The following is a 72,089-nucleotide window of genomic DNA, read 5'->3' on the forward strand; positions in this document are numbered from 1 at the left end:
ACAATTCCCCGTCCAATCAACTTGGCCGACCCTGGTGTCCATCAGACTGACACTTGACCCCTGAGCCAAGTGGTGTCCTTCAGACTGACCCTTGACCCTGGACTGAGTAGTGTCCATCAGACTGACCCTTGACCCCTGGACTGAGTGGTGTCCATCAGACTGACCCTTGAACCGAGCGGTGACCATCAGACTGACCCTTGGACTGAGTGGTGTCCATCAGATTGACCCTTGAACTAATGAGTGTTGACTTTGCAGGGATTATATTATATTATTATTGGGGTTTGGGGTCTGATTGGGGTTGGGATTTGGATGATTGCTGCTTATTATCCTGTGCCAGCAATGTCCTGATTTATACTTTGCTCACACTGACCCTGGATACTGAACCCACGATTAGAATCTGATTTCTTTTCACATTTCGAGAGGGGCGGAATCCTGAGCTCTGCTCCCTGCAGTTACAGAAATCAATGTGACCATTTTCTAATGACGGGAGATTGGTGGAAGGAGGTCACAAGCTGCAAAACCCAAGGAGTAAAGTGAGAAAGTGTGGGAGCCGCTGTGATGTGAGGTGGATATGGGGGAAAGGTCGCTGGGTTTGAATGCTGGAGCTGTCTGATCTCAGGCACATCATTAGTTTAGTGAGGGAAGAAATCTCTCTTTGACAAATACCAGGAGAAATGAAACCGAAACCACATTGCAGCATCTGAGCTCAGACAGGAGACAGAAGGAGCAAAGATTGCGGCCTTCGAGACTGAACCTATTACTGAGATTTCATATTTGTGGAAAGAGGATCAGGTTTTTATAATGGTGATATCAGAAAGCATTACATATTGGAGGGGGATTAGATCAATTTTCAAAAGGAATTTGAAATTAATTTGCAGAAAATGATGGATATTTGTTAAGAGTGAATAAGATTTAATTATTTGAGGATTAATATTCTCAGCCTATGTCCCTTGTAGTGTACAGACAGACAGATTGCCCTTTCATAAATCCATGGTGACTCTGCCCAATCTTATTATTTTCTATGTGTCCTTAATAATAGATTCGAGAATTCTCCCTGCAACTGACGCCAGGCTAACTGGACTGTAGTTCCCCGTTTTCTCTCTCCCTCCTTTCTTAAATAGTGGGGTTACATTTGCTATCTTCCAATCCGCAGGAACCATCCTATAATCTATAGAATTTTGGAAGATGATAACCAATGCATCCACTATTTCTATAGCCACCTCTTTCAAAACCCTAGGCTGTAGGTCATCAGGTCCAGGGGATTTATAGGCTTTCAATGCCATTTATTTCTCCAGTACCATTTTTTTACTAATATTAACTTCTTTCAGTTCCTCATTCTCGCCAGACACTGGATTCTCCACTATTTCTGCTAAGTTGTTTGCGTCTTCTTCGGTGAAGACAGACAGACACAAAATATCTGTTTAATTTCTCTGCTATTTCTGTATTCCCCGTTATAATTTCTCCTAATTCAGCCTGTAAAGGACCCACATTTACTTTCACTCATCTTTTCCTGTTTATATACCTATACCTCTTTACATATCTATAGAAGCTTTTCGTCTGTTTGTACTCTCATATTCTATTTTCTCTTTCTTTTTCAATTTCTTGGTCCTCCTTTGCTGAATTCTAAAATTCTCCCAATCCTCTGGTTTGCTACTTTTTATGGCAACATTATAAGCCTCTTCCTTTGATCTAATATTATTTTTAACTTCTCGTTAGCCACGGTTGAACCACATTTCCTGTGGGATTTTGGTACTTAAAGGAACGTATTTTTGTTATAAATTATGTATTAATTCTTTAAATGCTATAATTGCCTGTCCACCATCATACCTTTTAATGTAATTTCCAATCTACCTCAGCCAACTCACCCCACATACCTACGTAGTTTGCTTTGTTTAGATTTAAGACCCTAGTTTCGGATTTAACTAAATCACTTTCAAACTTATGTAAAATTCTATCATATTATGGTCACTCTTCCCTAAATGCCTATTTACTACAGCTTATTAATCAACCTTTCCTCATTGCACAATACTATATCTAAAATAGCCTGTTCCCCAGTAGGTTCCTCAACATGTTGATTTAGAAAACTATTTTGTATACATTCCATGAATTCGTCCTCTACACTACTACTGAAAATTTCATTTGCCCAGTCGATATGTAGATTAAAGTTTCCCATGATTACTGTATTACCCTTATTACATGAGTTTCCAAATTCCCATGATTTATACTCTGCCCTACATTACAACTCCTGTTCGGGGGCCAAAAACAACTCCCACCAAAGTTTTCAACCCCGTGCTATTTCTTAGCTCCACCCAAACTGATTCTACTTCTTGATTTTCAGAGCTAAGGTCCTTTCTCTCTACTGTCTTTATCCCACCCTTTATTATCAGGGCTACCTCTCCTCCTTTTCCATGTTGCCCATCTCTTCTAAAATATCCCTGTAATCCCAACCTTCGCCACTTTGCAACCACGTCTCTGTAATGGCTCTTCGATCAAAGCTATTAATTTATCTATTTTATGGTGAATGCTTCGCGCATTCAGATATAGTGCATTTAGCTTTGACTTATTTATATTCTTCCCTGATGTCATCTTAGACACTGATGCCTTATTACCTTTGTTATTTTCTCCGTCTCTTCCTGACCCACTCTGCTTATTTTTACCCAAAACTCTACTCTGCTCCAGTGCCTTGACATTTCTCTTGCTGCTTTTAAATTTACTCATTCCTGAAACCTCCCACCCACCCTTCATTAGTTTAAAGCCCAATTCAAAAAATAATTGAGGTTAGAGAAATATTCCTATATTCAAGGACTTTCTATCTCCTGAGCACCATTTATATCAAGGCAAGATCTTTCTTTAAAGGATGTTGTTGTTTGAGTCTAAGGCCCTTCCCCAGATGTTGCAGCAGCTGTGTCAGAGGCCTGGGAGGGAGTTACAAGCCCACCCTCCCATCCAGTCAATGTTGGGCAGTGAGAGGGAGGGAAAGGGAAGATGGAATGGTTGTAACAATGAAGGAGGAAGAAGGGAGAAGTTTACAAATAAACATCGACACTGATAAAAAGGTCACTGGAAAGTGAACACACAGAAACCCAAATACCTTTCACAGGCTTTCCCTGTCCCGTGTGTCTGGGCCTGAGATTTATATTTCAGCTGACTTCAGTCAGAAATAAGAAACACATCTTTGAATTATTGATCTTTCCGACCTGTTTATTTCAAGCTCTTTTAACTCTCATTCGACATCCTGTCAAAAGAGGCAGCAAATATTTCATTGAGGAAGTCTGTTGGTATCATTGTTTGCTCATATTTCGGTCTGACAGTCGATGAGTAACAGGTTCGGAGAAATTTCAGAGTTTTTTAACGGAAAGTTGAACTTTAGGTGTGAGCTGTGGTTCATTGGCAGCATTTCACCTCTGAGTCAGAAGGTCGTGGGTTCAAGTTGGCCCCTAAAGACTTGAGCCCATAATCCAGGCACATACTCCCAGTGCAGTACCGATTGAGTGATGTCATCTCATCTATGCACTGTCAGAGGGGCAGTACTGAGGGAGTGATGTCATCTCATCCATGCACTGTCAGAGGGGCAGTACTGAGGGAGTGATGTCATCTCATCTAGACACTGTCAGAGGGTCAGTCCTGATGGAGAGATGTCATCTCATCTATGCACTGTCGGAGAGGAAGTACTGATGGAGGGCTGCACTTCAGAGGGGCAGTACTGAGGGAGTGCTGCACTGTCAGAGGGGGCAGTACTGAGGGAGGGCTGCCCTGTCAGAGGGGCAGTACTGAGGGAGGGCTGCACTGTCAGAGGGGCTGTACTGAGGAAGTGCTGCACTATCAGAGGGGGCAGTACGTCACTTGTGACTTTGATGAGAGTTGTTTCGATACTTTGGCAGGGGAGGAAACCTGGTGCTTCACAGGAGCGTAAATTATTTGACACCAAGTCACGTAAGGAGATATTCGGATAGGTGAGGTTTAAGGAGCATCTTCAAGGAGGGAGAGACGGAGAGGTTTAGAGAGGAAATTCCAGAGTTTGGGGCCCAGGGAGCTGAATGCATGGCCGTCAATGTTGGAGTGATTAAAATCGGTGATGTACAAAAGTGCATAGATCTCGGAGGGTGGTAGGGCTGGAGGAGGTTACAGAAATAGGAAGGGGTGCAGGGCTGGAGGAGGTTACAGAGATAGGGAGGGGTGTAGGGCTGGAGGAGGTTACAGAGATAGGGAGGGGTGTAGGGCTGGAGGAGGTTACAGAGATAAGGAGGGGTGTAGCGCAGGAGGAGGTTACAAAGATAGGGAGGTGTGTAGGGCTGGAGGAGGTTATAGAGATTAGGGAGGGGTGCAGGGCTGGAGGCAGTTACTGAGATAGGGAGGGGTGCAGGGTTGGAGGCGGTAAAGAGATAGGGAGGGGCGAGGCCATGGATGGAGTTGAACACAAGGGTGAGAATTTAAAATCGAGGTGTGGCCGGACTGGGAACAATGTCGGTCAGTGAACGGCGGGGTGGTGGGTGAACGGGACTTGGTGCGAGTTAGAACACAAAGGGGCCGAAATTGCCCTCCAACCAAAACGGGACACACTCACCGTTTCCTTTGCTGATTTACCGCCCCAATCGTTGTGTCTGGATCGATTTTGGACCTTTGTTAAATGTTTCTCTGGCGGGACGGTGAAGCCGGGCTGCGGCGGGGCGGAAGTCGGTGGGGAGCGGGGCGGAAGGTGGGCGGATTCAGGGGCGTCGCTCTGACGTGTCACAACGTCCCTCTCCTTCAGTTAAAGGGGAGGGCCGCTGCCAGCTCTGCATCAACTTTAGTGACACCCACTGGGCCACCAGGGAGGGTTTTGGCCGGGCCAGCGACCGACAATTAAAATAAAATGGCGGCCGCGGCAGTGCGCCCTCCTCTTTAAGGGCAGACGCCCCACGCAGCCACAAGCAGCTTCCCACCGGGGAAAGCTGTCAGTGACACCGACCGCCGGCCGATCTGCTCTCGCGGGACAATTTCCCATGGGGCAATTTCCCTTGCGGGGCGGAAAGGGGGTCAACGCTGCAAGGTAAGGGGTTGGCGTGCGCCCGACGGGATGGGAACACGGGCAGGGTGGTAGCTTACACCGCCATAAAAATGCACCAGGGCAATTTCTAAAATGGCGGCACCTCCGCCCCAACTGAGCGGTAGCTAATTGGTAACTGCTCTTAAAAAAAGGGGCAATTTCAGCCCCAAAACCATTTGATACAAAGGCACCCAACAGAGACAGCTCTTCAAAACCATAAACTAAAGGAAAATAATTTCCCCAAACACTGGGCTCCAGTTCCAGTCCATGTGGAATGGCTCGAATCTAAAGAGCAAATCATCGTCTGTTATCAGCAACAAGCAAGTTGTAAATCTGCCGATAAATCTTCACACAACCTGTTGAGAGCAAGTGCAGAGCGTTAAACTGAGATGAAAGGGCCCAGTGGAGCCATTCTGACCCCGGCTGTCATGTATCTCACATTACTGTATATAACTGTATCTTACCATGCTATACATGACTGTAACTGGATATGGCCTGTAACAATAAGCATACCTTATCACCAGGGGTGCACTTGCAGGAGACACTCCATACCTGTCCCACTGAGGTATATAAAGGGAGGTCTCAGGCAAGTGCAGGACTGGAGAGCTGGAATGAAAGGTGCAGGTCCTGAGTGACCTTGACTTCAGCATGTGTCTTGTGTAAGTCAGTACATTAGAGTCAGGACTTAACACCGGCGAGTGACTTTTCAACATTTAATATCTGAAATGTCAGATAAATGGGCTTTGATGATAATTCCTTGGAACCAGGAAATATTCTACAAGAGTTCCCGAGACAGGTCAGGAAAAGATTCTCCAGAACAAGAAATAAATGATGATTAATGTCCCTGTCGAATGAATGAAATATTTTCAGGACACAATCTCTCTTCTATTTTGTTGTAAAAGCTTTGAATCCTCTGTGTAAGATAAACTCAGAGCAAAGTGAATCATTTCTCAGCTGTGGTCAGTCAAGGTCTCAGGTCAGAGTTTATCTGCACTGTCTGAGGGGCACAACTGTGGGAGTGCTGCACTGTCGGAGAGGCAATACTGAGATAGTGCCGCACTGTCGGAGGGACAATACTGAGATAGTGCTGCATTGTCGGAGGGGCAGTACTGAAGGACAGGAGCACTGTAGGAGGGACAATACTGAGGGAGCGCTGCAATGTCAGAGGGACAATACTGAGCGAGCGCTGCACAGTCGGAGGGGCAGTACTGAGGGAGTGCTGCACGGTCGGAGGGGCAGTGCTGAGGGGACACTGTACTGTCGGAGGGGCAGTACTGAGGAAGCACTGCACTGTAGGAGGAGCAGTACAGAAGGAGTGCTGCACTGTCGGAGGATCAGTACTGAGGGAGTGCTGCACTATCAAATGGAGTGAGGGAAGGAATGAGGAAGGAAGGGAATGGATGGAATGAGAGTGATGGAGTGTAACAAGTGTGAGTGAGTGAGGGAGTGAGTGCTGCACTATCGGAGGTACGATCTTTTGGATGAGACATTAAACCGAGGTTCCGTCTGCCCTCTCAGGTGGGTGTAAAAGATCCCATTTCACTATTTGGAAGAAGAGTGGGGCAGTTATCCCCAGTGTCCTCACCAATATTTATCCCTTGACCAACATCACTAAAACAGGTTGTCTGGTCATTATCACATTGCTGTTTGTTGAGAAAGTCCTTCATTGTCTGTTAGGTGCTTTGGGCTATCCTGAGGGGGTGAAAGGCGATGTAGAAATGCAAGTCCTTTCTTTCTTTCTTTGTCCCAAAGCTGGACATGGGCCGAGCAGCTGGCGATTACAGAATGAATATTAGCAGCTGCCTGGGCCCCGCGGGGAGTCCGAGAGTCCAGTCCCCACTGACTGCCCATTCCTTCCGGCCCCTCACATCCAGTCGGGCTGGGTGGGCTCCGGCCTCGGTTCCACTTTGCCTTTCCCAGGGGTGGGAGCGGGTGAGGGGAGCGTGTTTTACCGGCGACGCAGTAAACGCTGGATTCTCCTGCACTCTTCGCACCTTCCCGTGAGCGGCCATGGCGCTGGAAGCCGGTCAGAGCGGCGGGCGGCCATTAGCGGCGGTTAGCAGCGCAGTCAGCGACAGCAGCACCCGGTGTAAGGTGGGGTCCCGCGGGGATTGGGAGACACACCCTCCCACTTCCTCCCCACACTGGCCTTTCTCACACAGGAGCCCGGTGTAGGGAGCGGGGCACACACACCTCCCATTGTCCTCACACACTCCTCCGTTCTCACACCGAGTCAGAAAGTTATCGCACACGCCCGCTGCAAGAGGTCAGAGAAAAGAAAGGTCAGGTCATAGAAACTCTCCCACGTTACAGATTGTTCCAATTGTCTCTCACTTTTACAACAACTTGCATTTATATAGCGTCTTAATCGTAATAAAACGTCCCAAGGTGCTTCACAGGTTATCAGACAAAATTTAACACCGAGACACAAAAGGAGATATTAGGACAGGGGACCAAAAGCTTGGCCCAAGAAGTCGGGTTTAAGGATTGTCTTATAGGAGGAGCGAGAGGTGGAGAGGTTTAGTGAGTGAAATCCAGAGCTTCGGGCCCAGGCAGCTGAAGGCACGGCCGCATATGGTTGAGCGATTAGAGTTGGGGATATGCAAGAGGACAGAACTGGAGAAGCACAGAGTTCGTGGAGGATTATGTGGCTGGAGGGGTTTACAGAGATAGGGAGGCTTATGAGGCTGGATGAGGTTACAGAGATAGGAAGGGGTGTAGGGCTGAAGGAGATTACAGAGATAGGGAGGAGTGTAGGGCTGGAGGGGGTTAGAGAGTTAGGGAGGAGTGTAGGGCTGGAGGGGGTTACAGAGATAGGGAGGGGCGTAGGGCAGGAGGGGGTTACCGAGATAGGGAGAGGTGTTGGGCTGGAGGAGGTTACAGAAATAGGGAGGGCTGGAGGGGGTTATTGAGATAGGGAGGGGTGTAGGGCTGGAGGGGGTTACAGAGATAGGGAGGGGTGTAGGTCTGGTGAGGTTACAGAGATAAGGAGGTGTGTGGGGCTGGAGGAGGTTACAGAGATAGGGAGGGGTGCAGGGCTGGTGGAGGTTACAGAGAGAGGGAGGGGTGTAGGGCTGGAGGGGTTTACAGATATAGGGAGGGGTGTAGGGCTGGAGAAGGTTACAGAGATAGGGAGGGGTGTAGGGCTGGAGGAAGTTACAGAGATAGGGAGGGGTGTAGGGCTGGAGAAGGTGACAGAGATAGGGAGGGTTGTAGCATGGAGGAGGTTACAGAGATAGGGAGGGTTGTAGGATGGAGGAGGTTACAGAGATAGGGAGGGTTGTAGGATGGAGGGGGTTACAGAGATAGGGAGGGGTGTCAGGCTGGAGGGGGTCACAGAGATAGGGAGGGTTGTAGGATGGAGGAGGTTACAGAGATATTGGGGTATGTGGCCATGGAGGGATTTGAACACAAACATAAGAATTTTAAATTCGAGGCATTGCCAGACTGGGAGCCAATGAGGATCAGCAAGCACAGGGGGGATGGGTGAACAGGACTTGGTGCAAATTAGGATGGGATTAAATATTGAGGCTGAGACTGAGGATTAAATTCTGTGTCCAATTATTCTGTCTAATTCTGGGCACATTAGGAAGGATGTCAAGGCCTTGGAGAGGGAGCAGAGAAGATTTACAGGAATGATACTGGGGATGTGGAGAGTTATGTGGAGAGACTGGAAAAGCTGGGATTCTTCTCCTTCGAGCAGAGAAGGTTAAAGGGAGATTTAATAGTGGTGTTCACAATTATGAAAGGTTTTTGATCGAGTAAATAAGTAGAAGCTGTTTCCAGGGGCAGGAGAGTCAGGGACCAGAGGTCACAGGTTGAAGGTAATTGGCAAAGGACCAGAGGGGAGATGGGAAGAGTTTATTTACGCAGCGAGTTGTTGTGATCTGGAATGCGCTGCCTGAAAGGGCGGTGAAAGCAGATTCAATCGTAACTTTCAAAAGAGAATTGGATAAATATTTGAAAAGGAAAGATGTGCAGGTCGATTGGGAAAGAGCAGTGAGTTGGACTAAATGGATCGCTCTTTCAAAGAGCCAACACAGGCCCGATGGGCCGAATGGCCTCCTTCTGTGCTGTCTGATTCTATGACCCGCCCTCATTGAACTCCAGGCCTCCCTTTGCGAGGAGCTGTGCCACTAATTGAGTGGCAGGTGATGGGAGAGTCCAGGGGGATTCACTCACTAAAAACCTCTGTGTTTCCCCCCACGGTATCTCTGCTATCGGATACTCTGCTGACCCTGACACCCAGAAGCCGGGGCGGAGTGAGGGGAGGGGCTGGTGCTGGAACGGTTACTTACCTCGACAGCCCCTGTGCCAGTTATATCCGGGCAGGCACCTGTCACACTTGGGCCCTGTCGCCCCCTCCTTACAGTCACAATATCCCGTGTCATTACAGCGATGGTGGAGCGAGCCATCAGGGTGACACTCACAGTCTGCAGAAACAAGACAACACACACACTGCACACGGCTGTTCCCAATAAATACAGCGACACAACCTCAGCGACAGGAATGAGTGCGAGCCGGGACAAGGGAGCCTCAGACTGTGGGGTTGAAACAAGTCTCCAACACTTTACAAACAGCTTCAATCCTCCACACACTGACTGCACACTGCCCGTGTTCCACTCCCTGGGGCGACTGCACAGAATTAACGCAGGTTAACAAGGCAAGAAAAAACAAGCCAGGTTCATCAATAGAGGATAGAATGCACAAGCACAGAAGTGATGTAAAACTTGTATCGAACCTTGGTTCGACCGTACTTGGAGCACTGGGCACAGTTCTGGTCTCCGTATTATAAAAAGGACAGAGAGGCACTGGAGAAGGTACAAAGTAGATTTACAAGGATGATACCAGAACTGAGACATTGTACCTATCAGGAAAGGCTGACCAGGCTGGGGCTCTTTGCTGGGAAAGAGAAGACTGAGGGGTGACCTGATCGAGGTCTTTAAAATTGTGAAGCGGTTTGATAGGGTGGACGTAGAGAAGATGATTCCACTTGTGGGGAGTCAAAAACTCCGGTCATAAATATAAGATCATCACTAATAAATCCAATAAGGAATGGAGGAGAAACTTCTTTATCCAGAGAATGGAACTCACTACCACAGGGAATGATTGAGGCGAATAGTATCGATGCATTTAAGGGGAAGCGAGATAAACACATGAGGGCGAAAGGAATAGAAGGATATGCTGATAGGGTGAGATGAAGAGGGGTGGGAGGAGGCTCGTGTGGAGCATAAACACCGGCATGGAGCGGTTGGGCCGAATGGCCTGTTTCAGTGCTGCACATTCTGTGTAATTGTGTGTGTGGAGAATGGGAGGAGATGAGGAAATGGAGAGAGGGGATTGTTGGTGGACACTGGGGGGAGGGGTAACATTGAGCAGAGGGAAGCAACGCTGCTACGATGCAGGATGGTCGTTTACCGAGAATACAAACTGTCATGTATTCAACTTTCATTGTAACCCAGGTATAAGCTGACCTAAGTTGTACACCTTGAGAACACTGACCACAGGGGGCGAACTTGTGGGAGTCACTCCTAACCTGGACATTCCAGTATAAAAGGGGAAGCTCCACCCACCGTCTGTCTCTTGAGGTCTTGGTAATAAAGGTAACTGGTCACAGGGTAACCTTTTCTCAAGTATGGGCCTCGTGTACATTTATACTGTATAGTAAAGACATATTATTGGCAACGAGAAACTGGGATTTAAACCACGCGAGCATGGCCACTAGCAGCACAGAAAAGAGTTACTGTGTTGGTGATGATTGGGACGACTTTATTGAGAGACGATAGCTAAGTTTTGTCACTAAGGAATGGTTGGGACAGGATTCAGCCGACAAACGCAGGGCTCATCTCCTGACTGTTTGTGGATCCAGAATGTACTCCCTGATGAAGGACCTTCTAGTGCCAGAGAAGCCGGCGGATAAGACTTTGCAAGAGCTCAATAAGTTGATCGGGGAACACCTTAAACCAGCGAGCAGCATGCACATGGCGAGACACCGGTTTTACACGCACCGGCGGCAAGAAGGGCAAAGTGTTCCAGACTTCGTGGCAGATCTCTGACGACTGGCGAGCCTATGTAAGTTCCCAGATGCATGCAGAGCGGAGATGCTGTGAGACTTTTTTAGTGAGGGCATCGGGCATGCTGGGGTTTTCAGTAAACTGATTGAGACCAAAGACTTGACCTTGGAAGTGGCGGCTCTGATAGCCCAGACAATTATCTCAGGGGAGGAAGAGACTAGAATGATTTATGGCAAAAATCTTGGCTCAAATGCGGCAAATGACCAAGGACTCAACATTGTTAATGCGGCACACAGTTCTCGAGGCAGACAAGGACAATCAGACATGCCCCAGCATGTAGTCGAACCCAAAGGGGGAATTCAACAGAGACAATGGCTAGCTGAATGGCGATTCAGGCCATCGCAATGGACAATGTGCGGCCAGTAATGGGTTCATCAATACCTGTTAATGGTGCTCTTAAGGACAGTTACAGAGACAGTCAGAGATGATCGACTGGTAATGGATCTTTTGTTTCCAACAATGGAGCCTCCAGCTCATGCTGGAGGTGTGGAAGCAAACACCCAGCCAGAGCTTGCAGGTATCAGCAATATACCTGCAGAAACTGCAACATCAGCGGTCACTTGGCGCATATGTGCAGGAAGCCTGCAGCCAGGTTGCTGTACGAGGAGGACGGACCCGATGTAAGCCCTACGAAGCCAAATGAATACTGGGGGAAATCACTGGAAGCTGAAGTTCAGCGAGTTCAGGTGGAGCACAGATACAGTTCATACACCAGGACGCCACCGATAATGATGAAAGTGCTCCTCAATGGCATCCCAATATTAACGGAGCTAGACACGGGGGCCAGCCAGTTCCTGATGAGTATCAAACAGTTCGAAAGGTTGTGGGTCTCCAAGCCCAGGAGGCCAAAATTATTGCCGATTGACGCACTGCTACGGACATATACAAAGGAGATCATTCCGGTGCTAGGCAGCACCACGGTAGCCATGACCCACAAAGATTCGGAGAACAGGTTGCCACTCTGGATTTTCCCAGGGGACGGTCCCGCACTACTGGGGAGGAGTTGGCTTGCTCTCATGAACTGGAAATGGGCGATGTCAATGCAATTTCTTCTGTGGAGCGAGTATCATTCTCACAGGTCCTGCACAAATTTGACTTATTATTTCAACCCAGCATCGGCACTTTCATGGGGACCAAGGTAGTGATTCACATAAACCCGGACGCCAGGCCAGTATACCACAAGGCCAGAGCGTTGCCGTACGTGATGCGGAAAAAGATAGAATGCGAATTAGACCGCCTGCTGAGGGAAGGCATCATCTCGCCAGTCGAATTCAGTGACTGGGTGAGCCCAATCGTGGCAGTGCTCAAGGCGGATGGGTCGGTCAGGATATGTGGCGATTACAAGGCCACCATCAATCGGGTATCAGTCCAAGATCAGTACCCGCTACCGAGAGTGGAGGACCTCTTTGCGACGCTATCCAGTGGCAAACTTTCTTCAAAATTGGACCTGACCTCAGCTTACATGACCCAGGAGCTGGCGAGTGAGTCAAAGAAGCTGACCACAATCACGACACACAATGGGTTGTTTGAGTATAACAGATGTCCGTTCGGGATTCATTCGGCCGCCGCGACCTTTCAGCGAAATATGGAAAGCCTCCTCAAGTAAATTCCAAGGACAGTGGTCTTTCAAGATGACATCCTCATCACGGGTATTGAAGAACACCTCCACAACCTGGAGGAGGTGCTACGCAGACTGGACCAGGTCGGGCTGCGACTTAAAAAAGCGAAGTGCATCTTCTTAGCTACAGAGGTAGAATTCCTCGGGAGGAGGGTGGCAGCAGACGGGATCAGACCTACTGCGTCCAAAACGGAAACGATCCAGGGAGCCATAACACGACGGAACTGCATTCGTTCCTGGGGCTCCTGAACTATTTTGGGAACTTTCTTCCCAAATTGAGCACGCTGTTAGAGCCGCTACACGTGCTCCTACACAAAGGTCGTGATTGGGTCTGGGGGGACAGCCAGGAAAAGGCTTTTGATGGAGCACGCAATTTGTTGTGCTCTAAAAAACTGTTAACGTTATATGACCCGTGTAAGAAACTAATTTTAACGGGTGATGCGTCATCCTATGGGGTCGTGTGTATGTGGCAGCATGTGAATGCCAATGGTCAGTTACAGCCGGTAGCTTATGCCTCTATAAGTCTGTCGCAGGCAGAAAGGGGTTACGGGATGGTAGAAAAGGAAGCACAAGCATGTGTATATGCAGTAAAAAAAATGCATCAGTATCTGTTTGGCAGGAAATTTGAGCTGGAGACAGATCACAAACCACTAACATCCCTTTTGGCCGACAACAAGGCCATAAATGCGAATGCATCAGCCTGCATAAAGAGGTGGGCACTCACGTTAGCCGCCTATGACTACACAATTTGACACAGACCAGGCACTGAAAACTGCGCCGATGCACTCAGCACGATCCCACTAGCCACCACTGAGGGGGCAGCTGAGCATGATGCTGAGATGGTCATGGCTGATGAAGCTTTCGAAAGCGAAGGCTCACCTGTGACAGCCCATCAGATTAAGTTCTGGACAAATAAAGACCCGCTACTGTCTTTAGTTAAGAAATGTGTCCTGAATGGGGACTGGGCAGCCACGTACGGGGCATGCCCTGAGGAGTTTAAACCGTTTCATAGGTGCAAGGATGAACTCTTGATTCAGGCCGATTGCCTACTGTGGGGAAACCGAGTAGTCATGCCCCCGAAGGGCAGAGAGGTGTTTATCAGAGAACGACACAATGAGCACCCGGGCATTGTCATGACGCAGCCAAGGAAGCCCCCCTTAGCCCTGGTCCTGGCTCGCCAAGCCATGGTCACACATCCATGTGGACTACGTAGGTCCTTTCATGGGAAAAATGCTTTTGGTTGAAGTAGACGCTTACTCCAAATGGATTGAGTGTGGATTTTAAATTGAAGCACATCCTCTGCCACGGTAGAAAGTCTATGGGCAATATTTGCTGCCCATGGTCTACCGAACGTCTTGGTCAGCAACAATGGCCCGTACAAGTACTGAATTCCAGGACTTCATGGCAGGCAATGGAATCAACCATGTCAGAATGGAATCGTTCAAGCCGACCTCAAATGGCCAGGCGGAACGAGCAGTGCAGATAATCAAACAGGGGATGCTCAGAATCCAAGGGGGTTCCCTACAAAGCTGCTTATCACGTCTCCTGTTGGCCAATAGATCCCGACCACACTCGCTCACAGGGGTTCCACCTGCAGAGCTGCTAATGAAAAGGACGCTCAAAACCAGGTTATCCTTATACACCCTACTATGAAAGAAATTGTTGAGAGCAGGCGTCAGTCACAATGTGACTACCATGACAGGAATGCGAGGGCACGATGTATTGATGTCAATGACTCTGTTTTTGTCCTTAATTACGCTGCAAGGCCCAAATGGCTTGCAGGCACTGTGATTGCCAAAGAGGGGAATAGGGTTTTGGCAGTTAAACTTACCAATGGACAAATCTGCCGCAAACACGTGGATCAAACTAAAAGGAGGTTCAGCAACACCATAGAAGAAGCAGAGGAAGAACACGACGTAGAGTTTACTCCACCACAGGTGACCGAAAACCGGAATCAAGTGGAGGAGAGCCCAGTCACTGTGGGCAGTCCAGACAGGCTTGAGGCACCGCAAACAGCAGACACTCAGGCCAGTGCCCAACAACTGGAGCCCCAACTCAGGCGCTCTACAAGGGAGCGCAAACCACCAGAGAGACTTAACCTGTGATCCCAATAAGACTTTGGGGGGAGGTGATGTCATGTATTCAATTATCATTGTGACCCATGTACAAGCTGACCTAAGTTGTACACCTTGAGAACACAGACCACAGGGGGCGGACTTGTGGGAGACACTCCTAACCTGGACTTTCCGGTATAAATGGGGAAGCTCCACCCACCGTCTGTCTCTTGAGGTCTTGGCAATAAAGGTAACTGGTCACAGAGTGACCTTCTCTCATGTATGGGCCTCGTGTGCATTTATACTGTACAGTAAGGACATATTACAAACAACATACAAATTCCTGAAAAACAATGGAGACAGGGAGGCAACGATTATATCGTCAAAACACAGAGCTTTCAATATACGTCAACACAGCTTGGGCCAGGCCTCATCGCTAGGGAAAGCCTGGGCCAGGCCTCATCGCTTGGGAAAGCCTCGCCAGATCTCATCGCTGGGAAAGATTGGGTTGGGGCCAAGTCACTGGGGAAAGGTTGGGTCAGAGTCTAGTCACTGGGGAAAGGTTGGGTCGGGGCCTCGTCACGGGGGAAAGGTTGGGTCGGGGTCTAGTCACTGGGGAAAGGTTGAGTCGGGGTCCAGTCACTGGGGAAAGGTTGGGTCGGGGTCTAGTCACTGGGGAAAGGTTGAGTCGGGGTCTAGTCACTGGGGAAAGGTTGAGTCGGAGTCTAGTCACTGGGGAAAGGTTGGGTCGGGGTCTAGTCACTGGGGAAAGGTTGAGTCGGGGTCTAGTGACTGGGGAAAGGTTGAGTCGGGGTCCAGTCACTGGGGAAATGTTGGGTCGGGGTCTAGTCACTGGGGAAAGGTTGGGTCGGGGCCTAGTCACTGGGGAAAGGTTGGGTCGGGGCCTAGTCACTGGGGAAAGGTTGGGTCGGGGTCTAGTCACTGGGGAAAGGTTGGGTCGGGGTCTAGTCACTGGGGAAAGGTTGAGTCGGGGTCTAGTCACTGGGGAAAGGTTGAGTCGGAGTCTAGTCACTGGGGAAAGGTTGGGTCGGGGCCTCGTCACGGGGGAAAGGTTGGGTCGGGGTCTAGTCACTGGGTAAAGGTTGGATCGGGGTCTAGTCACTGGGGGAAGGTTGGGTCGGGGCCTAGTCACTGGGGAAAGGTTGGGTCGGGGTCTAGCCACTGGGGAAAGGTTGGGTCGGGGTCTAGTCACTGGGGAAAGGTTGGGTCGGGGTCTAGTCACTGGGGAAAGGTTGGGTCGGGGTTCTAGTCACAGGGGAAAGTTTGGGTCGGGGTCTAGTCACTGGGGAAAGGTTGGGTCGGGGTCTAGTCACAGGGGAAAGGTTGGGTTGGGGTCTAGTCACTGGGGAAAGGTTGGGTCGGGGTCTAGTCACTGGGGAAAGGTTGGGTCGGGGTCTCGTCACTGGGGAAAGGTTGGATCGGGGTCGAGTCACTGGGGAAAGGTTGGGTCGGGGCCGAGTCACTGGGGAAAGGTTGGGTCGGGGTCTAATCACAGCGGAAAGGTTGGGTCAGGGCCCAGTCACTGGGGAATGGTTGGGTCAGGGCCTAGTCACTGGGGAAAGGATGAGTCGGGGTCTAGTCACTGGGGAAAGGTTGGGTCGGGGTCTAGTCACTGGGGAAAGGTTGGGTCGGGGTCTAGTCACTGGGGAAAGGTTGGGTCGGGGTCTAGTTACTGCGGAAAGGTTGGGTCGGGGTCTAGTCACTGGGGAAAGGTTGGGTCGGGGTCTAGTCACTGGGGAAAGGTTGAGTCGGGGTCTAGTTACTGCGGAAAGGTTGGGTCGGGGTCTAGTCACTGGGGAAAGGTTGAGTCGGGGTCTAGTTACTGGGGAAAGGTTGGGTCGGGGTCTAGTCACTGGGGAAAGGTTGTGTCGGGGTCTAGTCACAGGGGAAAGGTAGGGTCGGGGCCTAGTCTCTGGGGAAAGGTTGAGTCGGGGCCTAGTCTCTGGGGAAAGGTTGGGTCGGGGTCTAGTCACTGGGGAAAGGTTGGGTCGGGGTCTAGTCACTGGGGAAAGGTTGGGTCGGTGTCTAGGTACTGGGGAAAGGTTGGGTCGGGGTCTAGTCACTGGGGAAAGGTTGGGTCGGTGCCCAGTCACTGGGGAAATGTTGGATCGGGGTCTAGTCAGTGGGGAAATGTTGGGTCGGGGCCTAGGTACTGGGGAAAGGTTGGCTCGGGGCCTAGTCTCTGGGGAAAGGTTGGGTCGGTGCCCAGTCACTGGGGAAATGTTGGATCGGGGTCTAGTCAGTGGGGAAAGGTTGGGTCGGGGCCTAGTCACTGGGGAAAGGTTGAGTCGAGGTCTAGTCACTGGGGAAAGGTTGAGTCGAGGTCTAGTCAGTGGGGAAAGGTTGGGTCGGGGTCTAGTCAGTGGGGAAAGGTTGGGTCGGGGTCTAGTCACAGGGGAAAGGTTGGATCGGGGTCTGGTCACTGGGGAAAGGTTGGGTCGGGGCCTCGTCACTGGGGAAAGGTTGGGTCGGGGTCTAGTCACTGGGGAAAGGTTGAGTCGAGGTCTAGTCACTGGGGAAAGGTTGGGTCGGGGTCTAGTCACTGGGGAAAGGTTGGGTCGGGGTCTAGTCACTGGGGAAAGGTTGAGTCGAGGTCCAGTCACTGGGGAAAGGTTGAGTCGAGGTCCAGTCACCGGGGAAAGGTTGAGTCGGGGTCTAGTCACAGGGGAAAGGTTGGGTCGGGGTCTAGTCACTGGGGAAAGGTTGGGTCGGGGACTAGTCACTGGGGAAAGGTTGGGTCGGGGTCTAGTCACTGGGGAAAGGTTGAGTCGGGGTCTAGTCACTGGGGAAAGGTTGGATTGAGGCTGGTCACTGGGGAAAGAGGGGCTGATTTCCGACGCACTTTGCTCAGCCCTATTGAAGGTATTTTCTTTGTTTCTTTATCTTGTTTTGGGCTGAAAGCAGAAGGGTGAAAGAAGGAGAGAGCAGAGATTGTAACAGGAACTGACCTCGGCAAACGTGGTGGTGGTCCAGCTGTGCTGAAGGGTTTCGGTGGTAGCCCAGCTGACATAACTGGCAGTGTCGGCCTCTCTTGTTGTGCTTACAGCTCACGCAAATGGCGGTGGTGAGCAGCTCGAGGTAACTGCACCGGTTCGAATGGCCGAAGCATTCGCAGGCTTGCAGGGAAAAGACAGAGAGTGTAGACGGGACACAGACAGTTTGCAGACTGTGAGAGGGTCACATGCTGCAGGAATGAGAGGTGGGGAGGAAATGGCTGGAATGGGAGGGAGGGAGGGAACACTGAGGCTTTTAGCTGTGAGGGGAAAACATCAGACTCCTGGCTAGTTACGGTTTGCATTGAATCAGGCAGATGGCAATGGATGGTCCCAATCCCAGGTTATAGATTCTGTGCCGGGTTTTACACAGCACTGCCAAGTTAGGGGCCTTTCAACTGTGGCTCAGTGGGCAGCACGTTCGCCTCGGAGTCAGAAGGTCATCGGTTCAAGTCCCATTCCAGAGATTTGAGCCCATAATCCAGACTGACGCTCCCAGTGCAGTACTGAGGGAGTGGTGCACTGTCGGAAGGGCAGTTCTGAGGGAACGCTGCAGTGTCGGAGGGGCAGTTCTGAGGGAGCACTGTGCTGTCGGAGGGGCAGTACTGAGTGAGTGCTGCACTGTCGGAGGGGTAGTACTGAGAGAGCGCTGCACTGTCGAATGGGCAGTCCTGAGGAATTGCTGCACTGATGGAGGGGCAGTACTGAGGGAGTGCTGCACTGTGTGAGGGGGAGTACTGAGGGAGTGCTGCACTGTGTGAGGGGGAGTACTGAGGGATTGCTTCACTGTGTGAGGGGCAGTACTGAGGGAGTGCTGCACTGTGCGAGGGGCATTACTGAGGGATTGCTGCACTGCCGGAGTGGTCGTACTGAAAGACTGCTGCACTGCCAGAGGGACAGTACTGAGGGAGTGCTGCACTGTCGGAGGGACAGTACTGAGGGAACACTGCACTGTTTGAGGGGCAGTACTGAGGGATTGCTGCCCTGCCGGAGGGGCAGTCCTGAAGGAACAATATATAAATGAAAATCCTTGCTTTCTCATGTGCTCTGAGCCAGACGCGGTGTTTGAGAGCTCCTACCTTGCTCTGGGATCGTGACCTCTAGTGATGAGTTTCTTGGCCGTGTGCGACCGAGCTTTGGGTCAGCTGCATATGTCAGGAGAAATCAGCAATTATTAATCCCAGCTGGAGAACACGCGTTCTGAACAGAACATCTGTACTGTACGCACACACATCGAGTGGACACTGTCCAGGATGGCAGGAGTATCCGAGAGACAAGCAAACAGACATTTCCATCTCCGCTACACCGCCAATCAGACAGAAACTCACACCGAGACTCGGGAGGAGATATTAGGACAGGTGACCAAAAGCTCGGTCAAAGTGGTAGGTTTTAAGGAGATTCTTAAAGGAGCAGAGAGAGGTGGTGCGGAGACGTTTAGGGAGGGAATTCCAGAGCTTCGGGCCCAGGCAGCTGGAGGCTTGGGAAGGCGTTAGGGATGGAGAAGGTTACAGAGATAGGGAGGGTTGTAGGGTGGGAGGGGGTAATAGAGATAGGGAGGGTTGTAGGGTGGGAGAGGGTTATAGAGATAGGGAGGGGTGTAGGGTGGGAGGAGGTTACAGCGATAGGGAGGGGTGTAGGGTGTGAGGGGGTTATAGAGATAGGGAGGGCTGTAGGGTGTGAGGCTTTACTGATAGGGAGGGGTGGGGCCACGGAGGGATTTGAACGCGAGGTTGAGAATTATAAATTGGAGGCGTTGCTGGACCGGGAGCCAATGTCGGATCAATCAATCACTTCCCCGGGTCTACTCACTGCCCGGCTGTCACTCCAACCGGATCGATGGATAATTAGTGGGAATCTGGTCCGCGGAAAGATGATTAAATGGGGTGAGGCCGTGACAGGCTGTTATTGTGGGATTACGGTATATTGAGGGTTTGTACCTGGGTAGCAAAGGAGCATGTTTGGGGTCAAAATGTAACGTTTCATAGACCCCCAGTCTCGGTCAGTGTGGTGGGTTATGGTCACTCCTGGTCAGTGTGGGGCGTTTTGATCACTCCCGGTCAGTGTGGAGAGTTATGGTCACTCCTGGTCAGTGTGGGGAGTTATGGTCACTCCCGGTCAGTGTGGGGAGTTATGGTCACTCCCGGTCAGTGTGGAGAGTTATGGTCACTCCCGGTCAATGTGGGGAGTTATGTTCACTCCCGGTCAGTGTGGAGAGTTATGGTCACTCCCGGTCAGTGTGGAGAGTTATGATCACTCCCGGTCAGTGTGGGGAGTTATGGTCACTCCCGGTCACTGTGGGGAGTTATGGTCACTCCCGGTCAGTGTGGGGAGTTATGGTCACTCCCGGTCAGTGTGGGGAGTTATGGTCACTCCCGGTCAGTGTGGGGAGTTATGGTCACTCCCGGTCAGTGTGGGGAGTTATGGTCACTCCCGGTCAGTGTGGGGAGTTATGGTCACTCTGCTCCCGGTCAGTCTGGGTGTTGGTTCGGGGTTGCGTTATGGCGGATGGTTTGGAATTACATGGACAGCATGTGAAGGGTTAAATAAACGGGAACAAGTTGATGTAAGATCCAGGAACAAAGAGGAACAGATTGAGGCCGAGACACTCACCCAGTTCCCATTCCTGCATCTGGGATAACGGGATTACAACACGTCCCCATTGCTCTTGGCCTCAACCACCAAATGGATTTCTACAAATCTTCCCTCCACTTCCCACTGAACGTTCTCACTGAGACACAGTGAGAAGCATTTTCGTCTCAGCTAAGATGTCCGTCGTATATATTACATCTTCCCTGCTTTATATCTGCTGCACTGCTCGAGGAGATTATACTTTACTGCATAGATACACGGGCAAGCAGACTCCTGATCCCAGCCCTGTTCATACCTAATCTGCCTCACACTTTCATCTGTTCACACTCAGCCCCTGCTCACACTCAATCCCTGCTCACACCTACACCTGTTCCTCGCTCACTGAGCGACAAGGGAGGTTTGAGGGAATCGGATCATTCCCGATACAGAAATGAGCTCTGGGTCAGCAAGTCACAGGTCAGAGAGCATAGGTTCTACTTACGGCCACTCGCCACGGAGGGGTCAGGGAGGCCTGGAGAGGGAAACGGAAACAGAGTTAGAGAGACATCTGATTAACAATCTTTATCGATAAACACATTAACACAACCCATCACACGGAGTGTTCATCAGATCGACGTCACTCAAACTCACGAACAAGGAACTGATGGGGGATTGGCGTGCTGCATCCTCTGAGAGCTCACACCAGCCCTGTGTGAGACCAGGTAGAGTTGCTAAAGTGCTCCCATAAGATGAGTGTGAGAGTAGTACGTGGGGACGCTCCCACTACGTGCGATTAGTGTGTAAGTACGCAGGGTTAATACGTAAGGGCATCAGTGGTCACACACACCCCTCCCCCACTGCCCAGTCAGCTCACTATCTGGATATTGATCTCGGGACATTCCACACACAGCAGGCCACAAATATCCCTCACAACCTTCACTTCCTGATCTGCTTCAGATATTGATTTCACAGAGGCTGATTCTCCTCTAACCTTCCCCAGCTGTTCCCCAGATGTTCATCCAGCTGTGAACATTCCATTCTCACATCAGTCTGCACCTCACTGCTGGCTCTGTATGTGTGGGTGTCCGGAGTGAGGTTTCAGCAAATTCAACCCCTGCGGCTATTACAACCTCACCTTCTACATAATGCCAGCGATCCCCCCTCGCTCACTGACCCCGACATTACATTGATAGAGGGCTTCAAAATGAGGAAGGGTTTTGATGGAGTGAATAAGGAGAAACTGTTTGCAGGGGCAGGAGGGTGGGTAACCCAAGGACACAGATTGAAGGTGATTGGCCAAAGACCCAGAGGGAGATGAGGATTATTTTTAGCAGCGAGTTGTTGTGCTCTGGAATGCGCTGCCTGAAAGGGCAGTGGGAGCAGATTCAATCGTAACTTTCAAAAGGGAGTTGGATAAATACTTGAAATGGCAACATTTGCAGGTCCATGGGGAAAGAGCGGGGAGTGGGACTAATTGGATAATCTTTCTTTCATTATTTTTTTCTTCGCTATATCTCTAATTCTTTCTCTCACTTTCCTTTTCTCTCTCTTTCCCTCTCTCTTACTTTCCGTCTCTCATTCTAACTTACTTTCTCTGCTTCTCTCTCTCCCTCTTTATCACTTTCTCTATGTCTCTGTTTCCCACTTTCTCTTTCTTTTTGTTTGTTCTCTCTTTCATTCTTTGCTTCTCTCTTTCTCTGTCTCTGTCTCTCTTTCTCCCCCCTTTTTCGCTCCCTCCCTCTGCCCTGCTCTCTCTCCCCTCTCCCTCTCGCTCCCCCCGCCCCCCGTCCCCAGTCCCCCCTCAGTGTGGAGCTGTGGGCACGGACCCTATCTCTGTCCCTGGCTCTGTCCAATCTCCCGCTGTGAGTCTCTGTTCCCACATGAACACAATGACAAAGATGGGTGGGTTGTATTTTGGAGTCGGTGCGTTGCCGGGAGTTGGGCTGAGAATGAAATGTGAAGGGAATCTGGTGCCGGCACTGAGCCGGGCTGGAGCAGCTCTGGTTACTCACAGACATTGGCCGTCCCTTTGGGGATTGGGAGGTACGAGCCTGCTCTCCACGCTCGGCCTTGAAAGCCTTTCTTGCATCTCCCGCAGTCCGGCCCCGTGGTGTTGTGCTCACACTCGCAACTCAGCTTCCCCTTCTCCCAGATACAGTTGTTGGCGTGAAGATTGCACTTACACCTGGCAAAAAACAATAGCAAGCTGGTTTCAAATAAGCTGAGCAGCCGGGTTAGACTGGGGACTGGCCGCTCCGCGAGTCTGCTCTCCCTTTCCCAGCTTCGCTCTGCAAACAGCAACATTTTTCTCCCACTTACTGCCTTTCAACCCAGGCGGCGGGTCAGTTTCTGGGTGTGTTTCCGCTGATTGACGATCAGATTCTGGGCAGCAACAAGAACACGTTAGGAGAGAGTTTCTGATCAGCTCCGGCCTTCCAGGCCCCTCAAAGGAAGAGCTTGCATTTATAGAGCGCCTCTCACAAGTTATTTCTTTACAACAACAACAATAAAACCTGGAACAACAACTTGAATTTATATCGCGCATTTAACTTGTAAAACGTCCCAAGGTGCTTCACAGGAGCGTAAATCAGATAAACTGACACCGAGCCACTGAAGGAGATATTTGGACAGGTGACCAAAAACTTAGTCTGAGAGGTCAGTTTTCAGGAGCGTCTTAAGGGAGAATAGAGAGGTTGAGAAGTGGATATGTTTAGGGAGGGGATTCCAGAGCTTAGGGCCCAGGCAGCTGAAGGCACGGCCACCAATGGAGGGGCGAAGGGAGTGGGGGATGGACAAGAGGCCTGTGGTGGAGGAGAGCAGCGACCTCGGAGTGCTGTTCCTGGTGTTGGAGGACAGCAGAGATCTTGGAGGGCTGTAGCGTGGGAGGAGGTTACAGAGATAGGGAGGGGGAGAGGCCATGGAGGGATTTTTAGACAAGGATGAGATTTTGTTGTTGTTGTTGTTCAGGAAATGCGATTTGGAAAGGCACAAAGTGCTGTGACGGTCTCTGTACCGTGAAGCGTGAGAACGCTGGTCTCGGTGACTCTGTGCTAACAGCATCGAGCCGCTGTTTAACTCACTGAGAGGGTGAAGCTTCACAATCCGCAGATTGTATGTTGCACATTCAGCAAATTGTCAGTTCTGGGCACTGTATGCTGAACTAAGCAGATACCCAGACAGTTCCTTGGAGTCACATTAACGGCAGCGTAAACATTTTACTGCTCCTGTTCTCTAATTAGTGTCTGAAGATTGTCCTCGTCTAAAAGCTGGAACGAGCCTCCCAGAAGCTGAGTGTGGAATAATGAGGGAATGGCTCCGAGCCCTGGAGATTGTGTGATGGGAGAATGGGAACTCACTGACCCAGACTGAATATAGATCCAACACGAAGGAAGCCTTCAGTCACAATCAGTCATCGAATCAGGAAGGACTTGGATCGAGTAAATAATGAGCAACTGTTTCCAGTGGCAGTAGGGTCGGGGACCAGAGGTCAAAGGTTGAAGGTAATTGGTAGAAGACCCAGAGGGGAGATAAGGAGAGTTTGATCTGGAATGCGCTGCCTGAAAGGGCGGTGGGAGCAGATTCAATCGGAACTTTCAGAAGGGAATTGGATAAATACTTCAAGGGAAATATTTGCAGGGCTATGGGAAAAGAGTTGGGAGTGGGACCTATGGATATCTCTTTCAAAGTGCCGGCACAGGCCCGATGGTCTGAATGGCCTCCCCCTGTGTTGTGTGATCCTCTCACTCTCTGGATCACGTCAAACCTCCCCAGTTACCCAGCGCTCACATAGGAAAAGAAGGAGGCCATTCGGCCCCTCGAGCCTGCTCCGCCATTCAATGGGAACATGGCTGATCTGTGACCGAACTCCATTCACCCGCCTTTGCCCCACATCCCTCAATACCATTGGTTAATAAAATCTATTAATCTCAGATTTAAAATTAACAATTGATCTAACATCAACTGCCATTTGTGGAAAAGAATTCCAAACTTCGACCAACCTTTGTGTGTAGAACTGTTTCCTAATTTGACCCCTGAAAGGTCTGGCTCTAATTTATAGATTATGCCCCTACTCCAAGAATCCCCAACCAGGGAAATAGTTTCTCTCTATCTAACCTTTCAGTTCCCCTTAATATTTTGAAAACTTATCAAAACACCTTCTAAATTCTCGGGAACACAAACCTAGTTTATGTAATCTCTCCTCGTAATTAGATGTTGGCCCTGATAGACTGACCTTCAGATGTTCATTGAGATTGTGTGCCAGATGTTAACTCCGATATAGTGCCCTCCAGATAATAACTGATTGAGTGTCATGCCAGATGTTATACCTGATAGAGTATCCCAAATGTTAACTCTGATAGGGAACACCAGATATTTACCCTGATGGAGTATCACCAAGATGATAGACTGAGAATATCCCCCAGATGTTGCCCCTGATAGAGTTCCCCAGTTGTTGCCTTGATAGAGTGCCCCAGCTGTTGGCCTTGATAGAGTGTCCCCCAGATGTTGTCCTGTTGACGGCCCCCAGATGTTGGCCCTATGAGTGCCCCCCGATGTTGACCCTGTGAGTGCCCATCCAGATGTTGGCCCCATGCGTTACCCCCAGATGTTGGCCCTGTGAGTGCCCCCCGATGTTGACCCTGAGTGCCCATCCAGATGTTGGCCCCGTGCGTTACCCCCAAATGTTGGGTTTGTGAGTGCCCCAGATGTTGGCCTGACACGGCGCCCCCTGGGTGTGAAGTGTGGGGTCTGCGACTCTGGCCAGAAGGGGCGGGGAGCTCTCACCGGCCGCGAATGTCCAGGTTGGAGATGGCGTAGAAGTATTTGGAGTGGTTGTGCTGGTCAACACTGGTGGCCCCAGTGGCCGGCCGGAGCAGCCTGACCCGCAGGTCGGTCAGGGTGAAGAAGTCCCTCAGGTCCTTGGTGGTGTCCAGCTGGCCGTACAGCGAGGCCATGTCCTGGAGACCGGGCCCCCCAAACAGGGCAAAACGCTCCTGGATCTCGAAGCGGACCATCTTGTCCACCTTCCACACGTAGCCCCTGGAATACTCCTCCGTGCAGATGATATCTAGCACTGAGGCCGGGCTCAGATCCCGGGCGCTTCTCGGCTCCATCCCGAAGGAGGTGAGGCAGTCGGCCGCGTAGAACTGGTAGGGTTGCCACGTACGGCCGTGGTCCAGAGACTTCTCCAGGACCATCTGCTCCGGCCGGCCCGACTCGAAGGTGATGACTATGTCCTCGGTCAGCTCGATGGTCTTGCCCCAGGACAGAGTGATATTGATCAGGAGGGGCTCGGGGAAACTCCTCCAGGAGACGCTTTGCCAAAAGGTGTTGGGAATCCGCCCCTCATCATCCAGCATCAGCTCGGGCGGGTGTGCGAGCTCGGGCATGTGAGCATCACACTCGTTGTTGCACATGTACGGGTTCTCCTGGAAACAGAGACGGAACAACACAGGTTATGTGTTTGAGTGAGTGAGTGTGATAGAAACATAGAAACATAGAAACATAGAAAATAGGTGCAGGAGTAGACCATTCGGCCCTTTGAGCCTGCACCGCCATTCAATGAGTTCATGGCTGAACATGCAACTTCAGTACCCCATTCCTGCTTTCTCACCATACCGCTTGATCCCCCTAGTAGTAAGGACTTCATCTAACTCCTTTTTGAATATATTTAGTGAATTGGCCTCAACAACTTTCTGTGGCAGAGAATTCCACAGGTTCACCACTCTCTGGGTGAAGAAGTTTCTCCTCATCTCGGTCCTAAATGGCTTACCCCTTATCCTTAGACTGTGTCCCCTGGTTCTGGACTTCCCCAACATTGGGAACATTCTTCCTGCATCTAACCTGTCCAACCCCATCAGAATTTTAAACATTTCTATGAGGTCCCCTCTCATTCTTCTGAACTCCAGTGAATACAAGCCCAGTTGATCCAGTCTTTCTTGATAGGTCAGTCCCGCCATCCCGGGAATCAGTCTGGTGAACCTTCGTTGCACTCCCTCAATAGCAAGAATGTCCTTCCTCAGGTTTGGAGACCAAAACTGTACACAATACTCCAGGTGTGACCTCAGCAAGGCCCTGTACAACTGTAACAACACCTCCCTGCCCCTGTACTCAAATCCCCTCGCTATGAAGGCCAACATGCCATTTGCTTTCTTAACCACCTGCTGTACTGCATGTCAACCTTCAATGACTGATGTACCATGACACCCAGGTCTTGTTGCACCTCCCCTTTTCCTAATCTGTCACCATTCAGATAATAGTCTGTCTCTCTGTTTTTACCACCAAAGTGGATAACCTCACATTTATCCACATTATACTTCATCTGCCATGCATTTGCCCACTCACCTAACCTATCCAAGTCGATCTGCAGCATAATAGCATCCTCCTCGCAGCTCACACTGCCACCCAACTTAGTGTCATCCGCAAATTTGGAGATACTACATTTAATCCCCTCGTCTAAATCATTAATGTACAGTGTAAACAGCTGGGGCCCCAGCACAGAACCTTGCGGTACCCCACTAGTCACTGCCTGCCATTCTGAAAAGTCCCCATTTACTCCTACTCTTTGCTTCCTGTCTGACAACCAGTTCTCAATCCATGTCAGCACACTACCCCCAATCCCATGTGCTTTAACTTTGCACATTAATCTCTTGTGTGGGACCTTGTCGAAAGCCTTCTGAAAGTCCAAATATACCACATCAAATGGTTCTCCCTTTTGGAAACATCCTCTAAAAATTCCAGAAGATTTGTCAAGCATGAATTCCCTTTCACAAATCCATGCTGACTTGGACCTATCATGTCACCTTTTTCCAAATGCACTGCTATGACATCCTTAATAATTGATTCCATAATTTTACCCACAACCGATGTCAGGCTGACCGGTCTATAATTCCCTGTTTTCTCTCTCCCTCCTTTTTTAAAAAGTGGGGTTACATTGGCTACCCTCCACTCTATAGGAACTGATCCAGAGTCAATGGAATGTGACTGTCAATGCACCCGCTATTTCCAAGGCAACCTCCTTAGTCATAGACATAGACATAGAAAATAGGTGCAGGAGTAGGCCATTCAGCCCTTCTAGCCTGCACCGCCATTCAATGAGTTCATGGCTGAACATGCAACTTCAGTACCCCATTCCTGCTTTCTCGCCATACCCCTTGATCCCCATCAGGCCCTGGGGATTTATCGGCCTTCAATCCCATCAATTTCCCCAACACAATTTCCCGACTGATAAGGATTTCCCTCGATTCCTCCTCCTTACTCGACCCTCTGACCCCTTTTATATCCGGAACGTTGTTTGTGTCCTCCTTAGTGAATACCGAACCAAAGTACTTGTTCAATTGGTCCGCCATTTCTTTGTTCCCCGTTATGACTTCCCCTGATTCTGACTGCAGGGGACCTACGTTTGTCTTTACTAACCTTTTTCTCTTTACTTATCGATAGAAATTTTTGCAATCCGTCTTGATGTTCCCTGCAAGCTTCATCTCGTACTCCATTTTCCATGCCCTAATCAAACCCTTTGTCCTCCTCTGCTGAGTTCTAAATTTCTCCCAGTCCCCGGGTTCGCTGCTCTACACTGTCCCATCAAACACTCCCAGGGCACGTACAGCATGGGTTAGATGCAGAATAAAACTCCCTCTACACTGTACCATCAAACACGCCCAGGGCAGGTACAGCACGGGTTAAAGAAAACCCCAGGTGTGGACGGAACACGTTGTGCTTTTTAAATGAATCTGGGGAAGAAATAGCAGAGGCACATATTTAATAATTAGTTAGAAAAAGGTGTCATACCCGAGGACTGGAAGATAGCTAACGTAATACTTATATTTAAGAAGGGAGATAGAACATGTCCAGAGAACTGTAAACCCGTCAACTTAATATCGGTGGTAGGAGAAATAATGGAATCCTTACTAAAGGAGAATATAGAAGAACATTTAGAGAGCAAAAGTATAATAATGAATAGTCAGCATGGAGTTCAAAAGGGAAAGTCTTGCTTGACCAACCTCATTGCATTCTCTGAAGAGGTAACAGAGAGAGCAGACAAGGGTAATGCAGTCGATGTAATTTATCCAGATTTCCAAAAGAGCTTCGATAAGGGACCACATAATAGACTAATGAATAAGGTCAGAGAATGCAGAGTCAGGGAGCCAGTAGCAGAATGGATAGCTCGCTGGCTTCAGGACATAAAGCAGAGAGTAGGGGTAAAGGGCAGCTATTCAGTGTGTCAGAAGGTAGAAAGTGGGGTCTCCTCATCTCCCCTTAACCTTCTCTGCTCTGAGGAGAAAATCCCAGTTTCTCCAGAGTCTCCACATAACTGAAGTCCCTCATCTCTGGGACCATTCCAGTAAATCTCGTCTGCTCCCTCTCCAAGGCCTTGACATCCTTCCTACAGTGTGGTGCCCAGAATTGGACACAATTCTCCCGCTGGGCTCTGCCTCCACCACCCTTTCAGGCAGTGCATTCCAGATCCTAACCACTCGCTGCGCAAAAACAATTTTCCTCATGTCGCCTTTGGTTCTTTTGTCAATCACCTTCAATATGTGTCCTCTGGTTCTTGAGCCTTCTGTCAATGGGAACAGTTTCTCTCTATCTACTCTGTCTAAACCCCTCATGACCATGAACACCTGTATGAAATCTCCCCTTAACCTTCTCTGCTGTAAGGAGAACAATCCCAGCTTCTCCAGTCTTTCCCTGCAACTGAAGTCCCACATCCCTGGGACCAGGAACGAGCCCCAGCCTGTTCAGCCTTTCCCCATAGTTAGATCCTCTCAGTCCCCCAATCATCCTTGGGAATCGTTTTGAGCAAAATAAAATGGATTGTAAAGAGACCAGGGAGCTGACATTTGGACAGATTTCTGACATGACAACATTTTGGACGTTTTCTTTGTTTAGATTTTCCAAAGTTCATGTTCAGTGAAAGAATCTCCGACCTCTGACCTCTAGAGATGGGAAAATGAGTCTCACTGCAGCTGTCTGTTTGGGTTAGAGAGAGAGAAACGACAAAAGTTTTGTGGGCGGAATGATTGACGGGAACTTGTCTTTTTATCGTCTATTGTTAAAACAATCCCTTATTTGTGCTCAGGCCTTACCCCTGGGCTCTGTGTGTCGGACCCTCGCCCAGCCTGTGGGCCGAATGATGCTTTACCTCAGGCTGGTTTGTGAGGGAGCAGTCGGAGGTGGCAGGGCTCCCTTGGGGTCACTTCAGGTCATTGACCTTCCGCGATGAAGCAGCGATGGACACAGCGGCAGCTCCACATGTTGTGATCTGGAATGCGCTGCCTGAAAGGGCGATGGCAGCAGATTCAATCGGGAATTGGAGAAATACTTGAAGGGGAAAGATTTACAGAGCTGTGGTGAAAGAGCGGGGAGTGGGGTTAATTGGGTAACACTTTCAAAGAGCCAGCACAGGCACAATGGGCCGAATGGACTCCTTCTGTGCTATATCATTCTATGATGCTGTGATTCTAAGCCGGGACACTGTGTGACTCGAGGGGAACTTGGAGGTGATGGTATTCCCAGGCACCTGCTGCCCTCGTCCTTCTAGGTGCTGGAGGTGGCAGATTTGGGAGGTGCTGCTGAAGAAGCCTTGGCGAGTTGCTGCAGTGCATCCTGTGGATCAGACACACTGGGACTCTGCCTGACATCGGCAAAACAGAATCAGCCCGACATCTTTTTCCAAATAATCAGAAAGTGGCTGTTGCAGCAATCAATAAAACTAATGCGTGTGATAAAGATGGAGAGCGCGGCAATATACAGAGATCATAGAGATTAATGAATCTATAATTGTCACAGCATCGACTAAAGGCAGTGACTCAAGCCGCATATTGGATTGGTTATTTTTAATACTCGATGTAGAAGGAATGGAGTAACATTAGTACCACAATCCTAAAGCTGTGTAAAGTATAAATGAATAATGGAACGGTGCAGATGTGACGTGCTCCTGAATTGCCGTGTCCTCGGGACATAATTAACAGCACCATGCCCCAGCGCTACAACTGACCTCCGACTGCTCCGTCACTGTGTGTCCCAGGCCGTGGTCTTTGTTGGTGAAGGCACCATAAAGGTTCAAGCTCAGGTCACCAGCCATGCCCGGCCCATCCAAACCTCGCTCACCTTCTTGTTCCCTACTCAGCCTCACCCCTCCTCACACTACCCTTTCACAAGACTTCAGCCTCATCCCTAATCTGAGGTCCTTCTCACCTCATCCCACCGTTCACACATGCACTGTGAGCAGCCACGCAGATTCAAATGGACGTTTACACACATCCACACAGCAGCAACTATTCAACTATGGAAGGCACATGTGGCACACGATGAGCTGCACACTCACTCACACCTTCTTGTGCTTCTTACTACAGGTGAAACTAGCTCACAACAGGAGAGAGCAGCAGTGCACCGGTGGAGGGGAGCCTGACATACAAGCCCTCAGTGAGGTGGAGGAGCGAGTGTCCATCCACATGGGCACACCAGTTGGTGCGGTAGTGGACGGAGAAGCAGCACCCCCTGTGGACCGTGACGGTATGTGAATGCCCTTTGGCATTTCTGTGAGATCCTTGACCCTTGACAGTAAACGCCGTCCACTTCAACTGACGGGGAAGATGATGAGGAAGGTGAGGAAAGTGTGGTGCCTGTGTGGGACCCTCCATCAGTTGCATCGAGTGGGGACACCACCGTGGTGGAAGGACCAACATTCCTGGGCTTTGAAGAGCCTGAGGCTCCTGAATCCAGTGGCCTGCAGCAGCGCCCAGAGCGAGGGGAAGCTCGGGGACCATCTCCCCGGACAGTGAGTCGACCCATCAGTCCTGCTCAGAGAAAGTCAGACGTGGACCTGGACTTGGAGGCTATGTCCAGAGAGTGCATTGGAGAAGGTCCCGCAGAGCATGGATACACTTGCCCTGAGGTTGGGGGAGGCCGCCTCTAGCATTGTCCCTGCCTCTCAGCAGTTCAATGAACCCATCCTTGCCCACTTACAGAGGGAGATGGACTCAACCAGCGACAGTGGAGTTGCAGAGGGGAGAGCGCGTGCCATGGTTGACGTGGCAGCAGCTATCACATCACAGGCCCAAGCCACGCAAAGCCTTTGTGATGTGATACTGTCAATGATTGTGGCAACAACTCTCAGAACGCTGCGTTTGAGACTCAGGCTGCTCTGAGTCAGTCACAGAGTGATGCCATGCAAACACTGACTGCTGCCATCCTCTCTGTTCCCCAAAATCAAACGGGGAGGTAACGGTGCCGAAGGAGGCCAGTAATCCGCGCTCCCGCATATTGCTCCGGATGCTGAGGTTCCGCCCTGGGGGAGTGGCAGTGGGCTGTGGGAAATGAAACTTGTTGTCTTTGCTCAAGATGACAGCATTCTGGCTCCCACCATTGCCACTCTGCCTTTCCACTTGCCGCGGTCTACACACCAGCCAACCTAGACTGCTGCCGCCGATGCTGAGGTGGTGCAGTCCGCAGCCGGGCCTTCCAGGCCCAGAGCTGGTCCAATGTATCCTACTCGGCCATCTGTAGTGTCTGTGTTACACACAGCAGCCCTCAAGCAGCCTTGCTGCAGGCACTGAGGCAACATTGAGGAGGAGCAGGAGGTGGGGGAGGGGGTTAAGGTAAGGGGTAGCAAATGCCAGAGCTAGTCTCAATAAAAACTTTGGCCACAATGGACAGAAGGCCTCACCCTGTAAATATGTTTGTCACGATCTGGTTGCAGTTTTTGAGGCCTGCTATTGTTGTAAGTGTATGTGCCTAATATGGCACATGGATATTGTTGTGGAATGACAAATGGCAGGGGCCTGTGTACAGATATTGTTGATGTTAATTGTGTGTTATGGTGTTTCAAGGGGCTGTTGTTAAATGTTTATTGGTTGCTGGTCAGGGGTTGTGTTGTGTTGTTGGAGAACCGATGTATGATGAGCCACTGACATGTGGCCCTTGTATCGGGAGCAGTGCCACGGTGTCTCCTCCGTGGCTGCTGCACCTCCTCCTCTGGCTGGCCAGTCGGGGCCTCGCCAGGCTCCTGTTCCTCTTTCTCCTCCTCCTGAGTTGGGGCTGCACTCCCCACTGGTAAGGCCTTGGCCCTCATGATGGCCAATTTGTGCAACTTGCAGCACACCACAATGAATAGCGACACCTGTTGAGGGAAGTATTGAAGGCTGCCTCCAGAGTGGTCCAGGCTTCAGAAACGCTGCTAGAACACCCCTATTGTCTGCTCGATGTTGTTGTGAGTGGCCGCATTTTGAACATTTGGATCCAGACCGCTCAAAATGGAGGAGAAGCAAACGAGAAGGCGACGAACACATCGAGTCTCTTTGCTGGGAGGATGCGGAAGCCAAGTACAAACAGCAGAAGGTGCGTACGACAACCCAAGCACCCCACCCACCCGTCCCTCTAACCACCATCTACCCCACCTGTGACAGAGACTGTGGATCCCACATTGGTCTCATCAGTCACCTGAGAACTCATTTTAATGTGGAAGCAAGTCATCCTCAACTCCGGGGGACAGCCGAAGAAGAAGAGAAGAATTAAACCTCACCATACAGCCCAGGGAGAGAGAGACACAACGGGCTCCTGCTGTGTGTGGCTGCATCAACGGGGGAAGGGAAGATATTTCAATAGAAGGATCATGTATTACAGAAACTGCTCCTGCAACACTGGAGCATAAACGGAGCATCTTATAAATCATTGTTCCTTCCACAAATCCACTCACCCCTTGACATTTATTTCGGGGGTTTAAGTGTTGCTGTCTCGGATTTACACTGTGTGGTGTGACGAAGAGCCTGTCGTTATCACCAACTAAACCACTCGCGATCAGCACGGTTCAGTCCCCTGGTTAATGATGTTAATTAGTGTATTATTGAGTGCAGAAGTTAGTGGCTCCATAAAGTACAATCCCGCAGATTGCTGTCACTTCCCATCACCCAGTAATCAGGCCCTTTGTTGGAGTTAATGTTCGAGCAGAGTTGCTCAGTTAGCAGTATTTAGTGGGCCAGTACTGAGCTGAAAGATTACATAGGATTACTTATAGGATTACATATAGGATTACATAGAATATACGGCACAGAAACAGGCCATTCGGCCCAACTAGTCCATGTCGGTGTTTATGCCCCACTTGAGCCTCCTCCCGTCTTTCCTCATCTAAATCTATCCACAACCCTCTATTCCCGTCTCCCTCATACGCTTATCTAGCCACCCCCACCGCCCCCCCCCCCCCCCGCCTTAACTGCATCTACACTATTTGCTTTAACCGCTCCCTGTGGTAGCAAGTTCCACATTCTCACCACTCTTTGGGGACAGACGTTTCTTCTGAATTCCCGATTGGATTTCTTGGTTCTCTCTGTATCCACTCTATCAAAACCTTTCATAATTTCAAAGACCTTTATTAGATCACCCCTCAGCATTCTCTTTTCAAGAAAAAAGTGACCCAGCCTGTTCATCCTTTCCTGATATGTATACCCTCTCATTTCTGGTATCATCCATCTCCCCACGGCCCACAGTGGGTCAGGGAGAGGGTCCTCTCCCCACGGCACACAGTGGGTCAGGAAGAGGCTTCATCTCCCCACGGCCCACAATGGGTCAGGGAGAGGGTCCTCTCCCCACGGCCCATAGTGGGTCAGGGAGAGGGTCCATCTCCCCACGGCCCACAGTGGGTCAGGGAGAGGGTCCTCTGCCCACGGCCCACAGCTCAGGGAGAGAGTCCTCTCCCCACGGCCCACAGTGGGTCAGGGAGAGGGTCCATCTCCCCACGGCCCACAGCTCAGGGAGATTGCCGTGAAGCCCAACTTGTTCAGTAATGTCCTTTAGGGAAGGAAACCTGCCTCTGTAACCTGCCCGGGCCTATATGTGACTCCAGGCCCACACCAACGTGGTTGACTAGTAATGACCCTCTGAAGTGGCCGAGCGAGACACTCAGTTTGTATCAAACTCGCTCCCAGCGGATCAAGAAGGCGGCCCACCCCCACCTTCTCAGGGCACCTGGGGATGGGCAATAAATGCCGGCCATGTCAGCGATGCCCACATCCCCAGAATTAATTTAATAAAGGAACGGCGGTTTTAAGTCCATATCTTGCCTGGGAGCTCGATGGGATTCTACACTTTGGAATTTAATTATAAAGAACATGAGCCGGCAGAAATGAATGTTTGTTCAAGTTAATGAAACCCAGAACTCTGCACCTGGTGTTTGTGTCTAAACATTTCAGCAATGAGAAGACCAGGGGGAGGTTTCAGAGAAAGAAACCAGACTGGGGAAGGATTGAGAATCTGCAGCAAATCTTCAACCAGCTGTGGTGTAATCCCACATTATTGACCGGCCTGTGTCGATCGGCCCTTATAGACCACAGCCATCATTCATTAAACACCCAGCTTCCAATTTTAAACCGTCCGTCCCCAATGGGTGACCTCCTTCTAATGAAAGGTCCCCAATAAAAGGCCTTCTCCCCAAACTAATGTCCCCAGTGCCCCAGCCTCACGGAGACTCAGGGCTGTGAGCAGGTGTTCAGGGAACCCACCGACTGTCTGTCAAACCAGATTTAAACAAACACTTTAATCCCAGGCTCATTTCAGCTCCGTCAGTCAGCAGGTTCCTGGGGGTGGGAAATAAAACAGGAGCTCGCAGACATATACCGCCGTCCGCCCCGCTCCCCACGCACTTCCACCCCGCCGCAAACCGACTGCACCGCCCGCAACAAAAACAATCTACAAAGAGCTGAATTTTGCTCAACTCTCCGCTCCATGGATTGGGGCGGGGAAAATCGTCTCGCTCAGTGAGTGTGCCCCCTTTCGGTCGGAGGGCAAATTCGGCAACAGGGTGTTTCTGGTGAATGAGCCCATGTAATGTGGGAGGGGAGGAGGGAGCAAGAGTGAGAAAGAGAGAGGAGAGAAAGAGAGAGCAAAGACTGAATTCTAAAGCGCCATTGACTATCTCAGGATGAGAGTAGTGCAGTGCTCCCTCAGTACTGTCCCTCCGACAGTGCAGCGCTCCCTCAGTATTGCCCCTCCAACAGTGCAGCGCTCCCTTAGTACTGCCCCTCCGACAATTTAGTGCTCCCTCAGTACTGACCCTCTGACAGTGCAGCACTCCCTCAGTAGTGACCCTCCGACAAGTTAGTGCTCCTTCAGTACTGACCCTCTGACAGTGCAGCACTCCCTCAGTAGTGACCCTCCGACAATGTAGTGCTCCCTCAGTACTGACCCTCTGACAGTGCAGCGCTCCCTCAGTACTGCCCCTCCAACAATGTAGTGCTCCCTCAGTACTGACCCTCTGACAGTGTAGCACTCCCTCACTACTGCCCCTCCGACAGTGCAGCGCTCCCTCAGTACTGACCCTCCGACAGGGAAGCGCTCCCTCAGTACTGACCCTCCGACAGTGGAGCATTCCCTCAGTACTGCCCCTCTGACAGGAAAGCGCTCCCTCAGTACTGACCCTCTGACAGTGTAGCACTCCCTCACTACTGCCCCTCCGACAGTGCAGCGCTCCCTCAGTACTGACCCTCCGACAGGGAAGCGCTCCCTCAGTACTGACCCTCCGACAGTGGAGCATTCCCTCAGTACTGCCCCTCTGACAGGGAAGCGCTCCCTCAGTACTGACCCTCCGACAGTGGAGCACTCCCTCAGTACTGCCCCTCTGACAGGGAAGTGCTCCCTCAGTACTGCCCCTCCAACAGTGCAGCACTCCCCCAGTACTGCACTGGGAGTCTTGGCCTGGGTTTTGTGCTCAAGTGTCTGGAGTGGGACTTGAACCCTCGACCTTGCCTGTCTGCCTCTATCTGTGTTTATAATGAAATTTGCGCGTGGTCAATACAGAGAATGGGTAACAGAGAATAACAGGAGATGGAACCGAGACTCCTCATCATTCAAACTGCTCGATGGAAAAATCCATCCACTGGTGACAGGTTCAGGGGTCAGTTAGTCAGTGCCACAACAACAGTAAATCATTCTTCAAGCATTCTCCTGTCTGAGCTGCTAAAGTGAGTGGAACATTGTCAGAGAGCAGCGCAGTGAGGGAGCTCTGATCCAGGAATCAAGAGACTGGGAAAGTTCAATGTGCAGCCGGTTTACTGGGGACAGTGGGCAGTGAGTGAGATATTGGGCAGGGGGCGGATTCATGGGGATAAAGTCTATGGCCTCAGGTTTAATCCACTTCCTGTCGGCCTCTCCCAAACCCTCGATTTCCCGTCTGAGTAATAAAGGTTTAGTCCCAGACCCAATAGAATGGACTGCGATATTACAAAGAGAATGTTTGGCTCGTTCAGACTGAAATCCCGTCTGCTGCTCGCATCTGCTGAAAATAAACTCCCTTAAAACAAGGGAAATATCACAGAATCTCACAGCACAGAAGGCAATTCGGCCCATCGTGCCTGTACCCATTCTTTGAGGAGCTGTTTGAACCTGCTTCAACTAAACTCCCTTAAAACAGGGAAAAATATACTTAATAAATTTGGGAAAAAGGATAAATTTGCAAGGCTATGGGGAAAGAGCAGGGAGTGGGACTAATTGGATCACTCTCTCAAAGAGCCGGCACAGGCACGATGGGCCGAATGGCCTCCTGCTGTGCTGTGAGAGTGTGTGAACAGCTGGCAGGGGAACGGATACAGATGTTAACAATCCCGAGAGGATCAGACACAATCCCCAGGCACCAGTTTACAATCAGTTCAAACTCAGCTTACAGAAATTACCCAGAAACTCCACGTTAACATTCACCAGCTGTCACCACTCGCTGGGATTTCCAGAATTGGTGATCGGATTCAGAAATAATTAGCTGTCAGAATTTTACCCGAGCAAGGCACAGACTGTGTTTCTACAGAAGTGGAGACGATTCTCCCTTTAATTTGACTGTTCGAGCTAACCTCATAACACAGTCCCTCACCCCCTCACCCCTGGTCACACTGTGTCACTGTGCCCCGTGTCATAGAAACATAGAAACATAGAAAATAGGTGCAGGAGTAGGCCATTCGGCCCTTCTAGCCTGCACCGCCATTCAATGAGTTCATGGCTGAACATGCAACTTCAGTACCCCATTCCTGCTTTCTCGCCATACCCCTTGATCCCCCTAGTAGTAAGGACTTCATCTAACTCCTTTTTGAATATATTTAGTGAATTGGCCTCAACAACTTTCTGTAGTCGAGAATTCCACAGGTTCACCACTCTCTGGGTGAAGAAGTGCCCCATCTCTCTCTCCCCTCACCCCCTCACCCCCTCACCCCCGGTCACACTGTGTCACTGTGTCCCATCTCTCCCCTACAATGAGGAGCCCACTCTGCCCGCAGTATTCCAGATGTGCCTCTCCCTCAGTTTGTGCTCAGACACTGTGAGTTTTGCTTTGCAGCACGAGAAACACTCAAATCAATGAACAAATCGGCACTGAAGTGGAATTGGAGGCGAATACTTTGAGCTGGTGCCAGAGATGAATCAAATTGGGGATTACAGACCAGCGGGAGATTCTATTTCTAACACGGAGATCGATGAGCATTAACTGGTGCCTTTTGGTCGAGAAGAACTAAAACAAACAATCATATCCACTCGATCACCAAGGCCACCTATTTCCACCTCAGTAACATCGCCCGTCTCCGCCCCTGCCTCAGCACATCTACTGCTGAAACCCTCATCCATACTTTGTTCCCTCCAGACTCGACCATTCCAATGTTCTCCTGGCCGGACTCCCATCTTCCACTCTCCGTAAATTTCAGCTCATCCAAACCTGTGCTGCCCGTGTCCTAACACACACAAGTCCTGTTCCCCCATCGCCCCTGTGCTCACTCACCGACGTTGTTTCCCAGTCCGGCAACACCGAAGTGGCAAGTAACATTTGTGGTCCACAAGTAGAAGGCAATGATTATCTCCAACAAGCGAGAGTCCAACTACCTCTCCATGACATTCAACGGCGTTACCATTGTCGGATCCCCCACTATCAGCATCCTGGGGATCGCCATTGACCAGAAACTTAACTGGACCAGCCACATAAATACTGTGGTACAAGAGCAGGTCAGAGGCAAGTATTCTCAGCGAGTGTCTCACCTCCTGACTCCCCAAAGCCTTTCCACCACCTACAAGGCACAAGTCAGGCGGGTGATGGAATACTCTCCAATTGCCTGGATGAGTGCAGCTCCAACAATACGCAAGAAGCTTCACACCATCCCGGACAAAGCAGCCCATCCACCACCTTAAACATTCACTCCCTCCACCACCGGCGTACCGTGGCTGCAGTGTTTACCATCTACAAGGTGCACTGCAGCAACTCACCAAGGCTTCTTCGATAGCACCTCACAAACCCATGGTCTCCATGGGAACACCACCACCTCCATGTTCCCCTCCAAGTTACACCGCATCCTGATTGGGAAATATATTCAATGTTCCTTCATTGTCACTGGGTCAAAATCCTGAACTCCCTTCCTAACAGCACTGTGGGAGAATCTTCAACACACAGACTACAGCGGTTCAAGAAGACAGCTCATCACCACCTTCACAAGGGCAATTAGGGATGGGCAATAAATGCTGGCCTTGCCAACGATGCCCACATCTCAGGAACAAATAAAAAACTGAAGGATGTGCCTGGGACTGAGTCTCCCAGCAGGACCGGCAGTATCTCCCTCTGCCCAGTCTCAAAGCCCATGGAGGGATTGGAAGTGCAGTTCTGTGGATTACTGGTCCAGTCACAGAAGCCCTGCACCACCATGCCCAATTCGATCACAACAGTTTATGACCAGGAATTCGTGTCTTTGCACCAAGGTTACAGCCACAGTCTGAATACATTCTCACCCTGGAGTCTTTCTGTCTCACTCACCCACTCACAGTCAACACACAATCAGGGAACACAAGTTCAGAAGTCGGGACACATCTGGAAAGAAGGAGCGAGTACACCTGTCAAAAATTGTTACATATTAAAAAAAGGCCAATAAATTCAGCCGCGTTTTTATCGGTGAAAGAAAAAATGATTGCGATTTCAAAAAGTCCTCAATTGTCTGTGAAGCGCTTTGGGACGTCCTGAGGTGTAAAACTGAGACAGTAACATCTAGTGTGGTCTCACTGGGTCCGGGCCCTGTTTCACACACAGCTCCCACAGTGCGATATGGGACAGCTGGAAGTTTACCTCAAAGACTCGTATTATTTTTATAACAGATTACTAATTGAGCTGGAGAATAATTCCCTCTTATGAACTGCATGTTCTGCAATAAATTATACATTTTCAATTATTGCTGAAACATACGGCTGATTATTAAACCAGGTGTTTCCCCTCGAACAATGATGTAGGAACCAATTATCCTGAGGAGATGATTCACTCAACAAGAGCATCATTAATATTTAGAAAGAGGCTTGAATTTACATCTCAAGGACATATTCCACACTGGGGATATTGGGCAGGGCTCAGACACAATGGGACATATTCCCCACTGGGGATATTGGGCAGGGCTCAGACACAATGGGACATATTCCTCACTGGAGATATTGGGCAGGGCTCAGACACAATGGGACATATTCCCCACTGGGGATATTGGGCAGGGGTCAGACACAGTGGGACATATTCCCCACTGGAGATATTGGGCAAGGCTCAGACACAATGGGACATATTCCCCACTGGAGATATTGGGCAGGGCTCAGACACAGGGGTCAGGAGCTCCAGGGGTTGTTTATAAACATTTGACCTCCCTCCTCACATCTATTTCCGTGTCTAATTTTACAAACACTGCCACCCCTTACGGTGCGACACTGGGAAGCAGCGAGTTTTGTGGTTTACGTGTCCTGACCTTTCCTGTTCAGCCCAGCAGTTTGACTTCTCCTCACAGTTCCAGTAAATGCAACTTATCAGACTGTTATTCCATCCCCATATCTCCTCCTTCACCAAGCCCGCCTACTTTCACCTCCGTGATATCGTCTGTCTCTGCCACTGGCTCAGAGCTGTCCAGTTAGTCCCACTCTCCTGCTCCTTCCCCATAGCCCTGTATGTTTCTCCTTTCCCAGTATTTATCCAATTCCCTTTTGAATGTTATTATTGAATCTGCTTCCACCTTCCTTTCAGGCAGCACATTCCAGATTATAAAAACTCGCTGCATTAAAACATTCTCCTCATCTCCCCCCTTGGCTTTTTTGCCAATTATCTGAAATCTGTGTCCTCTGGTTACCGGCTCTCCTGCCACTGGAAACATTGTCTCCTTATTTACTCTTTCAAAACCCTTCATGATTTTAAACACCTCATCAAATCTCCCCTTAACCTTCTCTACTCTGAGGAGAACAATCCCAGCTTCTCCAGTCTCTTCACATAACTGAAGTCCTTCATCCCTGGAAACATTCCATTAAAATTCCTCTGCACCCTCTCCAAGGCCTTGTCATCCTTCCTAAAGTGTGGTGCCCAGAATTGGATACAATACACCAGCTGGGGCCTAACCAATGATGCATAAAGGTTCACCATGACTCCCTTGCTTTTGCACTCGATGAAGCAAATGTAGGAGTTTGGATGGAATTCACTTTGATAAAGGCCGTTCAGTGAGCGTCCATTCACAGCGCGACACATAACAGAGGCTGTCTCAGAAAGGCTTCTACTCACCAGCGTGCAGTACATCTCGGGGGTCTCTCCACACGTACTGTCGGAGGGATCCAAGCTGACCTTCAGTGACCTGGTGAGCAGGGCGGCCTCGGGCTGGCAGGCCATGTAATCCCAACTCATGGCCTGGTCCCAGTGAAGCTGGGCCTTACACAGGTCGTAGTGACCCCAGGACGGGAAGTGCTGCGCAGTGAGAGACAGGGCCGCCCAAAGGGCCTGAAGGGGCAACAAACCGGACAGACGCATCGCTCCGACTGGACCGCGCTCAGAGAGGGGCCATCTCGGTACGTCTGGTGGTGATTCAGTGAGTCCCTGCTCCGACTGGACCCGCTCAGAGAGGGGTAATCTCAGTCCATCTGAGGGTGATTCAAGGGGTCCCTGCTCCGACTGAATCCGCTCAGAGAGGCGCTATCTCGGTCCGTCTGGGGGAGATTCAGGGGGTCCCTGCTCTGACTGGACCCGCTCAGAGAGGGGCGATCTCAGTCCATATGGGGGTGATTCGGGGGGCCCTGCTCCGACTGGACCCGCTCAAAGAGGGGCGATCACTATGCTTGCAGATGTTCCAGGTGTTGGAATTCCAGCTATTTTCCCAGCATTGGTACAGATGTTCTGGATGTTGGAATTCTAGCTGTTTTCCCAGTTGGTGCAGGTGTTCTCGGTGTTAACATTCCAGCTGTTTTCACACTGTTGGTGCAGATGTTCCAGGTGTTGGGATTCCAGCTGTTTTCCCAGTGTTGGTGCAGATGCTCTGGGTGTTGGAATTCCAGCTGTGTTCCCAGTGGTGGTACAGATGTTACGGGTGTTGGGATTCCAGCTGTTTTCTCAATGGGTACAGATGGTCTGTGTGTTGGAATTCCAGCTGTGTTCCCAGTGGTGGTACAGATGTTACGGGTGTTGGGATTCCAGCTGTTTTCTCAATGGGTACAGATGTTCTGGGTGTTGGGATTCCAGCTGTTTTCCCAGTGTTGGTACAGATGTTCCAGGTGTTGGGATTCCAGCTGTTTTCTCAATGGGTACAGATGTTCTGGGTGTTGGGATTCCAGCTGTTTTCCCAGTGTTGGTACAGATGTTCCAGGTGTTGGGATTCCAGCTGTTTCCCCCCCAGCTGGCCGCTGTGTCAGACAGATGCTTTGATTGGCTGATCAGTCAGAACTGGGGCCCAATGTGATGACTGTTTCCTGACCAGAGTCTGTTTCCCATCGATCATCTCTTCCTTCTGCCATCAGTTCCCTATGCGGAGAGAAATAAAATCAATGCATTTCGGAACAGGTGCTGCTCCTGATCTTCGAGCCCACCCTCCAATATCGCCTCCCATTAGCTGCAGCGTTACACAGAAATAATCACCAGTTGGGAATCACCGCAGCCAATAGGAGGTGGCTAAATCACTCTCGTTAATATACCAAATGAGACAAATGAACAATTATGCTATTTTAGTGATGTTGGTTGAGGGATACATATTGCTCAGGATACTGGGGAGAAATCCCCTGCTCTTCTTTGAAATAAAGCCGAGGGATCTTTGATGTGAAGCTGAGAAGGCAGACGGGGCCTCGGTTTACCGTCTTGTCCAAAAGATGGAGCATTCAACAGTGCAGCACTCCCTCAGTACTGCCCCTCCGACAGTGCAGCATTCCCTCAGAACTGCCCCTCCGACACTGCAGCACTCTCTCAGTACTGCTCCTCTGATATTGCTGCAGTCGCTCAGTACTGCCCCTCCAACAGTGCAGCACTCCCTCAGTACTGCCCCTCCGACAGTGCTGCACTCCTTCAGTACTGCCCCTCCAACATTGCAGCACCCCCTCAGTACTACCCCTCCGACAGTACTGCACTCCCGCAGTACTGCCCCTCTGACAGTGCAGCACTCCCTCAGTACTGCCCTTCCGACAGTGCTGCACTCCTTCAGTACTGCCCCTCCAACATTGCAGCACCCCCTCAGTATTACCCCTCCGACAGTACTGCACTCCCGCAGTACTGCCCCTCTGACAGTGCTGCACACCCTCAATACTGCCCCTCCGACAGTGCTGCACTCCCTCAGTACTGCCCCTCCGATAGTGCATCGCTCTCTCAGTATTGCACTGGGAGTGTCAGCCTGGATGCTGGGCTCGAGTCTCAGGAGTGGGATTGAGTCAGCTCCTTCAGCAAAATCTATTCTCCTTACTCCATCATCTCACCTCAATCTCAGAGCTCACACTGGAAAAGCAAAATTATTCTACTGCCTACTTTAAAAAGTCGCCCCTTTAAACACTGATAGACTCTGTGTTTGGTGACCCTCCCACAGCCTGTTTTATGACACAAGGTGTTACTCTGGGCTGTGAGTGATATACAGATTAGTAACAGGGATATTTATAATCTATTTTCTATCATGAATTCAATGAGCTTTTACAAACTGCTGCACTGCGAGCAGGAATAGTCTCTGAATGTCTCACTTCCTCCCCCGTAATGCTGTTCCCCTTCAGCTCGAGCATCACAATCCACAGTCACCTTCTGGGCCTGACGTCACTCCTCCTGCTCAAACCCCAACACACACTCACCGTCTCCAGTCACACCCCCAACACACACTCACCGTCTCCAGTCACATCCCCAACACACACTCACCGTCTCCAGTCACACCCCCAACACACACTCACCGTCTCCAGTCACACCCCAACACACACTCACCATCTCCAGTCACACCCCCAACACACACTCACCGTCTCCAGTCACACCCCCAACACAAACTCACCATCTCCAGTCACACCCCCAACATACACTCACCATCTCCAGTCACACCCCCAACACACACTCACCGTCTCCAGTCACACCCCAACACACACTCACCATCTCCAGTCACACCTGATTTACATTCCTGTGAAGCGCCTTGGAATATTTTACTGGGTTGAGTCGCAAATTGTTGTCCAATGTGTTCCTTCATCGTACAGATTGCTGCAGCGCTCCGATACAATGCACAGCTCTCCTATGCAATGCATGCAATCCTCAGATACAATGCACTCTTATCCAATGGAAGATTGCTACTCTAGAATGCACACAGAATCGTCCTCTCCAATTCTCCAGCCCTCCGATACAATCCACACAGGAACCAGTCTGATCCCCGCGCCAAGCCGCCAATCTCTGCTGGAAACAGCAAGGCGATCCCGGGAGATCCCGGGACAGAGTCTGACTCACTCTGGGGGAGATCAGCGAGCTCCGGGCGCGGCGAGGTCCCGGACACAGCTCCGCATTGCTCAGCAACAAGTCCAGGAGCCTCCTCAATGGACCGGAGGAGTTTAGCACAGAATCTGCCCTCAAGGGGAAGGAGGGAGGGAGAGGGAGAGGGGAAGAGGGAGGGTGAGGGAGAGAGGGAGACAGCGAGAGTGAGAGTGAGGGAGAGAGGGAGAGAGAGAGTGAGGGAGGGGGAGGGAGGGAGAGAGAGATTGATGGAGAGGGAAAGAGGAAGAGAGAGGGAGGGAGGGAGAGTGAGAGAGAGGGGGAGAGAGGGAGGGAAAGAGAGAGGGAGAGGAAAGGAAAGCGAAAGAGAGTGAGAAAGGGAGAGAGAGGAGAGAGATTGAGGGAGAGAGAGAGAGGAAGAGAGGGAGGGGAGAGAGAGGGAAGGGAACAAAAGAGAAAGAGACAGAAGTGAGTAAAGGGAGTGAGAAACAGAAAGAGAAAATTTGATTGAGAGAGAGAGAAATAGAGAAAGAGAAAAGGGGAAAGAAAACGAGAGAGAGAGAGAAATCGCGATCCCGAGACTCACAGAGAGAGAAAACTGAAATCTCAATCCAGGGGCTCAGACTGGGAACGTCGCCCCAGCTCAGCATTCCGCGCGGTCCTAAAGCCCTCCAGATTTAAATATCCAATTCCTTTAACACTCTTCCACCCCAATCAAAACGAATCGGATATTCAGCACGGTTGTGAGCTGTGAAAAATGTTCTGCTGTTACTTATGTATAAAATTCCATATAAAATGCGGTAATGACAGATTTAATAATATGGGGGAGGGGAGCTGACAGTCAGGGTGGAGGTCAGATGTCTGCACTGCTTCAGGGATCTGTCCTGTTGCTTTTTACAATCTTCCTGGGAGAGCTGACTAATATCCCATCTATACAGGGCTCTGGGGAAAGAGCAGGGAGTGGGACTGATTGGATCACTCTTTCAAAGAGCCGGTACAGGCACGATGGGCCGAATGGCCCCCTCCTGTGCTGTCTGATTGTATGGAAGGATTAAACACATAAACCTTGGGGTGGGGGTTCATGGACCCATCGGCCTGCAGCATTTAACTCGAGAAATGAAGGCAAGTCCAGCCCATTCCCCATCCCATAATATCCCACTGTCCCTGTCCAGCCCACTCCCCATCCTACAATATCCCCCTGCCCCTGTCCGGCCCATTCCCCATCCCATAATGTCCCTGTGCCGGGCCCTTGGACCTTCTGAACCATTACCCACCCCTCCTGATCTGGGACATCCGCAGATTTCCCGCTCCGAAGCCTCAGTGACCAACACGCCCAGTGACCGGATCGCAGAGACTCGCCGAATAAACTTCTGTCCTTCAGGCATCTCAATTGTTGCAGCAGCAACTCCTCAGCCCGTCAATCCGGATCAGAGCGTCGCCACACACCCAGATCGAGCTGCTTCGGATCGCTGGCTGGACCATCGACTCGATCAGACCCTCGGCCGTGCGGTTAGATACGGTGAAAGGAATTCTCTCCCAAACTCTGCTCCACACTGTTCCCCCAAGGAACAATGTACAACAATCAACGTGTCCGTTTGATAAACCCCAGAACAACACAAGCAATAACTCGCGATTTATTGGTATTTAGAGAGACTTCTGTAAACTGATCCTGAGGTTAGATTTAAAAGATATCTGAGGACAAAGAAATCGATCCAAATATAAACAGAGCTTCAAAATTCCACACTCTGCTGTCACTGAAATAAAACTGGGATCTCTGCAACGCCTAGATTTTCAAATTCTCATCTTTGTGTTCAAATCCTTCCAGGGCCACGCCCCTCCCTCTCTCTTGAAACCCCTCAAGCCCTGCACCCCTCCCTATCTCTGTAACCTCTTCCAGCCTTACACGCCTCCCTATCTCTGTAACCTCCTCCAGCCCTACACCCCTCCGTATCTCTATAACCCCCTCCAGCCCGACACCCCTCCCTACTTTTGACAAGGTCCCGCACAAGAGATTAGTGTGCAAAATCAAAGCGCATGGTATTGGGGGTAATGTACTGACATGGATAGAGAACTTGTTTGCAGACAGGAAGCAGAGAGTCGAGATAAACGGGTCCTTTTCAGAATGGCAGGCAGTGACTAGTGGAGTGCCGCAGGGCTCAGTGATGGGACCCCAGCTCTTTACAATACACATTAACGATTTAGATGAAGGAATTGAGTGTAATATCTCCAAGTTTGCAGATGACACTAAACTGGGTGAGGTGTGAGCTGTGAGGAGGACGCTAATAGGCTGCAGGGTGATTTGGACGGTTTGGTGAGTGGGCAAATGCATGGCAGATGCAGTATAATGTGGATAAATGTGAGGTTATATATTTTGGGGGCAAATACACGAAGGCAGAATATTATCTGAATGCGGCAGATAGGAAAAGGAGAGGTGCAACGAGACCTGGGTGTCATGGTTCAACAGTCACTGAAAGTGGGCATGCAGGTACAGCAGGCGATGAAGAAGGCAAACGGTGTGTTGGCCTTCATAGATACTGGATTTGAGTATAGGCGCAGGGAAATCTAACTACAGGGCCTTAGTGAGGCCTCAGCTGGAATATTGTGTTCAGTTTTGGTCTCCTAATCTGAGGAAGGACCTTCTTGCTATTGAGGGAGTGCAGCGAAGGTTCACCAGACTGATTCCAGGGATGGCTGGACTATAATATGAGGAGAGACTGGATCAACTGGGCCTTTATTCACTGGAGTTTGGAAGGATGAGAGGGGAAACGTATAAGATTCTGACGGGACTGGACAGGTTAGATGTGGAAAGAATGTTCCCAATGATGGGGAAGTCCAGAACCAGGGGACATAGTCTTAGGATAAGGGGTAGACCATTTAGGACTGAGATGAGGAGAATCTTCTTCACTCAGGGAGTTTTTAACCTGTGGAATTCCCTGCCGCAGAGAGTTGTTGATGCCAGTTCATTGGATATATTCAAGAGGGAGTTAGATGTGGCCTTACACTAAGGGGATCAAGGGGTATGGAGAGAAAGCAGGAAAGGGATACTGAGGGAATGATCAGCCATGATATTATTGAAAGGTGGTGCAGGCTCGAAGGGCTGAATGGCCTACTCCTGCATCTATTTTCGATATTTGTATGTTTCTACCTCTGTAACCCCTTCTAGCCCTGCACCTCTCCCTATGTCTGTAACCTCCTCCAGCCCAACATCACTTCCTATCTCTCTAACTTCCTCCAGCCCTGCACCCCTCCATATCTCGTAACCTCCTCCAACCCTACACCCTTCCCAACCTCTATAACCTCCAGCCCTATACCACTCGCTATCTTTGTAACTGCCTCCCCGCCAGCCCAATACCCCTCCCTATCTGTGTAACCTCCTCCAGCCCCAGACCCCTCCCTATCTGTAACCTGTTCCAGCCCTACACCCCTCCCTATCTGTAACCCCCTCCAGCCCAGCACCCCTCCCTATCTCTGTAACCCCCTCCAGCCCTACACCCCTCCCTATCTGTAACCCCCTCCAGCCCAGCACCGCTCCCTATCTCTGTAACCTCCTCCAGCCCTACAACCCTCCCTATGCCTGTAACCTCCTCCAGCCATTCAACCCTCCCTATCTCTGTAACCTCCTCCAGCCCTATACCCTCCCTATCTCTGTAATCCCCTCCCGCCCTACACCCCTCCCTATCTCTGTGACTTCCTCCAGCCTTACAACCCTCCCTATCTCTGTAACCCCCTCCTGCCCTACACCTCTCCCTATCTCTGTAACCTCCTCCAGCCCTACACCCCTCCCTATCTCTGTAACCTCCTCCAGCCCTACACCCTCCCTATCTCTGTAACCTCCTCCAGCCCTCCACCCTCACTATCTCTGTAACCACCTCCTGCCCTACACCCCTCCCTATCTCTGTAACTTCCTCCAGCCCTACACCCCTCCCTATCTCTGTAACTTCCTCCAGCCCAACACCCTTCCCTATCTCTGTAACCGCCTCCAGCCCTACACCTTCCCTATCTCTGTATCCCCCCTCCTGCCCTACACCCCTTCCTATCTCTGTAATCCCCTCCAACCTACACCGTCCCTATCTCTGTAACCTCCTTCCACCCTAAAACTATTGTTGCCCATAAAAAAAATTCCGGGCCGTGCACCTTCTAGGGGAATAGGGGACTGTGCTGGGATACTGGGCTGTGTCCCACAGGGAAATGGAGGACTTTGCTGGGATATTGGGCTGTGTCCCACAGCGGAATGGGGGACTGTGCTGGGATACTGTGTCCCACAGGCGAATAGAAACATAGAAAATAGGTGCAGGAGTATGCCATTTGGCCCTTTGAGCCTGCACCACCATTCATTAAGATCATCACTGATCATTCACCTCAGTACCCCTTTCCTGCTTTCTCTCCATACCCCTTGATCCCTTTAGCCGTAAGAGCCATATCTAACTCCCACTTGAATATATCTAAGGTACTCGCATCAACAACACTCTGCGGTAGAGAATTGCACAGGTTAACAACTCTCTGAATGAAGAAGTTTCTCCTCATCTCGGTCCTAAATGGCTTACCCCTTATCCTCAGACTGTGTCCCCTGGTTCTGGACTTCCCCAACATCAGGAACACTCTTCCTGCATCTAACCTGTCCAATCCCGTCAGAATTTTATATGTTTCTATGAGATCCCCTCTCATTCTTCTAAATTCCAGTGAATATAAGCCTAATTGATCCAATCTTTCTTCACATGTCAGTCCAGCCATACCTGGAATCAGTCTGGTGAACCTTCGCTGTACTCCCTCAATAGCAAGAATGCCCTTCCTCAGATTCGGAGATCAAAACTGTACATAATATTCAATGTGTGGCCTCACCAAGGTCCTCTACAACTGCAGTAAGACCTCCATGCTCCTATACTCAAATCCCCTCGCTATGAAGGCCAACATGCCATTTGCCTTCTTCATCGCCTGCTGTACCTGCATGCCAACTTTCAATGACTGATGTACCATGACACCCAAGTTTCATTGCATCTCCCCTTTTCCTAATCTGCTGCCATTCAGATAATATTCTGCCTTCATGTTTTTGCCACCCAAGTGGATAATCTCACATTTATCCACATTAGACTGCATCTGCCATGCATTTGCCCACTCACCTAACCTGTCCAAATCACCCTGCAGCTTCTTAGCATCCTCCTCACAGCTCACACCGCCACTAAGCTTAGTGTCATCTGCAAACTTGGAGATATTACTCTCAATTCCTTCATCTAAATCATTGATGTATATTGTAAATCGCTGGGGTCCCAGCACTGAGCCCTGCGGCACCCCACTAGTCACTGCCTGCCATTCTGAAAAGGACCCGTTTATCCCGACTCTCTGCTTCCTGTCTGCCAACCAGTTCTCTATCCACATCAATACATTACCCTTAATACCATGTGCTTTAATTTTGCATCCCAATCCCTTGTGTGGGATCATGTCAAAAGCCTTTTGAAAGTCCAAATACACACATTCACTGGTTCTCCCTTGTCCACTCTGCTAGTTACATCCTCAAAAAATTCTAGAAGATTTGTCAAGCATGATTTCCCTTTCATAAATCCATGCTGACTTGGACCGATCCTGTCACTGCTTTCAAAATGCACTGCTATTTCATCTTTAATAATTGATTCCAACATTTTCCCCACTACTGATGTCAGGCTAACCGGTCTATAATTCCCCATTTTCTCTCTCCCTCCTTTTTGAAAAAGTAGTGTTACGTTAGCTACCTTCCAGTCCATAGGAACTAATCCAGAGTCGATAGACTGTTGGAAAATGGTCACCAATGCATCCACAATTTCTAGGGCCACTTCCTTAAGTACTCTGGGATGCAGACTATCAGGCCCCAGGGATTTATCGGCCTTCAATCCCATGAAGTGCAGTGAGAGGGGATTAAACACTCACAGTGACAATTCCATTCTCATGCAAAGTGTGGGATTAATTCAATCTGCAGTCAGTGATCGAGAGTAACCAGGTTACCATCAATCTGCAGTCAGCGATCGAGAGTAACCAGGTTACCATCAATCTACAGTCAGCGATCGAGAGTAACCAGGTTACCATCAATCTACAGTCAGCGATCGAGAGTAACCAGGTTACCATCAATCTGCAGTCAGTGATCGAGAGTAATCAGGTTACCATCAATCTGCAGTCAGTGATCGAGAGTAACCAGGTTACCATCAATCTGCAGTCAGTGATCGAGAGTAACCAGGTTACCATCAATCTGCAGTCAGTGATCGAGAGTAACCACCATCAATCTGCAGTCAGTGATCGAGAGTAACCAGGTTATCAGCAATCTGCAGTCAATGATCGAGAGTAACCAGGTTACCATCAATCTGCAGTCAGTGATCGAGAGTAACCAGGTTACCATCAATCTGCAGTCAGCGATCGAGAGTAACCAGGTTACCATCAATCTACAGTCAGTGATCGAGAGTAACCAGGTTACCATCAATCTGCAGTCAGCGATCGAGAGTAACCAGGTTACCATCAATCTGCAGTCAGTGATCGAGAGTAATCAGGTTACCATCAATCTGCAGTCAGTGATCGAGAGTAACCAGGTTACCATCAATCTGCAGTCAGTGATCGAGAGTAACCAGGTTACCATCAATCTGCAGTCAGTGATCGAGAGTAACCACCATCAATCTGCAGTCAGTGATCGAGAGTAACCAGGTTATCAGCAATCTGCAGTCAATGATCGAGAGTAACCAGGTTACCATCAATCTGCAGTCAGTGATCGAGAGTAACCAGGTTACCATCAATCTGCAGTCAGTGATCGAGAGTAACCAGGTTACCATCAATATGCAGAGCTCCAGTCACAAGCCGAGCTCTCAAGCAATGAATATTTGCTGTTAAGGAATGAATTATTTATGGTCTGGGACTCTGAATAAAGTCACATTGTATTTTTATCACATGAGAATCTGGAGCTTTATTCATTCCTCTTGTGCTCCTGAAGGTGAAGGATGTTGGTGCTGGGACAGAAACACATTCCCATTTCATCACCCAGTGACGGCATCAAACATTCCCAGGGCAGGCACAGCAGTAAAGATCCCGCTATACTGTCCCATTAAACACTCGCAGGGCAGGTACAGCATGCGTTAGAGACAGAGTAAAGGACTGCTACATTGTCCCATTAAACACTCCCAGGGCAGGTACAGCATGGGTTAGATACAGAGTAAAGCTCTCTCCAAACTGTCCTATCAAACACTCCCAGAGCAGGTACAGCACGGGTTAGGGACAGAGTAAAGATCCTGCTACATTGTCCCATTAAACACTCCCAGGGCAGGTACAGCACAGGTTAGATACAGAGTAAAGCTCCCTCCAAACTGTCCCATCAAACACTCCCAGAGCAGGTACAGCACGGGTTAGGGACAGAGTAAAGATCCTGCTACATTGTCCCATTAAACACTCCCAGGGCAGGTACAGCACGGGTTAGATAGAGTAAAGCTCCCTCTACACTGTCCCATCAGACACTCCCAGGGCAGGAACAGAATGGTTTACATATAGAGTAAAACACCCTCTACACTGCCTCATCAAACACTACCAGGACAGGTACATAATGGGGCTAGATATAGAGTAAATCTCCCTCTCCACTCTCCCATCAAACACACCCAGGGAGGGTACAGCACGGGTTAGGTACAGAGTAAAACTCCCTCTACACTGTCCCATCAAACACTCCCAGGGCAGGTATAGCAAGGGTTACATGGAGAGTAAAGTGAAACAGGCTCGAGGGGCACAATAGCCTCCTCCTGTTGCTATGTAGCCAGGGATGGGCAATAAATGCCAGCCTTGCTAGCGACGCCCACATCCTGAGAATGAATTAACGATGATTGCCTGTTAATTTCCCGCTGCACACACCGTGATTTCCCTAAATCACTCCGTGTGATATTAGTCCCAATCCCCCAACTCCCAGCTTTGCTCATTTCACAGGATTTACAGCGACAATAAGAACATAAGAAATAGGAGCAGGAGTAGGCCATTTGGCCCCTCGAGCCTGCTCCTCCATTTAATAAGATCAGGGCTGATCTGATCATGGACTCAGCTCACTTACCTGCCCGCTTCCCATGACCCTTTATTCCTTTATCGCTGAAAATTCTGTCTATCTCCACCTTAAATATATTCAATGATTCAGCCTCCACTACTCTCTGGGGCAGAGAATTCCACAGATTTACAACCCTCTGAGAGAAGAAATTTCTCCTCATCTCAGTTTTAAATGGGCGGCCCCTTATTCTGAGAATATGCCCCCTAGTTTTAGTTTCCCCTATGAGTGGAAACATCCTCTCTGCATCCACCTTGTCGAGCCCCCTCATTATCTTATATGTTTCGCTAAGATCACCTCTCATTCTTCTGAACTCCAATGAGCATAGTCCTGACCTACTCAACCTATCTTCATAAATGAACCCCCTCATCTCTGGAATCAACCTAGTGAATCTTAAGGGAACATTAAGGTGGATTGCAAAAGTTTCTATCGGTATGTAAAGAGAAAAAGGTTAGTAAAGACAAACGTAGGTCCCCTGCAGTCAGAATCAGGGGAAGTCATAACGGGGAACAAAGAAATGGCAGACCAATTGAACAAGTACTTTGGTTCGGTATTCACTAAGGAGGATACAAACAACCTTCCGGATATAAAAGGGGTCAGAGGGTCTAGTAAGGAGGGGGAACTGAGGGAAATCTTTATTAGTCAGGAAATTGTGTTGGGGAAATTGATGGGATTGAAGGCCGATAAATCCCCAGGGCCTGATGGACTGCATCCCAGAGTACTTAAGGAGGTGGCCTTGGAAATAGCGGATGCATTGACAGTCATTTTCTAACATTCCATTGACTCTGGATCAGTTCCTATGGATTGGAGGGTAGCCAATGTAACCCCACTTTTTAAAAAAGGAGGGAGAGAGAAAACAGGGAATTATAGACCGGTCAGCCTGACCTCAGTAGTGGGTAAAATGATGGAATCAATTATTAAGGATGTCATAGCAGTGCATCTGGAAAATGGTGACATGATAGGTCCAAGTCAGCATGGATTTGTGAAAGGGAAATCATGCTTGACAAATCTTCTGGAATTTTTTGAGGATGTTTCCAGTAAAGTGGACAAAGGAGAACCAGTTGATGTGATATATTTGGACTTTCAGAAGGCTTTCGACAAGGTCCCACACAAGAGATTAATGTGCAAAGTTAAAGCACATGGGATTGGGGGTAGAGTGCTGATGTGGATTGAGAACTGGTTGTCAGACAGGAAGCAAAGAGTAGGAGTAAACGGGTACTTTTCAGAATGGCAGGCAGTGACTAGTAGGGTGCCGCAAGGTTCTGTGCTGGGGCCCCAGCTGTTTACATTGTACATTAATGATTTAGACGAGGGGATTAAATGCAGTATCTCCAAATTTGCGGATGACACTAAGTTGGGTGGCAGTGTTAGCTGCGAGGAGGATGCTATTAGGCTGCAGAGTGACTTGGATAGGTTAGGTGAGTGGGCAAATGCATGGCAGATGAAGTATAATGTGGATAAATGTGAGGTTATCCACTTTGGTGGTAAAAACAGAGAGACAGACTATTATCTGAATGGTGACAGATTAGGAAAAGGGAAGGTGCAACGAGACCTGGGTGTCATGGTACATCAGTCATTGAAGGTTAGCATGCAGGTACAGCAGGCGGTTAAGAAAGCAAATGGCATGTTGGCCTTCATAGCAAGGGGATTTGAATACAGGGACAAGGAGGTGTTGCTACAGTTGTACAGGGCCTTGGTGAGGCCACACCTGGAGTATTGTGTACAGTTTTGGTCTCCTAACTTGAGGAAGGACATTCTTGCTATTGAGGGAGTGCAGCGAAGATTCACCAGACTGATTCCCGGGATGGCGGGACTGACCTATCAAGAAAGACTGGATCAACTGGGCTTGTATTCACTGGAGTTCAGAAGAATGAGAGGGGACCTCATAGAAACGTTTAAAATTCTGACGGGTTTAGACAGGTTAGATGCAGGAAGAATGTTCCCAATGTCCAGAACCAGGGGTCACAGTCTGAGGATAAGGGGTAAGCCATTTAGGACCGAGATGAGGAGAAACTTCTTCACCCAGAGAGTGGTGAACCTGTGGAATTCTCTACCACAGAAAGTAGTTGAGGCCAATTCACTAAATATATTCAAAAGGGAGTTAGATGAAGTCCTTACTACTCGGGGGATCAAGGGTTATGGCGAGAAAGTAGGAAGGGCGTACTGAAGTTTCATGTTCAGCCATGAACTCATTGAATGGCGGTGCAGGCTAGAAGGGCTGAAAGACCTGCTCCTGCACCTATTTTCTATGTTTCTATGTTTCTATGTTTCTCTGAACTGCCTCCAATGCAAATATATCCTTCCTTAAATACGGAGACCAAAACTGTACGCAGTACTCCAGGTGTGACCTCACCAATACCCTGTATAGTTGTAGCAGGATATCTCTGCTTTTATACTCCATCTCCCTTGCAATAAAGGCCAATCTGTAAACAGGGCGAGATAAATGAGTAAAGCTCGATGTAATTCGATCCTCAATGGACAGCCCGATCTAGCAAAATAAAACTAGGAGAATTGAGAAACGTGACGGGAAACATCAGCTGAGGCCGAGACTCGGGGGCAGAGCGTAATCTGAAATCTGCCGTCATTTATTGTCTGTCCCCAGGGAACAAAGGCAGTCGTTTCACTCTGAACGAGAACCAGGTCTGAAACCCCCCAGCTCTGGGCCGCAGACAGTAAAGAAAGAAAGGACTTGCATTTCTATAGCGCCTTTCACCACCTCAGGATGTCACAAAGTGCCTCACAGACAATGAAGTATTTTTGAAGTGTAGTCACTGTTTAATGTGGGAAACATGGCAGCCAATCTGCGCACAGTAAGATCTTCATCAAGAATGCAGTGGGATCTTATACATTGAACTGAAAAGACAGATGGGACCTCGGTTTAACATCTCATCTCAATAATGGCACCTCTCAGCACTCCCTCAGTACTGCCCCTCCAACAGTGCAGCACTCCCTCAGTACTAAGCCTATGACAGTGCAGCACTCCTTCAGTTCTGAGCCTCCGACAGTGCAGCTCTCCCTCAGTACTGCCCCTCTGACAGTGCAGCACTCTCTCAGTACTGCCCCTCCTACAGTGCAGCGCACTCTGAATACTGCCCCTCTGAAACCAACATTCCCTCAGTACTGCCCCTCTGACAATGCAGCACTCTCTCAGTATTGCCCCTCCTGCAGTGCAGCTGGGAGTATTGCACTGGGAATGTCAGCATTAATTATGGGACCAAGTGTCTGGAGTGGCACTTGAACCCACGACCTTCTGACTCAGAGGCAGGAGTGCTGCCCACTGAGCCATAGCTGACATCTAATTAATGCCAAACTCACTCTTTCCACCACCGGCGCACCGTGGCTGCAGAGTGTACCATCTACAAACGCATTGCAGCAACTCGCCAAGACTTCTTCCCTTCAAACGCTCACTCCCTCACAGCCCTGTGGGAGAACCTTCACCACACGGACCACAGCGGTTCAAGAAGGCGGCTCACCTCCACCTTCTCAAGAGCGGCTAGAGATGGGTAATAAATGCCGGCCTTGCCAGCAATGCCAACATGTGGAGAATGAATGAAGTGATTCTCCCTCCTGCCTGCCCTGTGTCTGACCTGCTGTGTGTGTCAGGAACAAACCATCGATTTTCTCCACATTCACAGAGAATGTCAATGAATGAAATGACTGCCCTGATCTCGGCACCCCAGTAACATCAGCCACTGCTCCTACAGCGCAGTTTACATGGAATTAAAAGGCTGGTGTTTAATTATAAATATGTCAGTAACACATGAGTAGAGAAATAGTAGGATAGCGCAGATGAATACATGGCTTGGTGCAGGAGGGAGGGCTTCAGACCCCTGGGACATTGGGATCGGTTATGGGGGAGGGGGGACCTGTACAGGCCAGACCGGTTACACCTCAACAGAACTGGGACTAATTTCCTTGTGGGTGGCCTGGGGGGGGCGGGGGATGGTGGATGGGGGGGCGAAGTGGGGGGGTTTGCTCGCGCTGTTGGGGAGGGTTTAAACTAATTTAGCTGTGATGGCCACCAGGATATATAATTTGTCATGGAGGCCGGGTCATTGAATATATTGAAGGTGGAGAGAGACAGATTTTGAACGATAAGGGAGTGAAGGGTTATGGGGAGTGGGCAGGGAAGTGGAGCTAAGCCCAAGATCAGATCAGCCATGATCTGATTAAATGGCGGAGCAGGCAAGAGGGGCCAGTGGCCTACGCCTGCTCCTATTTCTTATATTAGAAAGGAGAAACAAGGTGCACAAAGGATTGGGGAGACAGATAGCACTGGAGTAAGAAATATTACGGTATTAGGTAGGGTCAGACTAAGAGAGAACACAAGAAGGTGTAAGAGCGGTTTACAGTGCATGTGTGTGAATGCATGAAGTGTGGTAAATGAGGTTGGTGAGCTGCAGGCACAAATAGTCAGATGGGAATATGATGTTGTGGTGATAACGGAGACCTGGATCAATAAAGGGCTGGATTGGGTATTAAATATTCCTGGATATAAGGTGTTCAGGAAAGATAGGGAAGGAAAGAAAGGAGGTGGGGTGGCAGTATTGATTAAGGAGATTATTACAGTGCTGGAGAGAGAGGATGTCCTGAAGGGGTCAAGGACAGATTCTATTTGGTTTGAGTTGAGAAACACTAGAGGTGCCATTAAACTACTTGGTGTATTCTATAGGTCACCAACTAGTGGGAAGGATATAGAGGAGCAAATTTGCAGGGAAATTTCAGAGAGGGGCAAGAATTATAGAGTAGTGATAATGGGCGACTTCAACTATCCTAATGTAGACTGGGATAGTAATAGTGTAAAGGGCAGAGAGGGCAAAGATTTTCTGAAGTGCGTTCATGAGAACTTTCTTGAACAGTATGTTTCTGGCCCAATGAGGAAGGAGGCATTGCTGGATCTGGTTCTGGGAATGAGGTGGGTCAAGTAGAGCAAGTGGCAGTAGGGGAGCCTTTAGGGAATAGTGAGCATAGTATTATAAGGTTTAGACAAGGAGCAATCTAGAGTAAAAATACTTAATTGGAAGAAAGCCAATTTCAGTGGGTTGAGACTGGATCTTGTTATGTCCAGAATAGAGTAATGTGATTGAGTACTGTAGACATGAGTAAGTGTGACCTTAGTCTCTTTATTCTAACTCCAGAGTGTTGGAACAGCATGGGAGGCCTGCTTATATACAGTCCTCCCAAGGGATGCTGGGATTCCTTGGGACTCCAACAGACATGCCCTCTGGTGGCGGTAGAATGCTGGTTACATAGGGTTGCATATATAACATCACTCCCTCCCAAAGTCAATCGTACACTTATTTACAGGGTGAGACGATCTGGGGCTTTTCGTTCCCTCGTTAATCACCTCAGTACAAATGCAGGTGCAGGTGAGTTGGTTGGTTCTTCACTGGGTTGCTGCGCAGCTGGTCTTGCTGGGCTGCAGAGGGTGATGAGTTCAGCTTCATGGTCAACCGTGATGTCGGTTGCCACTTGTGTGTGTGTTGGAGGGTCGAAATTGGTGGTGTCCTCTTCAGGTTGCTTATGGCTTTCTGTGAATCGCAGTTTGTTTTAGTCCAAGTGCTTTCTGCAAGTTTGTCCATTTGCAAGTTTGACCTAAAACACCCTACTCCCTTCTTTGGCTACGAGAGTGCCAGAAAGCCATTTTGGACCATGTCCATAGTTGAGCACAAATACAAGGTCATTGACCTCAATATGGCGTGACAAACTTGCGCGATCATGGTATATGCTTTGTTGAAGCCGCCTGCCCTCAACGTGATCATGGAGATCAGGGTGGACTAGAGAGAGCCTTGTGTTCAGTGCCCTTTTCATGAGCTGTTCGACAGGGGGAACCCCGGTGAGAGAGTGGCGTCTGGTAGCTGAGCAGGACTCGGGACAGGCGGGTCTGCAGGAAGCCTTCCGACACGTGTTTCAAGCTTTGCTTGATGATTTGGATTGCCTGTTCTGGCTGGTGATTGGATGTGGGCTTGAACGGGGCAGATGTGACATGCTTGATCCCATTGCAGGTCATGAATTCCTTGAATTCAGCGCTGGTGAAGCACGGCCCACTGTCGCTGACAAGGACATCAGGCAGGCTGTGTGTGGCAAACATGGCTCGTAGGTTTTCGATGGTGGCAGTGAATGTGCTTACAGACATTATTACACACTCAATCCACTTTGAATAAGCATCCACAACAACCAAGAACATTTTGCCTAGAAACGGGCCAGCAAAGTCAACGTGGATTCTAGACCACGGTTTGGAGGGCCGTGACCACAAACTTAGCGGTGCCTCCCCGGGCGCATTGCTCAGTTGAGAGCAAGTGTTGCATTGGCGCATGCAACACTCCAAATCTGAGTTGATGCCGGGCCACCACACATGGGATCTGGCTATTGTTTTCATCATTACTATGCCTGGGCGAGTACTGTGTAGGTTGCATATGAATGTTTCCCTGCCTTTCTTGGCAAAACCACGTGATTACCCCACAAAAGACAGTTCGCCTGTATGGACATTTCGTCTTTACTCCGCTGGAACGGCTTGATCTCTTCATGCATCTCCACTGGGACGCCGGACCAGCTCCCATGGACAAGGGACAGTAAAGGATCCTGGCTGGTCCAGGTCCTGATCTGGTGGGCCGTAACGGGTGACTATTCATTTTCAAATGCATCGATCACCAAGAGCGAGTCTGCAGGCTTTGCCATTTCCACACCGGTGATGGGCAATGGTAGCTGACTGAGGGCGTCAGCGCAGTTCTCTGTGCCTGGCCTGTGACGAATTATATAGCTACATGCAGACAGCTTGAGTGCCCATCTTTGGATGCTAGCAGAGGCATTGGTATTGATACCTTTGCTCTCTGAGCATAGCGATATGAGCGGCTTATGGTCAGTTTTTAACTCGAACTTAAGCCCAAACAGATAGTGATGCATTTTTTTCACCCCGTAAACACATGCCAGAGCTTCTTTTTCAATCATGCTGTCGGCCCTTTCGGCCTTCGCATAAGCGACCGATTGCAATGTTCCCAATTCGTTTGCTTGTAACACACACCCGACCCTGTACGAAGACGCATCTCAAGCTAGCATTAACGTTTACAAGGATCATACAGGACAAGCAGTTTGTTTGAACATAACAGATTTCGGGCTTACTCAAAGGCAGTCTCTAGTGATTTCCCCCATAAACAGCCATGTCCCTTGCGTAGCAACATGTGTCGAGGTTTGAGCAAGATGCTAAAACTGGTTAGGAAATTACCAAAATAATTGAGGAGTCCCAGGAACGACTGCAACTCCGTCACATTCTGTGGTCTCGGCGTGTTCTTGATGGCCTCCATCTTGGCGTCAGTGGGTATGATGCCACATGCCACGATTCTTCTCCCTAAGAACTCAACCTCTGTCGCCAGGAAAATATACTTCGAGCGTTTAAACGATCTAGCCAAATTAGAACCTCTTCCAGTTTCTGCAAGTGCTCGATGGTGTCCCAACCTGTGACCAGTATGTCATCCTGGAAAACCACAGTGCACGGAACCGACTTTAGCAGGTTCTCCATGTTCCTTTAAAAATTGCCGCGGCCAATCGAATTCCAAACGGGCGTCTATTGTAGATGAACAGACCGTCGTGCGTGTTGATGCAGATGAGGCCTTTCGAAGATTCCGCCAGTTCCTGCATCATGTAGGCCGAGGTCAGGTCCAACTTGGTGAACACCTTTCCTCCTGCCAGCGCCGCAAATAGGTCATCTGCCTTGGGTAGCGGGTACTGGTCCTGCGGCAAAAAACAGTTAATCGTTTCTTTATAGTCCCCGCAAATTCTGACCGTGCCATCGCCCTTGAGAACCGGAACAATCGGACTGACCCACTCGCTGAACTCCACCGGCGCGATGATGCTCTCTCGTTGCAGCCTGTCTAGCTCGATCTCCACTTTCTCTCACATCACATACGGCACTGTCCGTGCCTTGTGGTGGATGGGTCATGTACCGGGAATCAAGTGGATCTGCACCTTCGCCCCGAGAAACTTCCGATTCCTGGCTCAAACAACGACGAAAACTTGCTCAGAACCTGGGCACATGAGGCGTCGTCGATGGACGGAAGCGTTCGGATGTCATTCCAGTTCCAGCGGATTTTTCCCAGCCAGCTTCTGCCAAATAGTGTGGGGCCAGCTCCTGGTACTATCCAGAGTGGTAGTTCGTGCACTGCTCCATCATAGGAGACTTTTACTGCTGCACTGCCAATTACAGGGATCAGCTCTTTAGTGTAAGTTCTCAGCTTGGTGTGAATGGGACTCAGCTTGGGCCTGTGTGCCTTGTTGTACCACACCTGTCGAAGGCCTTTTTGCTCATGGTGGACTGACGAGCACCCATGTCCATTTCCATGGAAACTGGAATTCCATTTTGTTCAACTTTTAACATGATCGGTGGACATTTCGTGGTGAAGGTATGTACACCATACACTTCTGCCTCCTCGCTTTGAGTTTCTAGTTCAGTTTGATCCGCCATGGATCAGTCTTCCTCTGCAACGTGATGGCTTGCAGAGTTTGCAGCTCGTCTGCACATTCGCTGGAGGTGTCCCATTGTTCCACAGCCTTTGCACGCATCGTGTTTGAAGCAGCATTGATGGGTTCGATGATCACCTCCGCAGCGCCAACAAGGTGTTAACTGCCTCGCATTAACGCTTGATGGTGGTCTATGAGTCATCTGAGGTCGTGCAGCTGCAGGCATGTACGTTCTGCCATATGCATTCCTGCCCGAAAACGACATTACTTTGTGTGCCGTACTTGCCAAAACATCTTTATGCTGCGAAATTTGTTTGATGTTATCGCTGGTGGACATAAATGCCTGGGCTATTGTTATGGCTTTGCTCAGGTTCGGTGTTTCAACAGTCAATAGTTTGCGAAGGATAACCTCATGGCCAATGCCAAGCACAAAAAAGTCTCTTAGCATTTGCTCCAGGAATCCATCAAATTCACAATGTCCCGCAAGGCGCCTTCGTTTGGCAACGTAGCTCACCACTTCCTGGCCTTCAGACCGTTGACATGCGTAAAATCGATACCTTGCCATCAGAATGCTCACCTTCGGATTTACTTGCTCCCGGACCAGTGTACACAGTTCTTCATACAATTTGGTTGTTGGTTTCACCGGAGCAAGATGATTCTTCATGAGGCCATAGATTGTTGCCCCGCAGACAGTGAGGAGTATCGCCCTTCGTTTGGCAGCATTCTCATTCTCTTCCAGCTCATTGGCCATGAAGTATTGGTCGAATCGCTCCAGGAAGGCCTCCCAATTGTCATTTTCTGAGAATTTCTCCAGGATACCAAAAGTTCTCCGCATTTTCGCATGATGGTTCGTTATCTCGTCTCCAGTTGTTATGTTCAGAATAGAGTAATGTGATTGAATACTGTAGACATGAGTAAGTGTGACCTTAGTCTCTTTATTCTAATCCCAGAATGTTGGTACAGCATGGGAGGCCTGCTTATATACAGTGCTCCCAAGGGATGATGGAATCCCTTAGGACTCCAACAGATACGCCCTTTGGTGGCGGTAGAATGCTGGTTACATAGGGTTGCATACATAACAGATACAGTCCGTGTAAATTGCAATGTGCGGACACATGGCAGATGACATTTAATGCATAAAAGTGCGGAGTGATACATTTTGGCAGGAAGAACGAGGAGAGGCAATATAAACTATAGGGTACAATTCTAAATGGGAGAGACCTGGGGGTATATATCGACAAACCATTGAAGGTGGCAGGGCAGGTTGAGAAAGCCGTTGAAAAAGCATAAGAGATCCTGGGCTTCATCAATAGATGCATAGAATACAAAACCAAGGAAGTGATGATGGATATTCCAGGATACTTAAATTGGGAACTAAATATTCCAGGATACTTAATTTTTAGAAGGGATAGGAAAAATGGAAAAGGAGGGCTAGACTTATAATACATAGAAACATACATTGAAACATACAGAGAAAATAGGTACAGGAGTAGGCCATTCAGCCCTTCGAGCCTGCACCACCACTCAATAAGAACTCAGCTGATCATTCCCTCAGTACCCCTTTCCTGCTTTCTCTCCATACCCCTTGATCCCTTCAGCCGTAAGTGCCATATCTAACTCCCTCTTGAATATATCCAATGAACTGGCATCAACAACTCTCTGCGGCAGGGAATTCCACAGGTTAACAACTCTCTGAGTGAAGAGGTTTCTCCTCATCTCAGTCCTAAATGGCCTACCCCTTATCCTTAGACTATGTCCCCTGGTTCTGGACTTCCCCAACATCGGGAACATTCTTCCTGCATCTAAGCTGTCCAGTCCCGTTAGAACGTTATATGTTTCTATGAGATCCCCTCTCACCCTTCTAACCCCCAGTGAATAAAGGTCCAGTCGATCCAGTCTCTCCTCATATGTAAGCCCTGCCATCCCGGGAATCAGTCTTGTGAACCTTCGCTGCACTTCCTCAATAGCAAGAAGGTCTTTCCTCAGATTAGGAGACCAAAACTGAACACAATATTCGAGGTGAGGCCTCACTAAGGTCCTGTACAACTGCAGTAAGACATCCCTGCTCCTATACTCAAATCCCCTAGCTATGAAGGCCAACATACCATTTGCCTTCTTCACCGCCTGCTGTACCTGCATGCCAACTTTCAATGACTGATTTACTATGACACCCAGGTCTCATTGCACTCCCCTTTTCCTAATCGGCCGCCATTCAGAAAATATTCTGTCTTCATGTTTTTGCCACCAAAGTGGATAACCTCACATTTATGCACATTATACTGCATTTGCCATGTGTTTGCCCACTCACCTAACCTGTCCAAGTCACCCTGCTGCCTCTTAGCTTCCTCCTCAGAGCTCATACCACCACCCAGCTTAGTGTCATCTGCAAACTTGGAGATATAACACTCAATTCCGTCATCTAAATCATTAATGTATATTGTAAATAGCTGGGGTTCCAGCATTGAGCCCTGCGGCACCCCATTCGTCACTGCCTGACATTCTGAAAAGAACCCGTTTATCCTAACTCTCTGCTTCCTGTCTGCCAACCAGTTCTCTATCCACGTCAGAACATTACCCCCAATACCAAGTGCTTTAATTTTGCACGCCAATCTTTTGTGTGGGAGCTTGTCAAAAGCCTTTAGAAAGTCCAAATACACCACATCCACTGGTTCTCCCTTGTCCACTCTATCAGTTGCATCCTTAAAAAATTCTCGAAGATAATAAAGGATGGGATAAAGACAGTCGAGTGAAAGAATCTTAGCTTGGAAAATCAAGAAGTAGAATCAGTTTGGGTGGAGCTAAGAAACAGCAAGGGGCAGAAAATATTGGTGGGAGTTGTTTATAGGCCCGCACACTAGTTGTAATGTAGGGCAGAGTATAAATCAAGAAATTAGAGGGGCATGTAACAAGGGTAATACAGTAATCAAGGGGACTTCAATCTACATATAAACTGAGCAAACCACATTTGTGGTCATAATGTGGAGGACGAATACGTGGAATGTGTACAAGATAGTTTTCTAGATCAGTATCTTGAGGAACCAATTAGGGAACAGGCTATTGTGCACTGAGAAATTGTTCATTAATAACCTTGTATTAATGGGGCTCTTCGGGAAGAGTGACCATAATATGATAGAATTTTATATAAGTTTGAAAGTGATGTTGTTAAATCCAAAACTAGGCTCTTCAATCTAAACAAAGCAAACACAAAAACCCCACAGGAAAAGTTCTAACCGAGCCTAACGAGAGAAATTAAATATAGTATTAGCTCAAAGGAGGAGGCTTATAATGTTGCCAAAAAGAGTAGTCAGCCTGATGATTGGGAGAATTTTAGGATTCAGCAAAGGACGACAAAGGAATTGATAAAGAAAGGGAAAATAGAATATGAGAGTAAACTGGCAAGAGACATAAAAACAGACTGTAAAAGCTTCTATAGGTATGTAAAAAGTAAAAGATTCACAAAGGTTAATGTGGGTCCCTTGCAGGCTGAGACAGGAGAAATTATAATGGGGAATAAGGAAATGGCAGAGAAATTAAACAAATACTTTGTTTCTGTCTTCACGGAAGAAGACGCAAGAAAGCTCCCGTTAATGGTGGAGCGTTGTTAACCAGAGGTCACAGATTGAAGGTGAATGGCCTCCTCCTGAGCTGTATCATTCTATGATTCTATTACATTACAATTATATTACATTACAATTATATTACATTACAATTATATTAAATTACAATTATATTATATTACAATTATATTACATTAAAATTCTATTACATCACAATTTTATTACGAGACTTCTCACCAACTAGCGAATCTAACGGCCACAAAGGAGATAAGAGTCGATGTTGACTATACGGAGAATCTTAAATGACAGATTCTCCTTTCCGCAAGTGACTGAATCCAACCATTAGAAGGAAATCCGAGATTTTACTTGCTCTCAGAAAATGCGACTGGCCGAGTAATTTCATATTTCTCAATGTTGTTGCCATTTCAGTGAATGAAATCTCAGTGTGGCCGCCTTTATCTGTGGGCCTGGTCTCCAGCTCGCTCCAACCAGCTCCTATTGAGGGTCAGTTGTTGTTTTGCACAGGCCCAAAGCCTGTGATTGAGGCCCATCGATTTAACACAAAGGGGACGAAATTGCCCCTTTCCTTAAAGCCTGTTACCACCGCAAATCAGCGGCCAGGCTGCGGAGTGGAATGTCCGCTGACTTTTGGTGGAATGGCCGCTGATAGCCCAATTGCCCTCCCGAGTTTTCCCGGCGGTGCCACGATCCCCCCCCACCCCCATTACCACTCCGCTGCTGCCGAACAGTCTTAAGCGGTCATCACGGTGTGCATCGCCGATCTAACCCCCTGATAGTGACATTCCCCTCGGAAAACGTTCGGCCCGACCGGCGGTGCCAAAACAAGCTTTTTCCCGATGGTCCAGTGAGGCTGTGGCCTTCTGCAGCGGCGGTGCGGCTTCCGTTAAAGGGGAGGGCCCACTGCTGCTGCCAACATGTTTGTTTTCGGCCGACTAACATGTCGGCCTGACAATGATGCCCCCGGGTTCGGCCAGGCCACCAACAGGCAGCCTGGCTCCGTCTCTTGGCTGTCAGGCTGTGGCCCGGCTGAAACCCTCCCTGCTGGCCCGGTGGGTCGAAGTTTTGAAATCGTGGTGGTGCAGCGCCATAATAATGTCATCGCGGTGGTGACTCCGCACCGCCCCCAACTTCCGCCCCTCAGTTGCTTCACCGCCACGTTTCTGCCCCTCAGGTGTAGTCACCACCGCCATTTACACCGACTTCTGGATCAAAACAAAAATAAACTGCCGAATGTCGCTCAACAGACGAACTGAATCGCAGCTGCGGTAAAAACCACAGAATCGGGGTTCTGGGCGGGGGGCAATTTCTACCCCTAAGATTCTGGACAGAAAACGGAGCAGGAAATGATGGGCCTCCCCCAGCCTTTGGGCCTGGGCTACGGGTGAACTGAGATCAGGGACACGAGCCTCCTATTGGCCCAGTCAATGTGGCTCTGAGTCCCCTTACTGAGCGAGTCAGGGACTGCAGTTTCAAAAGCTTTTTTTATCCATTAAAATAAACCGTGTAATAAAGTAATAACACTGACAGGATAATGTTACCGCGCTGAGCACTGATTATGGGCTGTTGAGTGTGTCTGGAGTTTGTAATGAACACACTTCGTGCAATCTCTCTTTCACCAGCTGACGATTATTCCACATTCCCCAGTGAATATATTTCCATATTCAGTCGCTGTTTGTGTGAACTGATCACATTCTCCAGTCAGCTTTGTGAATAAATCCACTTCCAATCATCCTCCGCCGCTGGTCGGAGGCACCTTAGGGAATGAGTCGTGTGTTGGAATCATTCAAATATACGTAGAATGTACAGCACTGAAACAGGCCATTCGGCCCATGCCGGTCCATGTCGGTGTTTATGTTCCACTCGAGCCTCCTCCCACCCCTCTTCATCTCACCCGATCAGCATATCCTTCTATTCCTTTCTCCCTCATGTGTTTATCTGGCTTCTGTGTGTTGTGTGATTGCACTGTGATAGTAAGGGTTAATATCCAGGGATAATATCCAGGGGTTAATATCCAGGGTTAATATCCAGTGGTTAATATCCAGGGTTAATATCCACAGATTAATATCCAGGTTAATATCCAGGATTAATATCCAGGGTTAATATCCACTGCCTTTTTGTTACACGCCATTAATCAGTGGTTGGGCCCGAGCTGGAGTATTGTGTCCAATTCTGGGAACCACACTTTAGGGAGGATGTGAAGAATATGGAGAGGGTTCAGAGGAGATTTACTGGAATGGTACCAGGGATGAGAGACTTCAGTTATGTTCTCCTGAGAGCAGAAAAGGGTGATTTAATTGAGGTTTTCCAAATCATGGGTTTTCATAAGGAGAATTATTTTTACGCAGCGAGTTGTTGTGATTAGAATGCGCTGTCTGAAAGGGCGGTGGGAGCACATTCTATAGTAATTTTCAAAAGGGAATTTGATAAATAGTCGAAAAGGAAACATTTCCAGGCTATGGGGAAAGAGCAGGAGAGTGGGACTAATTGGATAGATCTTTCAAAGAGCCGGCATAGGCCCGATGGGCCGAAAGGCCTCCTTCTGTTCTGTGAGATTTTGTGATTCTCTGAACACTACGACACCGGAATAGAGGCATTCCACACTTCCTGCTCCTCCCGTGTTCCCAATCATCTTCCTGAGGTATTGGGGTTTACGGACCAGCTGAGGGACACGGGAACATCTAAAGGGGGCGATCTTTACCCCGGGACATCTCAAACTCACCACAACCCAACATCAGCAAAATCAAAGCAGCAGCAATATTGAGACAAACAGTTTGATGGGAGTGACATTTCAATCTGCACATCACAGAAGGAAAGTTGTTCACAGAGGATATTGGAAGTGAGAATCAATCCCGCCTGATGTGGACTTTCTGGAACCCAACCTGATCCTCATGAATATTTCCTGGGATGGATGAGCTGCTTCGGGGAGTTTACAGAAAGTTCAGAGAGCGACAAATCATCTTTATTCATGAAATACTAAGCCTGATTCTCTGGTAGTTTATTGTGTCTGCGAGCGTATCTGTGTCGATTTGTGGATAGCTGTGTGTGTGTGTGTGTGTTTGTGTCTTTGTGCGTTTGTATAAGTGTGTCATTCGTTGTGAGTGGACGTGAGTGTGTGTGTAAGTGTGTGTGAGTGTGTGTGTCTGAGTGTGAGTGTGTGTGAATTTGTGTGTCAGAATGTGAGTGTGTGAGTGTGGTTGTGTGTGAATGTATGAGTGTGTCAGACGGGGCAGCGTCTTTGTGTGTTTGTAGAAGTGTGAGTCTTGTGCATGTGAGTCTGAGTGTGAGTGTGCAGTCCCTCAGTACTGCCCCTCCGACAGTACAGCACTCCCTCAGTACTGCCCCTCTGAAAGTGCAGCACTCCCTCAGTACTGCCTCACCGACAGTGCAGCACTCCCTCAGTCATCATCATCGTAGGCAGTCCCTCGAACGAGGAAGACTTGCTTCCACGAATTCACAGGTGTTTCGATGAAGGATCCGATATTCCAGTCTTGAACTCCAATTGAGGGTGTGGAAGATGCCTGCGTGTGAATTTTTTTTAACGTGTTGTGACCTTTGCACTCCAGCCACCACACGGGCTTGACAGAGCTATATCTTGGTCCAGTGGCAAAGGTTAACCAAGACGACTGGAGACCTGCTCTCCTGCACGGACCTAGTGCGCACATATCACAGTGTGGGCTGGCCCGTGCTGCCCCTGGGCCCTCGGCTCTTCTGGGCCCCGTACCATCATCTGTCGCACCTCTGCCACAATCTCTCGCTGGTCCTCCGCCATAAACATAAGCACTCGCCGCACATGTGCCCCGGCCTTCCCACCCTCTGTACCTGCCGAGGTTCCTGCCCACGCTCCAAAACGGAGACCAGGGTTTTGATGACGTCACCAAGTCGCCCATCTCAAAATCCTTGGAGCAACTCGCGCTGGAGGTTGAATTGGTATGTCGCTCCAGCTCTTTTGTATCCCGACCTGTGGAGCTTTTCTCTCGCAGGTCTTCCCTTAGTACTGCTCCACCAACAATGCAACACTCCCTCAGTTCTGCCGCTCTGACAGTGCAGCATTCCCTCAGTACTGCCCCTCTGACAGTGCAGCACTCTCTCAGTTACATACTCAGAATGTCAGCCTGTGGGAAAGGATTTGTTGAGCAACTATTAGAGTATCGAGTGTCTCTGTAGTGAGCAGAGAGATCTGTCCAGGGACGTGAATACCTGGGATCCTAGAATGATGTAATGCCCTGGGATGGGAGATGATTGTCGAAACAACCTTGTCTTCTCACAAGGTTCATTCTTATGTCAGAAAGATTTTAACTAGAATAAGCTGTGAGTGATCAGCAGCACTTTCCCAAAGCCCGGAGCCTCTGGGAATGGGCCTTCATTCCCTGTAATTGATTCTCAGCCGGTTGGTTCCCGTGAGGAGAATTATAGCAGAGAATGCGAGGTTCGGAAGGAGCATTAAACAATCAGAGGCATTCAGCACAATCCTGCACCAAGAAAGCTATTTCTAGTCAACAAATATCTCCTTTGAGCAGAGAAGGTCCAGGGGAGATTTAATAGAGGTGTTCACAATTATCAGTGGTTTTGATCGAGTAAATAAGGAGGAACTGTTTCCAGTGGCAGGACGATCGGTAACCAGAGGACACAGATCTAAGGTCTTTAGCTAAAGACCCAGAGGGGAGATGAGGAGAAATGTTTTTACGCTGCGGGTTGTTGTGATCTGGAATGCGCTGCCTGAAAGGGCGGTGGGAGCAGATTCAATCGTAACTTTCAAAGGGAATTGGATAAATACTTGAAGGGGAGAGATTTGCAGGGCTCTGGGGAAAGAGCGGGGAGTGGGACTAATATGAAGCTCTTTCAAAGAGCCGGCACAGGCCCGATGGGCCGAATGGCACCCCCTGTGCTGTCTGATTCTGTGATTCTATGAAACTGTGACAGGCTCTGACAGCAGCTCTGCGCAGATTGTTAGGCGACTCACAGATGATTCATTTCCTCCTGCGATCTGCCTTTTACATTTCTCACTGAGTGAGCTCACGATCTTTTATTTTATTGCTTCGATTGTCCGTTTAATCATTGGGGGAAATTATTGCTGCTTTTTCCTGATTTCCCAGTTTGTGATGAACCTTTACATTATTTAACAACCAGTGTCAGGCGAAGGTTTATTTAGGAGAGGCTGTGCTCACAGACTGGTATTATGGTCTGTGTGACCATTACCTGCTCAGAGACTGTGTCAGCACAGGTTTAATAGCTTCACACATTCCAGTCAGTCCCTTAGGTTTCTCAACACAAGAGTCGCTGCACACAAATACTGCAATAAATGTGGCAACGAGCAAGATGGCATTTTCACCAAAGATACATTTCAATTCACAGAAGTGTTATAAAGTGAAGGGTTTGATGTGAGAATGGCAGACTGGGGAATTTGCTGAGGTTTGTGGATTTAAGGCAATCTTCTCTAATTAAACACTTACCTTTCACAACCTCAGGACATCCCAGTCAATGCAGAATATTTTGAAGTGTAGTCACTGTTGTAATGTAGGAAACACGGCAATCAATTTGGGCACAGCAAGCTCCCACAAACATAGGAACAGGAGGAGGGCATTCAGCTTTTAATCATCTAAAGCACCTCAATTAGTTCACCCATTAATCTTCTACATTTCAGGGAATACAAACCTAGACTATGCAACTGGTCTTCATAATTGAAACTTTTAGCCCCGGTATAATTCTGGTGAATCTGCGCTGCCCCCCGTCCAAGGCCAATATATCCTTCCTGAGGGGCCGTGCCCAGAACTGATCGCAGGATCCAGGTACTGTCTATCCAGAGCTCTGTACAGCTGTAACTTCCATCCCTTTGTATTCCAGCCCTCGAGATAAAGACCAACATTCCATCAGCCTTGTTAAATATTTCTGTACCTGTCCACTTGCTTTGAGCGATATCTGGACCTGGATCCCAAATCTCTCTGCTCCTTCACAGTTCCGAGCTTCTCACCATTTAGGAAATATTCTGATCGATCTTTCTTCGGCCCAAAGTGGATGAGCTCACACTTCTCCACATTGAACTCCCCCTGCCACAGTTTCCCCCTCACTCAATCCATCAATGTCCCTGCTGCTCACTTGAGGCCAGGTGGACAACCATTGGATACTCATGAACTGGCCAAACCAATCAAAACCCTTGGATTGTAGGAACAGAATGCGACCAACACCAGGCTACGTTCTAATTGGAGCATTTAGATGACCAATCACTGAGCTTTACTCTCAAGATCCATGATGCCATCTGAAGCCTGTGATCTAGTTGCAAACCTTGAAGCGATCAACAGATCAGCGATTGTAAGAAGCTAAATATCAAATAATCAAATCTCGCTGTGTCGGTGAGGCAATGTTCACCTGTTCGAGAGAACGGCATCTTATCATCGCCCTCGGCAACATAACCACCACCAGAACAACAACTGGCATTGATAACAACAACAACTGCTACTGATAACAACAACAAATGGTACTGATAACAACAACAACTGGCACTGATAACAACAACTGGCACTGATAACAACAACAACTGGCATTGATAACAACAACAACTGGTACTGATAACAACAACAAATGGTACTGATAACAACAACTGGCATTGATAACAACAACTGGCATTGATAACAACAACAACTGGTACTGATAACAACTGGCACTGATAACAACAACAAATGGTACTGATAACAACAACAACTGGCACTGATAACAACAACTAGCACTGATAACAACAACAACTGGCATTGATAACAACAACAACTGGTACTGATAACAACAAATGGTACTGATAACAACAACAACTGGCACTGATAACAACAACTGGTACTGATAACAACAATTGTTACTGATAATAACAACAACTGGCATTGATAACAGCAACTGGTACTGATAACAACAACAACTGGCATTGATAACAACAACAACTGGCATTGATCACAACAACAACCTGCATTTATACAGCGCCTTTAACGCAGTAAAATGTTCCGAGATGCTTCACAGGAGCGTAAATCAGACAACGACGTGACACCAATACACATCAGGAGATCTTAGGGCAGGTGAAGGAGGTAGGTTTTAAGGAGCATCTTAAAGGAGGAGAGAGAGGTGGAGATGTGGAGAGGTTTAAGGAGGAAATTCCAGAGCTTACGGCCCGGGCAGCTGAAGACACGGCCGCCAATGGTGGGGTGAAGGGAGTGGGGGTGGACAAGAGGCCAGAATTGGAGGCACACAGAGATCTTTGGGGGGGGGGCGGTGTTAAAGCTGGAGGAGATTACAGAGATAGGGAGGGGTGAAGAGCTGGAGGAGGTTACAGGGATAGGGAGGGATTTAAGGTGGGAGGAGCTTAGAGGGATAGGGAGGGGTGTAGGGCTGGGGGAGGTTACAGGGATAGGGAGGGGTGTAGGGTGGGAGGAGTTTACAGGGATAGGGATGGGTGCAGGGTGGGAGGGGGTTACAGGGATAGGGAGGGGTTTAGGGTGGGATTAGGTTACAGGGATAGGGAGGGCTTTAGGGTGGGAGGGGGTGTAGCGTGGGAGGGGTTACAGGGATAGGGAGGGGTGTAGGGTGGGAGGTGGTTACAGGGATAGGGAGGGGTATAGGGTGGGTGGAGGTTACAGGGATAGGGATTACACTACTGTACCAGCGTTAATAACAGACAGTGTCCCTCAGTTTCATACCTCGGGCAGTGACTGGGGAACGAGAGTGCTGAGGGTCATGGGGACGTCTCTCTACTTAATCCCATCACCTTGTCTGTTATTCCATTAATCACTGGCAGCAATTAACCGGACATTCAATTGCTGACTAGTTGCCCCAACTTGTCATGTAGCAGTCCCGCTGAATCTATGAGATTCAGCATAACGGGTGTTAAACGGTTGATTCCTTCATCTTCCAGCCCTCACCAGCTACTTTATTCCCTCTTAAGGTGACTGATTTAATTTGCGATTATAATAGCCTTGGGTTGAGATGTTTTGACTGCAATGATTTTCTGTCCTTGTCGCTCAGTGTCTGAAGCCCAGGACTGG

General features: G+C 49.2%; 1 protein-coding gene across 1 annotated transcript; it reads right to left on the bottom strand.

Moving 5' to 3' along the window:
- Positions 1 to 7,053: 7,053 nt before the first annotated feature.
- LOC139266945 (netrin-G1-like) lies at positions 7,054 to 41,277 on the bottom strand. Its single transcript, XM_070884582.1, has 6 exons — positions 40,876 to 41,277; positions 25,137 to 25,780; positions 22,363 to 22,539; positions 12,786 to 12,808; positions 9,325 to 9,459; positions 7,054 to 7,283 (listed from the first exon to the last, which is right to left on the bottom strand). Exons 1-6 carry the CDS (start codon positions 41,116 to 41,118, stop codon positions 7,054 to 7,056), a joined length of 1,452 nt encoding a protein of 483 aa, XP_070740683.1. The 5' UTR covers positions 41,119 to 41,277.
- Positions 41,278 to 72,089: the final 30,812 nt, after the last annotated feature.

This window comes from Pristiophorus japonicus, chromosome 7 (genome assembly GCF_044704955.1).
Source record: "Pristiophorus japonicus isolate sPriJap1 chromosome 7, sPriJap1.hap1, whole genome shotgun sequence".
In the NCBI taxonomy this organism is placed as follows: domain Eukaryota; kingdom Metazoa; phylum Chordata; class Chondrichthyes; family Pristiophoridae; genus Pristiophorus; species Pristiophorus japonicus.

Coding starts and splice junctions, on each gene's coding strand:
- LOC139266945 (XM_070884582.1), bottom strand. CDS start 41,118: ATGCGTCTGTCCGGTTTGTTGCCCCTTCAGGCCCTTTGGGCGGCCCTG. Junction 22,540..25,136: donor AACCTGGACATTCGCGGCCG/GTGAGAGCTCCC, acceptor GTTTTTTGCCAG/GTGTAAGTGCAATCTTCACG. Junction 7,284..9,324: donor CTGGCACAGGGGCTGTCGAG/GTAAGTAACCGT, acceptor GACCTCTTGCAG/CGGGCGTGTGCGATAACTTT.